The sequence below is a fragment of the Ceratotherium simum genome, chromosome 32 (genome assembly GCF_057802395.1).
Source record: "Ceratotherium simum simum isolate JZ-2026a chromosome 32, ASM5780239v1, whole genome shotgun sequence".
Taxonomy (NCBI): domain Eukaryota; kingdom Metazoa; phylum Chordata; class Mammalia; order Perissodactyla; family Rhinocerotidae; genus Ceratotherium; species Ceratotherium simum.
Genome location: NC_141931.1, coordinates 28,294,352 through 28,355,299, shown reverse-complemented (window position 1 = coordinate 28,355,299; position 60,948 = coordinate 28,294,352). Strand labels below are relative to the sequence as shown.

General features: G+C 37.2%; 2 protein-coding genes across 4 annotated transcripts; both read right to left on the bottom strand.

Moving 5' to 3' along the window:
• Positions 1-1,268: 1,268 nt before the first annotated feature.
• On the bottom strand, positions 1,269-14,684 carry LOC101405662 (aldo-keto reductase family 1 member C23-like protein). Of its 3 annotated transcripts, none has more exons than XM_087420902.1 (9): positions 14,601-14,684; positions 12,460-12,627; positions 11,662-11,778; positions 10,296-10,373; positions 9,723-9,845; positions 6,822-6,931; positions 5,750-5,915; positions 2,994-3,079; positions 1,269-1,308 (listed from the first exon to the last, which is right to left on the bottom strand). In XM_087420902.1, exons 1-9 carry the CDS (start codon positions 14,682-14,684, stop codon positions 1,269-1,271), a joined length of 972 nt encoding a protein of 323 aa, XP_087277028.1. The 3 variants fall into 3 exon arrangements, with proteins under 3 accessions (XP_087277028.1, XP_087277029.1, XP_087277030.1); XM_087420903.1 differs by having other exon boundaries at positions 1,269-1,311; positions 2,997-3,079; XM_087420904.1 differs by having other exon boundaries at positions 1,269-1,315; positions 3,001-3,079.
• A 23,708-nt stretch (positions 14,685-38,392) lies between these two features.
• LOC101405402 (aldo-keto reductase family 1 member C23-like protein) lies at positions 38,393-52,016 on the bottom strand. The gene is made up of 9 exons (XM_004425401.3): positions 51,933-52,016; positions 49,774-49,941; positions 48,803-48,919; positions 47,446-47,523; positions 46,866-46,988; positions 44,021-44,130; positions 42,931-43,096; positions 40,130-40,212; positions 38,393-38,435 (listed from the first exon to the last, which is right to left on the bottom strand). The coding sequence occupies exons 1-9, from the start codon at positions 52,014-52,016 to the stop codon at positions 38,393-38,395; spliced, it is 972 nt and encodes a 323-aa protein (XP_004425458.1).
• Between the last annotated feature and the right edge of the window lie 8,932 nt (positions 52,017-60,948).

Here is a 60,948-nt window from a genome sequence, read left to right as displayed (position 1 = left end):
TTGTCCATGTTTGGTCCAGGATTGTCCCAAATTTTAACAAGGTGGTCTGAGATCAAAATTTGGTTCCTTAGGATGACATGATTGAGTTTGTACTGTTAAAAAATGTGGAAAATAAAGATTTTTTTTAAAAGATGTTCCTACAAGTTAACAAATGTTGTAAGCATTGTGCTATTTTACATGCATATATTTCTAATGGTGTTAAATGTTTATGAGAATTAGAATTACCAAGTGTATTTGCCATATTAACATTGGCTTTACAGAAAATACTTAATGGCTTAGGAATATTTTGTGTTTTGCATTTGGAAGTGTGCCTTACTTTGTCTTTGAAACATTTAAAAGGATCAAGTATATCAAATTAATATTTTTTTGAACCTGATAAAATTTGATAAACATGGAGTTAATGTTCAGGATGATCTCATCAGTCAGTTGCTTCTTTGAATTCCTGCCCAACTATAACCCAGCAAGCTCGTTACTGTTACTTGAGCACACGTGGAAGTCTAGACCTGACTCTCAACTCTTGTTCTTTGTTAAAATGCTGTGGAAAGTTTCTTTTTATGTGCAGGAGAGAAGTAGAGATGGAGGCATTTTCCAAAGTTTACCCAACAGATGTGTGCTCAACTCTCTCCTCCTAAACCTTCTGTGTGTCTGGGTCATAACCCTAATCGTAATCCTAATCCTAATCATTCCAGGCTGGTTCTGCTCCCTCCTCTTGGGCCAGCCCTGAAACAGGGATACTTCATTCTGGGATTTCCTGGAGCTCTGATGGAAGGGAGCTTATGCATTGCTGGTCATCCCTGTAATACGTGCCTCACCATCCAGACCATAGGGAGTGTGTTCTCTTGTTCCTAGGAGGGCTAAAGGCACACTGACTGATAAATACCTGCTAACTACTGCTTCCCTAGAGGCTGACAACTCTACCCATCCCACTCCAGAAATGTCTATAAAATTGTTGTTATCATATCCCATCTCCCACCCAACCCAGATTCTAGGTAAATCAGTTTTTGGCTCTCATGAGTCAGAAGGAAAGAATATAAACAAAATAGAAACTGGAGTAGGTAAGAGTCTTTAGAGAAAAAGCTTTAATTTTTACAGAAAGTGAGAAAAATTGAGTGCCTTTCTTTCCTGCCTTAAGTCTAGTTGAGTATGTGTTGCTAAGCAGCATGGATGGAACCCACACTGATGTGTCCGATCAGCAATATCTGAGACATTTCCCGCCTCATTATCTGCATGTAAGGCTTCTGGTAGAAGTCAGGACAAAGGCCTCCATGTTAATATTCATCAGAAAATGGATACTCAGGTTGTTCAGCAGCATTATAATGAGAAAGAACAAGGCACAATATGGGTTCAATGACTCTGTTTCTAGGATGATAGAGAAGTGATTTCTACTGAGCTGTCATTAGGGTAAAGTTGAACATTTTATTTCCTGACAGGTTGTGACGTCTGCTTTCTTTCTTTCACAAATATGACTTTATAACAATTGTTTAAAAATAATAATTAAATTATTCAACCAGTATTCCCTGCCCAGAACTTAATACACAGAACACACAGAGTCAAATATTCAAATATGTTCCTCTCGAGCTACATCTGTCAATAAAGGAACAAGATAGCTTGTTCTTTCTTATTTCAAATACTCTGTGGAAGAAGAGACTGATTCTGCCTTGTTTTGCACAGGACAAGTCCAGCCACATACTCAGCACTAATAAATACTTGAGGGTGATATAAGTTACTGATAGCAATTTCACGTCCATCTTTTAAATTTATTAATTATTTACTAACTTCTCACCACATACAACGCATCCAGTTAGATTCAGAAATGGAAAGGGTGTGATAAAAACATTGGGTCCCATCTCCAAGGAACTGACTATACAGCGGGTAGATCTCAATTTAGTAATAACTCAAAATAGAAAGTGATAGAAAAATGACTGCTTATTATTAAAATATCTAATTTATTGGAAGAAATACTGATTGAATACCACTCTGTCTTTCTCTCTGCATTATTTCTCTTATTCTTCATGTGTCTCTATGTAAATAAATATATTAGCAAGGACAATAATATATCTACCAAGTTTTGAGTATTCAGAACTTGTCATTATGCTGATCCTTTTCCACACATTTTCACATTTATTACTATTTTGAATTAAAATTCTCACAGGCAAAAGGAATGTGCATTTTTCCCTTTCACTCATTTAAAATGAAGGTCCTTTCTCAAAATTCCAGAAACTTAGATCATGAAGCAGTAGCAAAGATCTTTTGGAGACTGTAAATTCTCTCCAGCAATGGTGCTTTTGCCTCCACACTCCTCCTTTGGTTTAAATCTATCTTCTTGAAAACTTTATCCTCTCCATTGAGATCTCCACATTTCAGAAAATACAAGCCAAGAATTCCCATGGACCCCACAAGGCCAGCCTTTCAGGAGGAAGATTCAGTATTTGGGTCCTGAACAAACATGCAATGAAAAGGAAACGAGAGATATGGCAACTTATGAAGGACATAAAATTGGCAGCATCTCATGAAGATTCTGTAAGGGGGTGACGGGCATATCTGGCATGGACCACAAGCTTGATGGAGAAGCCTTTAATCTAATAAAGAATTGAGAAGTTGGGAGAACAAGATGATAAACACGATTATGGAAATATTGAATTAGGCTACACTGGTGATATCCACAGTCTATGTCCACTAGATTGTTGTAGAAATGAGAGGCCTATGTAGAAGATGTGGAGTCAGCAACGATATCGAGCTTCTTGGAAAGTTCTATAGAGTGATGAGCGCAGGATGTATGTGTGTAAGTCCAAGCTGACCCTGGTCCACTCTCAATGTTGTTGTGTCAGTGAATAAAACTTTGGAGTGAGTCTGGGATGCAATTGCAGAAAACACCTGTCTCCTCCCTGATTCAAACTGGTCTCTCTCTTCCTGGTAGTGAGATAAGTTTTAACAATCATCCTACACTCATTATCAGACAATAAATTGAGACAAACATATTTACGAAAGCCACTTACAATTGATAAGGTGCATATCGAAGATTTCGATTAAGGCCATCTAGAACTTTCATGTCCTCTGAAGTCAACTGGAATTCAAAAACCTATGACAGAAGTGGAAAGATTTTTATGATTTTTGGAAAGCATAATTGCCAATCTGGAAATTTCAAGCAAATCAGACTGAATGGTGCACAGGCAATACTCAAAGTGTCTTAGACGTTTTCTAAAGTTTTTAAAGATATCAAGCAAGATAATCAAGTGGTTATAAATATCAGGCAAAAATTAAATAGAAATTCATCACTAGATATAACATATTGAAATTGCACAAGACTACAGACAAAAAGGAGATCATTAAAAAGAGGTGAGGGAACAAAGATTACATTATTCAAAGAGATATTGCCACATACTTTGAAGATCCAGAAGAAAATAGCAATAAATTTTAAAAACACATAATATAATTTAAAATTTTGATGAACACAGATGGATTTCTATATCCCATCAATGAACAGTTAGGATGTGAAAAAATTTTTTTTTCAAATTAATTAAAACCAATGATTGTCCAAATACTAATGATGTCATGTTCAAAGGACATAGTAACTGACTTGAAGAGGATGTCACGGTCTAAATGTGGGACACTTTAAACATAAGAAAGAATGTTAGCAATGACTAATATTTTGAACCAAATAAATCCATCAATCCATAATAATACTCCAAGACTGTGAAAGATAGAGAAGTTGGAAAGATAGATAACAGATGGTATATAGATAGATGATAGGTAGATAGACAGATAGATAATAGGCAAAATGTCAACAATTTCATAACTGATGAATCTAGGGAAGGCATTTATCGCCTTATTCTTTCAGCTTTTCTGTACATTTGAAAATCTTCGAAATAAAAAGTTAGGAAAAATATTCAAAAGGATATCAAACTTACTAGTTATCCGTGAATAAACCTAACAAAAGTATTACGTAAATTCCTTTGTGGAGAAAGTTATGAAATTTATTAAATATATATGAAGATCACCTAAGTAATTAAAAATTCATATCATAATCATGGATTGGAAATCTCAATATTGCAAAGAAGTGAATTTTCTCCAAATTGATCTATATTTTCAATGCAATATGAAACAGAGACTTACACTCATATTTCGTGGAAGCCGATAAGTGATACTACATTTTACATAAAAGAAAAACTAGTCAAAAACAGCAAATACATTCTTAAAGAAGAAAAAGGAATGAAGAAAAAAATTTACCATTCTGACAAGAAGACTTATTTTCCACTATAAGAGGACATTACAGAAAATTAAGCAGCTGAATAGAAAAGAAAGGAGAGATTGTTTGAGGGACATTTAATACATGACAGAGATGACAATGCAAATTGGTGGGAAAATATGGACATTTGGATTTTCTTTCAAACATATACATATTTGGGTCCATTTTCACATCATATTAAAAAATCCTCAAAGTGTATTAGAGACCCAAATTTGAATGGAGAGACAGAAACACTTTAGCAAGCTTCTCTACCCTTTGAATCTGACCTGGCCTGTAACTTGCACTGGACAATAAAATTTGCCAGAAGCAGTGGTGAGTGCATTCTGAGCCTAGACATGAAAAAGCTTTGCAGGTATACACTCACTGCCTTGGGATCATGCCACTATGATGAGATGAAAACAGTCTAGCCAACTATATTAAAAATTATATGGAACAGAGTTTTTATCCACCTCTGACAACAGTCAAATCAACCTCCTAAAGCAGAAGTGCCAGGTTGCTCTGCATTTAACAGCAAATACATGAGAGAGCACAGCCAAGAATAGAACTGCTTAGTTGAGCCCAGGCTAATTGTCAAACCACAGAATCATGAACGAAAAAAACGCATTCACAGTAAACCCCTAAATTGGGGATAGTGTTAACGCAGCTATACCTGATGGTATACCAAATGGTCTCTCTACATGTAAATAAAAAGACAGACAACTTAATGAAAATAGACAAAGACTTAACCAGGCACTTCACAAAAGTGGAAACTCAAGTACATGAAAATGAAACTACATTAGTATTCAAGGAAATGCAAACTAAAACCACAGGGATTTGGAGACTGAAGATCACTGCTATAGTCTAATGTTTGTGTGTGTGTTAGAAACCTAACCCTCACTGTGACAGTATTAGAAAGTGGGGCCTTTGAGCAGTGATTAGGTAATGATGATTGAGCCTTCTTGAGTGAGACCCATGCCCTCATAAAAGAGACCTGAGAGAGCTCCCTTGCCCCTTCTACCCTCTTAAGATACAAAGATAAGTCTGCAACGCAGAGGAGAGCACTCACCCACCATGCTGGCACCCTCATCTCAGACTTCCAGCCTCTAGAACTGTGAGAAATAAATTTCTCATAATTATTTCTCAAACTAATGGGTTGCTCATAAGCAACCCAGTCTGTGATATTTTGTTATAGCAGCCCAAATGCACTAAGAAAACCACATAATCCAATTCCTTCATTTTAGAATGAAGAAAATGAGATTTACTTGCACAGGGCTATAGAGTACATTGCAGACTTAATGCAGCACATAAACCTATGTTTTCCATCCAATCTGAGTTCCTTCCAGCCATGCTGCCTCTCCTGTTGCAACAGCAGGAGAAAACCAGTGGGAACACACATAAGGCACACATGCATGGGAAATAACAGGTAACTCATCTGGACCTCAAGATGTCTTGAGAGCCTTACAAAGACAAGCATATGTGAAGGAAATTATTTAGGATCCCTATGCCTACAGCCTCACTCATTACCTGCATGTTCTCCTTCATCTGCTTCTCATTGTCACACTTGGCAAGGACCACCACCCCACGCTGTACCTGGTAGCGAAGGACAATCTGTGCTGGAGTTCGCTCATACTTTTTTGCCACGGCACAAAGAACTGGATCTTCCAAGAGAACCGGAGAGCTCTGGTTTACCCTGGAAGGAAATTCAGAAATGCTGAAGACAAGAAAAAGAGTATTCAGTTTGTTAGGAGGTTTCCCAAACAGATTCAGTAGGTCCACTCTAGACCAGTGCTTCTCAAAAGGTGGTCCCTGGACCAGAAGCATCAGTATCATGTGGGATCCTCTTAGGAACGCAAGTCCGTGGCTTCACCCAGGACCACCTGATTCACAGACTCATGTGTGGTCCTTAGAAGTCTGTGTTTGCAAAGCCCTCCAGGTCATTTTGATACATGCTTCAGTTCAGACCAATGCTTCCAAATTCATGGATTTTTTTCTCTTTTACTTCTCAGTGGCAATTTTTCTTCTCTGATCAAAGTAAGAACAAGAGTATGAAAGAAGAAAGAGAAAGGAAAAGAATGGGATAGGTTTTATTTTAACCTTTTTATGATATTGTTAAAAATTGAATAGTCCAAGAATGGGAACTATTCATTTTATCATTTCTTATAGTGTGTAATATTCCTATAGAAGTTTACAAAAATGTTTCCAATTGTGACTGTTTCTATCATGATAAACCTGGGAGCTACGAATTATTATCCTGATTTCATACATAAAGTAAGTGAGGCTTCGAGGGTCTATTATTAGAAATGTGTTAATTAGTTAATAAATATCTAAATAGTTGTTAAGCTTATGTCTTTTGTCTCAATTTTTGGATTATATATACATTTAATGCAGACATTTCTAATTGATTAATCTACAACCAGGGACATATAATGCAAAAGCACTGTCTGGGTGATAAGATTATAAAGGAGAAGGATTTTTTCTGGCCCCCTCTTCTCTCCCCAAGCCAGTTGAGAGTTAACTCCAAAATCTGAGTATGGTCTGATTAAAAATATTTCATTAAAAATGATGTTTTAGGTAAACTCTTTGTTGTCTTCGTTACCATCCTTTTAGACGCTGGGATCCCAAAGCACTATAGGCAACAAGGACGATATCTTTCGACTTGCAGAAATCCAGCAGTTTGCTCTGGTTGAGATAAGGATGACACTCAACCTGTAGAATGCCAAGACAGAAAAATGTCAGATTATAGGAATGGCAGTATTACATGAAAGAGAAAGTTTAAAGGAAAAAAAAAGCTGAATAGAAAACTTTTCAGTATTAAATTTAAACTGGAAATATCAACATCAAGTAATAATTTTTTAAAAAATAATTATTATATCTCTGTTCCCTGAAAGGGCAAAAAAAAAAAAAGATTTTCCCGAGAACAAGCAACTCTAGGGACCAGATCGTGCTTACTCAATACCCTTGTACACTATAAGGAGACATGGCTAAATCCAGATCCCAGACAGGAGGAGAACTGTTTGAACCTTGGACATCAAATTGTGCCAGAAAGCAAGAAATTCCTCAAAGACTCAGGAAGTGATGTCTAAAGGACAAAGGAACCAGTTTGATTGGGATCCCACTGGTGACATTTGGGTAGATTTGAGCATCAAAGGGAATAATGACTAAAAGCAACTATTACACATAGAGTAAAGTTCCATGAGTCCACAGTGATGAGAGAGAAAGTGAACAAAAATAATTGTTCCCACTGATGTTATTACAGTAACTGCTTTCTCAGAACATTGATAATTAAAGGGAAGGAATTAAGCTTTAACCCAGCCTTATAGGAATAAACACTTTTTATCCTGACTTGGAGATGGAATGTTATTTTTGCACTAAAAAGTCAGGTAGGAAAATTAAAAAGAGTCATTAAGATTGAAAATAATTATTTACAAATCCCAATAACTAATTCAGTATAAAATCAATGATGGCTGCTCAAAGATTACGTGAAAATTTGGGGGCAATGTGCATTCTCCAATGACAATTATCACCCAAGAGATTGCTAGGCAATTTCAAAGGGGAAAATACACATTTACAAAGAAAAAACTTGGCTACCACTAGCTTGATCAAGAAAAGAAACTGATATCTCTCATAATGGGACAATTTGTAATGACAGGCTTCATACTGGAGAGCAATTTGAGGGACACAGCACGCAAAGAACATTTTTTTGCCAAAATCTGTAACCTTAATGTAATAAGGCATTCAAATCTAACTTCTAATTTACAGAAACTGGGAATAGAGAAACAAGTTAATAAACATCACAAGATAGAAATCGGATAAATCCCGAATATTCGACATAAACCTCTCTGGAGGTCATGGTTAAAAAAAAGAAAAAGGATTGAGAAACCATTCCAGAATAAGAGTGCTTAAAAAGTATGCATCAAAGTAATATGTGGACCACAATTGGCTTCTGATTACAGAAGAAGATCTATAAAAGACATTGGGAAAACCACATGTACGATTGAATATGAACTGGACATAAGCTTTCTGAGGTTTGCAGGGGTGAATAGTGATCTTTACAGCTTAGTTTGAAGAGAGTCAGAAAAATATTACATATGTCTGTGCTGATAGAGCCACATATATACACATATATTTGGCAACATGGTAAAATGTAAAAAATTTCAGATATAGGAAGGAAAATATGGATGTTCTCTATCATACTTTTAACTTTTCTGAATGTCTGAAAATTTCGTATAAAAGTTAGGAATAAAATTATTGCTAGAATCACATGATTTTTTTAACATTTATAATTGAAAATCGATAATGCTATATCACTATATGTCAAATTCTTGAGTTTTATAAGCCACATTTTCAAATCAAAGACCTTTTCCCCTTGACTGCAAATTGTACCTTGAGGACATTATGGTAAATGAAATAAGACATTCACAGAAGGACAAGTACTACATGATACCAGTTATGTGAGGAACCTAAAATACTAAAAATCACAGAATCAAAGACTAGAATGGTGGTTACCAATGGCTGGGAGGAGGGAGAAATTGGGATTTGCTAATCGTGAGCGTGAAGTCTCAATTATGCAAGATGAATAAGTTCTAGAGATCAGCTATAAAACATTATCCGCACAGTTAACAATATTGTATTATATCATATACTTAAAAATTTGTTAAGAGGATAGATCTCATGTTAAATATTCTTACCATAATAAAGTATAAATAGGACAAAAAAAGTAAGAGCACAGAAACAACAACCAGACACAGAATAAAGTGTCTAAACAGTTAATTTAGGAGTAGAAATTGACAAGGAGAAGCAGTGAACTGAGTAAGATTTACTCAGTAAGTAAGATTGAGTAAATCACAAGGTCTGCTCTATGTTCCTGTTAAATGTTCCTGAGTGTTGACTCTGTCCACCATGAGTATCAACAGAAACCAGTTACTTAATCCCTCTAGCCTGGATGACTTTCATAGTCTCCAGTTAATTTTTCTTGTATCTGTGCTTCTTACTCAAAGACCCCTGAACGCAGAGATAACAAGATGAAGGATTCAGGCATCCAAACTGCAAAAAAAACCCTAACACTTACCTCATCTTATTTTCACTCTTTCCTTATTTACTGCCTTTTCCGCGTTTTCATGGCCTTCCTTTCTGTAGAAAATTCTCTCCAAATGACTTTCACCCATCGCATCTCTGGCCACCCTTTACAGCTCAGGGCAATGTCACCTTCCCTCTAAGGTGTGGTAACTATTCCAGCCCTTTGTCACTTCTTTAACCTTCCCTAAATTCTTACACACAATTTACCACAAGGTCTCACCACTTTTTTCACTAAGATTTTACAAAACAGAGATACAATTATGGGTTCTATTCACACCCTTCTAGACAGAAGCTCTGCTCTCTAGGGTCGTCTGTTCCACAAAGGTAAGATAAATAGGAAGGGAGGTGAAATAGAGATCTGGCAGTAATACAAGAAGAAGGAGATGAAGAACAGAAAGGAGAGGAGGCAGAGGCTGCTCACCTGGTTGCAGACGGGTTTGTACTTGAGCCCTGGCTTGTTCAGGATCTTCTCCAGCTGCCTGTGGTTAAAGTTGGACACCCCGATGGACTTGGTCAGTCCTGCATCCATACACTTCTCCATGGCCTGGGCAGGAAGGGGTGGTGAAGAATCATTTGTGAAATTGGCTATAGATCAAGAATAAATGCAAGAAAATCTGTTAAAAGGAACAACTGTCAAAAAATGACAGTGAAGCCAATTGGCATGATTACCAAGAAGAGAGAAAGTAGTAAACTAAATACGGAGGAATGTAGTGACAGCAAGAAGAAGCATTACTGTCTTCTCCTTAGAAAAATGTGAGAGTATTACACATTGAAGGAAAGAGATGCCTATCCTTGTTGTGCCAAATTCTTCTCCTCCATTCCTCTCTGTAACATGTCAGTACTGGTTTCCTCCACACTAATACAGCATACTATCTCTTTACATGTTTATGACTTGAAGAATCTGAAGGCGCATAACCCATTTTCACAAGTGGAAGAAATGAAGCAGACCTCCACTCTCCTGGCTTCTACTACGCTCTCTCCTTCAAGCACTCACCTCCCACGTGGCACAGAGATCCACTGTGTCAAATATTACTTTTCCATGTTCATCTTCTGGAAGAAGTTCCTCCCCTGGCTAGAATAGAAGCAGTCATTTTAGTGATGTCACAAAATAATTTCTCCACACTTAGCCAGGCTGCCAGGTACATCTAGGGCCAGGACACTAAACCTCCATGAGGTAGGTGGTGTAACACTGTAGATAATAATATGAGCAAAGTGATTTGCATGTGAAGTTGTAAGGAATGTCTTTAGGATACAAGCTTCCTCTAATCTCTTAAACTTATGATATGTTTTAATAAATACCATTTTCCTAAGTCCTAATTGGGACTCATAGTGACTTGTGTTACCTTTCTCTGCCCCCTATAATTTCCTCTTGTGAAAGGCCTCCCTTGCACTGGGAATGACAGTAAGTGACATGGTCTTATTTCCAGAATAACTATTGCAATCTTGACCCAGGATAGAAAATCAGATCCTTATCCCTTGGAACATCTGATGGCCCAAGGACAGGCACATGAACCAAACAGGGTCAGCTGAGGTTCTCTTCAAGATTAACATGGATGCTGGTAGATCCAGAGATGCTCTCACATGTTAATGACCATGAGCCTTCAACAGCCCCAAGGCCATATTTGCCACCAACAGAAAATGTTGTGACAAAAATAAAGTTAACCAATAGTAATGCAAAGAAAAAGAGACATTTCTGAAGGCTATTCCAAATCCTTAAATCTATTCACAACTTGGACTTCCTATATACATAGTCCCATAAACTCTTTTGCATAGGAGAGAGCTTGAGTAGCTTTCTATAACTAAAGTCAAGAATTATACATAACTTGTCCTTGAAGCCTAAGTACACTCTACAAAATTCCATTGTGAAGGCACTCAACAGTGTAGGCAAGGTCTCACAAGTGCCTATGAAGTCTGTTACTTTTAGACCCTCCCAGAGGGAGCACCACCAAATCTGCTTTAAACTTGAAATGGTGAGAGAGGAGATCAACTCATTATGCACAAGTGTAAGGCAGTTTCATTGCTCACCACAGCTGCATGAAACTCTGTGATTGTGACATCCCAAGACACTCAGGAGTCATAATCAGGACTGTGTGTTGAAGATGCCTATTTTTATTTCCTCAAGTTTTTGAGGCAGAAGATTTGAGATTGTTGAACTCTTTTCTCTTCGAGGCATGAGAAGGAAATTAAGGATTCAAAAACAGTGAATAAAAAGATAATCAGGAATTACTATTCTGGGGATACTTCTCTACCATAAAAATCCCTACATCCTTATAAGAAAAATCTGAATTCAACCATCTATGCAAGTTGATCAACATTCTGAAACAAGAAGCAAAATAGGTGTGACCATGCAAGTTGCCAACCTTCAAAGCCGTTGGAAAATGAATAATATAGAGATCAGCATAGTCCAGTTGAAGATTTTTCAGAGACTTTTCCAAGGCTGGTCGGACCAAGTCTGGTTGAAGGAAAGTGATCCAAAGCTGTAGAAGATAAAGATGGAAGTTGTGTTGATTATTACTAATCATGGAAGGATATGACCCAAGAGATAAAAAGTGGTATCAAATAATAACCATGCCCATTATATTAAGTCTGTTTGATGGAGTTTACAAGGCAGTTTACAAACATAGCCTAATTATATCAAACATTCAATCCTATGGGGAATAAGTAGCTTCCCTTTTGTTTAGATAACAGTACGGTAAAAGTACTTTAGGATAATAATATGTGTTGAACAGAATTAAAGTCACTTTAGCTGTATCTTGTTTAATACACAAATTGCTTCTTATCTTGCTCTCTCTTATTGATGGAGGTGAGATTTGAAATGCAGAATGTTAAGAAATTGCAGCGAGTCACCCAAATGATAAGGAAAGCTATAATTTGATCACAGTTCTGTCTGATCTGATAGCCCATGCTAGATCACACTGATATGGTCTGAGGATCAGAAAAGTAAAGTGACTTTAATTTAAAATCATAAAATTTGAACAAAGCACTGATGAGAAATCCAAAATCTTTTTTTGATAGTAGATTTAATAAGCGCATATGTGTAAGGAAAGTTGCACCAATAAGCACAATTCACCAAACAACTACTGGTCCAATGATGTAACTTTCATCTCCACACAATAACATTCACACAAGAGCCTGCACAGACACTACATACACAGCACCTTTGAAGTGTAGAATATGTCTTCTCTCTTCACGGTACCATCTTCAATTTTGCTTCGGATGGCCTGTCCAACCTCCTTTTCATTATTGTACACATGAGCACAATCGATATGGAGGAACCCAGCATCTATAGCTAGTTTGGTGATCTCCACAGCTTTGATCTTAGGAACCTAGAGAGGCAACCAAAGGTAGCAGTTGGATATCCACATGGTGCAGAGATAGCTAAGGCACATCTTTGACTTTCCCAAGAATCAACTTTTCCTAATCTCTTAGGTTAGTTCTTCATGTGTAGTGATGAACCCATGGCAGTTTGCCTGAGTCTTTCCTGTTATGTAATAAAAGTTGGGCATCTCATGAACCCCTTCAATCCTGGTTGATCACTAGCATCAGAAGTCCCCACGACTACCCCAAGGTTCAGTGATTTGTTAAAAGAACTCACAGTACTCAGCGTCTAGTTATAGTCATGGATATGATTTATCTTATGAGAGGTTACTAAGCAAAATCAACAAAGGGAAAAGGTACATGGAACAAAGTCTCAAGAAACAAGGGGAAAGCTTTGAAGAGTCCTCTGCCAGTGTAGTCACACAGAAAACACTAAATAAAAATTGTATACAAATAAATAAAGTACATATTTAAGGTGTACAATGTTACGTTTTCGTATACATGTATGTTGTGAAATGATTACCAAATTAAGCTAATTAACAGATTCATCACATCACATAGTTACCTTTTTTGTGAGTGTGGTGAGAACACTTAAGATCTCCTCTCTTAGCAAATCCCAGGAATGTAATGCATTAATATTAACTATAGTTAAGATGCTGTACGTTAGTTTTCCAGCATTTATTCATCTTATAACTGACAGTGTATACCCTTTGACCTACATCTCCCCATTTTTCCCACTGCCCAGCCCCCTGGTCACCACTCCTCTACTCTTTGCTTCTATGAGTTTGATTTTTTAGATTCCATGTGTAAGTGAGATCATTCAGTATTTGTATTTCTGAGTCTGGTTTATTTCACTTAGCATAATGTCCTCCAGGTTCAAACATGTGGTTGCAAATGGCAAGATTTCCTTCTTTGTAAAGCCTGAATAATATTCCATTCCTTTTTAAGTTTTTCAAAAACTTTCTTTTTTCAATGATATTTCTATGAACAAGATACTCGGTCTAACTGCTCTCTGAAGGTCATGCTCTTTCTTTATGTATATGGGCATTCAAAGGTTTACCAAAGCTGAAGCTTCTGTGGTATTCCTGCCTCTTCCCTCTGCTTCATCAAACTTTGCACTACAAAGTAAAGTAGCCCTGTCATCTCTTTCAAAAATACCTCTTTGAATATTTCTTTCTGTTTTATAGATGAGATAGTGAGATTCAAAGTTTAAGTACTAGTACCTTTTCACACAACTAAATAGCCTAAGACAAAATTGGAAAGCAAACTTCTGGATTCCAGTCTAGTGACTTGTTCTCTTTGCTCCCTCTTATGTCCACCATCCAACTCTACCTATTTGCTTCAATCAAAAGTGCATTAACAAGGACCAAGATTTGAAACCTTGTCCTGGAAGACTGTAGCATATTCCCGCAAATGATACCAGATTTTCCATTAAGGATAAATTCTCAAGTAGTAGGAGAAGTATGAGGTGAACTACATGTGGAGTACTTATTGCCTTGCGCTCAGCAGGCTACCCCACAACAGAACAGCAACTCTCTCCAATCATTTGTCATTCACCTCATCTCCAGGACCTTTTACCACAAATATTTCTCTGGATCATGTCCTCTTGGTGGCAAGAGAGATTTTCAATTGCAGGAATATACAGAGAAACGACTCCCAGGGAATCACCCTCAAAGCAAGACAGCTGATAGTCATTGCTCTTCATTGCTAAATTTCATCTCTTTTGAAAACCTGGGAAATAAATGGAGACTGGAGGAAAACCCACAATAGTCTGGAATGGACCACATGGTCAGATCCCGATGCAGAGTGAACACTGAATACTTCCTCTCTTTTATAAGGAATGGTCCTAGTCTGGTTACACATACCAAGTGAGCCTCCCAGAGTCACAAGACAACACAATGACTTGACAAGCCAAGTCGGCTTCCACTCATGCTAGGTCTATTTTCTTTTGAATCCTCAACCCCAAGACCACTATTGCTACCTCTTCAGGTGCATGAGTGCCCAATCCCAGCACAGGAATGAAGTGGCCATCATTTAGTTCCACGTGCCAACACTTGGGATCCATTGCCAGTGGCTCTTCTATCTCAGCAGACACTGTTTTACTCTTCTGCCTCACAGGTTATGTGTATTACTGGAGGGTAACTCCCAAGTCCGCTGTCCAACTGTCAGCAAATGGATTGTAGGAGGAGCAAGGATAAAGCAGTAACCCATGGAGCAAGATTAGAATTGGAAGCATTTACCTTGTTTTTTTGTTTTTTTAAATCAAGTGTAATTTTAATGAATTATTATATGGTGATATAGAAATCATTAATTTCTTGCAAAAGTAAGTTTTTTATTCAGGATCCACATACAATAGTAAATTACTAAAAGAGTTTTGCTAGACAATTATTGACCATCTGTTAGACTAGAAACCTCCAGATACCAATCTCTGCTTTATTTTTGCCATGATGAAGCCCCTTCTTGATCAAACATCATTTAAAACAACTAACTATCTTACAGAATACACACATACCAAAACACAAACACCCACACAGACACAATTTAGAGGAATGATTAATGAGCATTTTTCAAAAAGTTGACCCTCAAAAATAATTAAAACTTAAAACTGAAAGAAAATTTGCCTTTGTGCCTTCGCCATAAACAAAATTATTTTTGTTTCTCTTTTCTTTGCTTTATAAAGTGAATATCCAGTCCTAACAAGAGTGCAATCCTGAAAAGGGTGCCACCAAAAAAAAAAAAAAAAGGACATTCTGGCAATGTGATTATTGGAGTATTAATTATTAACAGCTTTTGGATACTATTTGCAGTATGTAAACAGAATCTTAGACTGTTTATATCTTTCACCTAGTTATATAACTTTTAGAGAACTATCATGATGTAACTAGGAAAAACTGATATTTTATATAATTTATTATCTTTCTTAACAGTATTGATGGAAGAAAAAACTAGAAACAACTTAAATTACAATAAACTTGGGAAGAGTTAAAGAAATTGTGATGCATTGATACAATGGAATATTATGAAGCCATGTAAAATTGAACACATAGAGTGAGTCAGCAAAATGGTGGACTAGGAAGCTCTGAGTTCTCCCATGGCATCATAAGGAAAGAACCAGAAACTAGCTGAAATAGGAGCTCTGGAAAACAGTCAAAGATCTACAGCAACAAAGTAAACACCCAGTTAGGAAAAGCCAGATTCAAAGTTGTAGGAAATTTCATCATGTTTTCCTCACCCTTGTGCCTCTCCCTGCCTGGCGCAGGGTAGGCTTGGTGTGTAAGAGGTATCAGCGCAGCTGCTAGTTACCTCACTCAAACCAGAGTGATCATAGAAGATCTTATTTGCAATGTTCTAACATATTTGGGGCCTGCCTGAAAGACTAGTGTCTTTGTTTCACCTAACTCTAAGCTTTAACTGAAAAGAAGCTCATATGACTCATTACAGCTGAAGGGGGACTATAGATGCACACATACCAGGGTCAAGAGATTAAGGGTGGAGACATGGAATAGACCCTCAAAGCTCTGAGGAGAATTTAGGGGGCTCAAAAAGCAGCCACCTTCCAGAGAATTAAAAAAGCCACACACAGAAATAGAAGTAGAATGCTGTACACTTGAAATTTATACGATGTTATAAACCAATGTTACCACAACAAAAAAAGAAAAAAAAAGCAACACAGGAGAGAGAAGAAAAGTACTGAATAGACCTTCAGCTTTCATGTTAGGATGATCCGAAGACTAGGAGCAAGTCAAGCTAATAAGTGAAGCATTGTCAGGACATAGAAAAGAATCTGCAGTGAGTGGGTTACATAACTGTTTTCTCAAATGCTCACTTAAACACACACACAGAGGAGTGACTTCAGCAACATAGCAGAGTGAGCCGTTCCTTTTACCTATCCCTCTTTGAACTACAACTAAATGGACATTTATCGACCAATATAGGATACCCACAAAGTACAACAGGATGCCTGAGAGACCCACATAGCTATACATCTGAATGTGTATGGACCTGGCCCCTAGGGAAGTAGTGGAGACAGGTGAGCACTCCCCTACCCTTCCCAGGCATTCCTGTGCACACACACAAATGCTCTCCCAGCTGGTGGGAGAGCACACTGTGCCACTGTGGTCCCATCGTGTGACCCAGGCTCGGACTCCACAAAGAAGCCCCACCCATCAAGCACAGTGTCTGGTGCAACCATAAGAAGAGGTGGTGGCAGATGTGCATGCACATGTGAATGCTCTCCTGGCCAGTGAGAGCCCCCACAGTACTGCTGCAGCTCCACAAGTGTGAATATGCCTTAGCACAACTGTAAGAAGAGGCGACGGCAACACTGAACCTGTGCACAAATGTTTTCCCAGCTGATGAGAGTGCACAGTGTCCCACCAGAACTTCCAGCAGATGGGGGGGGAACAGAAACACAGCTCCTGCTTCCCCCCAGAGGTAGCAGGTGGAATATAAGACCTGATACCACCACAAATGTGCCAGCAAAGGATTAGTTCATCAAATACCATGGGAAACTACAGCAACAATTCAGAGCAGAAGGAAAATGACAAGTCTACAGAAACCAACCCTGAAGTTAAAGAAATTTACACTCCAAATGACAGAGAATTTAAAATAGCTGGCATAAAGGAACTCAATGAATTACAGGAATACTCAGAAAGATAGCTCAATGAGCTCAGGAATAAAATTAATGAGAAGAAGGAATACATCACCAAAGAGATTGAATCCATAAAAAAAAAAAACAGAATTTCTGGATATGAAGAACATGATTAATGAGATAAGAAATAATCTAGAATCGTTAAAAAATAGAGCTGATGTTATGGAGGAATGAAATAGTGATTTAGAGGATAGAAATATTGAAATGCTTCAGGTGGTGGAGGAAAGAGAACTAAGATTTTAAAAAAAAAATGAAGGAAATCTTTGAGAAATATCTGACTTAATTAGAAAAAGCAACATAAAGATTATGAGGATTCTACGCAAATGGCAATGAAAAGAAAGCTGGGGTAGCAGTACTCATATCAGACAAAATAGACTTTAAAACAAAAACTGTAAAAAGAGACAAAGAAGGGCATTACATAATGATCAAGGGAACGATCCAACAAGAGGATATAACACTTGTAAATATCTACGCACCCAATGTAGATGCACCTAAATATATAAAGCAATTATTAACAGACATAAAAACAGAAATAGACAGTAACACAATAATAGTAGGGGACTTTAACACTCCACTTACACCAACGGATAGATCATCCAAACAGAAGATCAATAAGGAAACATTGGCCTTAAACGACACACTAGAACAGATGGACCTAGTAGATATATACAGAGCATTCCATCAAAAAACTGAAGAATAAACGTCCTTTTCAAATGCACATGGAACATTCTCCAGGATTGATCACATATTAGGCCACAAAACAAGTCTCCATAAATTTAAGAAGATTGAAATAATACCAAGCATCTTTTCTGACCACAACGGTATGAAACTGGAAATCAACTATAGGAAGAAAATCAGAAAAGCCACAAATACATGGAGATTAAACAAAATGCTACTGAACAACAACTGGGTTAACGAAGAAATCAAAGAAGAAATCAAAAAATACCTGGAGACAAATGAAAATGAAAATACGACATGCCAGAATTTATGGGATACAGCAAAAGCGGTTCTAAGAGGGAAGTATATAGCGATACAGGCCTATCTCAACAAACAAGAAAAATCTCAAATAAACAATCTAACAATGCACCTAAAGGAGCTGGAAAAAGAAGAACAAACAAAGCCCAAAATCAGTAGAAGAAGGGAAATAATAAAAATCAGAGCAGAAATAAATGAAATAGAGACCAAAAACAATAGAAAAAATTAATAAAACCAAGAGCTGGTTCTTTGAAAAGATCAACAAAATAGACAAACCTTTAGCTAGACTCACCAAGAAAAAAAGAGAGAAGGCACAAATAAGTAAAATCAGAAATGAAAGAGGAGAGGTTACAACAGACGCCTCAGAAATACAAAAGATTATAAGAGAATACTATGAAAAGCTATATGCCAACCAATTCGACAATCTGGAAGAAATGGATAAATTCTTAGAATCATATAACCTTCCAAAACTGGATCAAGAAGAAGTAGAGAATTTGAATAGACCAATCACCAGTAAGGAGATCGAAACAGTAATCAAAAACCTCCCCAAAAATAAAAGTCCAGGACCAGACAGCTTCCCTGGTGAATTCTACCAAACATTCAAAGAAGACTTAATACCTATCCTTCTCAAACTCTTCCAAAAAATTGAGGAGGGGGGGAAGCTCCCTAACTCATTCTACGAAGCTGACATTACCCTGATACCAAAACCAGACAAGGACAACACAAAAAAAAGAAAATTACAGGCCAACATCACTGACGAACATCGATGCGAAAATCCTCAACAAAATACTAGCATATCACATACAACAATACGTTAAAAAGATTATACACCATGATCAAGTGGGATTTATTCCAGGTATGCAGGGATGGTTTAACATTCGCAAATCAATCAACGTAATACACCACATTAATAAAATGAAGAACAAAAATCACATGATCATCTCAATAGATGCAGAGAAAGCATTTGACAAGATACAGCATCCATTTATGAAAAAAACTCTGAATAAAATGGGTATAGAAGGAAAGTACCTCAACATAATAAAGACCATATATGAGAAACCCACAGCTAATATCATCCTCAATGGTGAAAAACTGAAAGCTATCCCTCTAAGAACAGGAACCAGACAAGGATGCCCACTGTCACCACTCCTATTTAACATAGTATTGGAAGTCCTAGCCAGAGCAATCAGGCAAGAGAAAGAAATAAAAGGGATCCAAATTGGAAAGGAAGAAGTGAAACTGTCACTATTTGCAGATGACATGATTTTGTATATAGAAAACCCTAAAGAATCCACCAGAAAACTTTTAGAAGTAATAAACGAATATGGTAAAGTTGCAGGATACAAAATCAACATACAAAAATCAGTTGCATTTCTGTACACTAACAACGAAGTAGCAGAAAGAGAAATTAAGAATACCATCCCATTTACAATTGCAACAAAAAGAATAAAATACCTAGGAATAAACTTAACCAAAGGGGTGAAAGATCTTTACACCGAAACCTATAAAACATTGCTGAAAGAAATTGAAGAAGACACAAAGAAATGGAAAGATATTCCGTGCTCTTGGATTGGAAGAATTAACATAGTTAAGATGTCCATACTTCCTAAAGCCATCTATAGATTCAATGCAATCCCTATCAAAGTTCCAACAACATTTTTCACAGAAATAGAACAAAAAATCCTAAAATTTATATGGAACAACAAAAGATCCCGAATAGCTAAAGGAATCCTGAGAGAAAAGAACAAAGCTGGAGGTATCACACTCTCTGATTTCAAAATATACTACAAAGCTATAGTAACCAAAACAGCATGGTACTGGCACAAAAACAGACACACAGATCAATGGAATAGAATCGAAAGCCCAGAAATAAACCCACACATCTATGGACAGCTAATCTTTGACAAAGGAGCCAAGAACATACAATGGGGAAAAGAAAGTCTCTTCAACAAATGGTGTTGGGAAAACTGGATAGCCACATGCAAAAAAATGAAAGTAGACCCTTACCTTACACCATGCACAAAAATTAACTCCAAATGGATTAAAGACTTGAATGTAAGACCTGAAACTATGAAACTTCTAGAAGAAAACATAGGCAGTACGCTCTTCCACATCGGTCTTAGCAACATCTTTTCAAACACCACATCTGACCGGGCAAGAGAAACAATAGAAAAAATAAACAAATGGGACTACATCAAACTAAAAAGCTTCTGCACAGCAAAGGAAACCATCAACAAAACGAAAAGACAACCTAACAATTGGGAGAAGATATTTGCAAACCATACATCTGATAAGGGCTTAATCTCCAAAATATATAAAGAACTCATGCATCTCAACAACAAAACTACCAACCCAATTAAAAAATGGGCAAAAGACCTGAACAGATATTTCTCCAAAGAAGATATACAGATGGCCAACAGACACATGAAAAGATGTTCAAAATCACTATCAGGGAAATGCAAATCAAAACTACAATGAGATATCACCTCACGCCCGTCAGAATGGCTATAATTAACAAGACAGAAAACAATATGTGTTGGAGAGGATGTGGAGAGAAGGGAACTCTCATACACTGCTGGTGGGAGTGCAAACTGGTGCAGCCACTATGGAAAACAGTATGGAGATTCCTCAAAATTCAAGGACAGAACTACCATATGATCCAGCTATTCCACTGTTGGGTTTTTATCCAAAGAACTTGAAAACACCAGTTTGCAAAGGTACATGCACCTCTGTGTTCATTGCAGTGTTATTCACAATAGCCAAGACTTGGAAGCAACCTAAGTGCCCATCAAGGGACGAATGGATAAAGAAGCTGTGGTATATATACACAATGGAATACTACTCAGCCATAAGAAACGATGAAATCCAGCCATTTGTGACAACATGGATGGACATTGAGGGTATAATGCAAAGTGAAACAAGTCAGAGGGAGAAGGTCAAATACCGTATGATTTCCTTCATTAAGTAGTAGATAATAACAACAATAAACAAACACATAGGGACAGAGATTGGATTGGTGGTTACCAGAGGGGAAGGGGGGAGGGAGGAGGGTGAAAGGGATAATTCGGTACATGTGTGTGGTGATGGGTTGTAATTAGCATTTTGGTGGTGAACATGATGTAGTCCATGCAGAAATAGAAGTACAATAATGTACACCTGAAATGTTTACAATGTTATAAACCAATGTTACTGCAATAAACAAAAAATTTAAAAAAATAAATAAATAAATAAAAAATAAAAAAATAATAAAAAAAAAGATTATGAGGATTCTAGAGGGAGAAAGGAACAGAGTGCTTGTTCAAAGAAACAATAGCTAAGAACTTCCCAAACCTGAGGAAGGAGCCTGACATACTAATACATGAAGCCAATAGAACTCCAAATTACATCAATGCTAAAAGATCTTCTCCAAAGTATATAATAGTAAAACTGGGAAAAGTCAAGGACAAATAAAAAATATTAAGAGCAGCAAGACATAAGAAAATAACCTAGAAAGGAAAACCAATCAGATTTTCAGGGAACAACTCGGCAGACACCACACAGGCCAGGAAAGAATGGAATGATATATTCAAAATACTGAAAGAAAAACGTTCAGCCAAGAATACTCTATCCAGTGAAACTACCCTTCAGGTACGACGGAGAAATAAAAGCTTTCCCAGGTAAACAAAGGCTGAGGGAGTTCATTGCCACTAGACCTTGCATACATGATATGATCAAAGATGCCTTTATACATGAAACAAAAAAGCAAATGTCTACAAAGCTTTGAGAAAGGAGATAAATAGACAGACAAAATCATAAAACTGCAGCTCTCTTTCAGAACAAGGTAGCAAATAATTATAACTTAACAGATAAAGGGAAGGAAAGCATCAAAAGAAATTACAAACACTTCAACGTAGTCAGAAACTCACAACAGAAAACAGAATAAGTTGTGACAAGAATAACTCAGAAGAGGAAGAGGAAAGTGATGGAACTTGTTTAGGCTAACGGACATAAGAAACTATCAGAAAATGGACTATCTCACTTATGAGATATTTTATACAAACCTCACAATAAACACTAAACAAAAAATCAGATCAGAGCCACAATTCATAAAAAAAGAATAAAAAACAGAGAAAATCACCAAAATGAAATGGCAGTCAGAAATACAAAGGAAGAGAAACAAGGGAAACATAGAACAACAGGAAAGTAAGAGATAAAATGGCAGTATTAAGGCCTCATGTATCAATAACTTCTTTAAATGTAAATGGACTGAATTCTCCAATCAAAACACACAGAATAACTGGATGAATTAAAAAACAAGACCCAACAATATGCTGCATCCAAGAAACACATCTCAGCTCTACTGACAAGCATAGGCTCAGAGTGAAGGGATGGAAGATGATACTCCAAGCAAATGGCAAACAAAATAAAGCAGGTGTTGTCATACTTATATCAGATGGAGTAGATTTCAAGATAAAAAACAACAATGAGAAACAAAGAGGGGCAGTATAAAATGATAAAAGAGACTTTCCACCAAGAGAAAATAACATTTCTCGATATATATGCACCTAACACAGGAGGACCAAAGTATATAAAGCAAATACTAACAGATGTAAAAGGATAAATTAACAGCAACACAATAACAGTAGGGGACCTCCACACCCCACTTACATCAATGGATAGATCATCCAGACAGAAAGTCAACTAGGAAATAGTGGATGTAAATGAGACACCAGATCAGATGGACTTAATAGATATATAGAGTGTTGCATCCAAAAACAGCACAATACACATTCTTCTCAAGTGCACATGGAACATTCTCAAAGATAAACCATATGTTGGAAAACAAGGCAAGTTTCCATAAATTTAAGAAGATTGAAATCATATGAAGAATCTATTCCATCATCAGTGCCATGAAACTAGAAATCTAGTTTCTAGGAAACTAGGAAAAAGCTGCCAAGTCACAAATGTGTGGAAACTAAACAACATGTTACTTAAAAACTACTGGATCAATGAAGAAATCAAAGGAGAAATTTAAAAAAACCTGGAGACAAATGAAAATGAAAATACATCATACCAACTCTATGAAATGCAGCAAATGTGGTCCTAAGAGGGAAATTCATAGTAATACAGGCTTACCTCAATAAACAAGAAAAATATCAAAAAAGTAATCTGAAACTACAGCAAAGACAGAATTAGAAAAAGAAGAACAAAAAAAGCCCAAAGTCAGCAGAAGGAGGGAAGCAGTGAAAATTAGAGTAGAAATAAATGAAATACAGACTAAAAAAGAAACAGAAAACAATAGAAAGGATCAATGAAACAAACAGTTGGTCCTTTGAGAAGATAAAGAAAATAGACAACCCTTAGCCAGACTCACAAAGAAAAAAAAAAGAGAAGGCTCAAATAAATAAAATTAAAATTAAAGAGGAGAAGTTACAATGGATACCACAGAAATACAAAGGATTATAAGAGAATACTTTGAAAAACTATATGCCCACAAATTGGATAACCTAGAAGAAATCAATAAATTCTTAGACTCGTACAATGTCCCAAAACTGAATCAAGAAGAAATAGAGAATCTGAATAGACCAATAACAACTAAAAAGACCAAAACAGTAATCAAAAACCTCGCAGAAAACAAAAGTCAAGGACCAGATGGCTTCTCTGGAGAATTCTACCAAACATTCAAAGGAGATTTAATAACTATCCTTCTCAAACTATTCCAAAGAATTGAAGAATATGGAACACTCCATAACTCATTTTAAGAGGCCAGTATTACCCGGATACCACAAGAAGGCAAGGACAGCAGAAAGAAGGAAAATTATAGACCAATATAGTTGCTGAACATAGATGCAAATATCCTCAACAAAATATTGGCAAACAAAATACAGCAATACAGTTAAGGATCATACACCATGATCATGTGGGATTTATACCAGGGACACAGGGATGGTTCAACATCTGCAAATCAAAAAATATAATACACCATACTAATAAAATTAGGAATAAAAATCACATGATCATCTCAATAGATGCAGAAAAGCATTTGACAAGATCCAACATTCATTTATGATAAAAACTCTCAATAAAATGGGTATTGAAGGAAAGTACCTCAACATAATAAAAGACATATATGACAAACTCATAGCCAATATCATGGTTAACAGTGAAAAACTTAAAGCCATCCCTCTGAGAACAGGAACAAGATAAGCATGCCCACTTTTGCTACTTTTGTTTAACATAGTGCTGGATGTTTGGCCAGAGCAATTAGGCAAGAGAAAGAAATAAAAGAAACATAAATTGGAAAGGAATAAATGAAAATATTGCTGTTTGCAGATGACATGATTCTATGTATAGAAAACCCTACAGAATCCATCAGAAAATTATTAGAAATAATCAACAACTACAACAAAGTTGCAGGGTACGAAATCAACTTACAAAAATCAGTTGCATTTCTATACACTAATAACAAACTTGTAGAAAGAGAAGTCAAGAATACAATCACACGTACAATCACAATAAAATATCTAGGAATAAATTTAACCAAGGAGGTGAAAGATCTATACACTGAAAACTATAAGACATTATTGAAAGAAATTGCAGAAGATATAAAGAAATGGAAAGATATTCCATGCTCGTGTGTTGGAAGAATAAACATAGTTAAAATGCCCATATTACCTAAAGAAATCTACAGATTCAATGCAATTCCAATCAGAATCCTGATGAAATTCTTCATGGGAAATAGAATAAATAATCATAAAATTTATATGGAACAACAAAAGACCCAGAATAGCAAAGCAATCCTGAGAAAAAAAGAACAAAGCTGGAGGCATCACAATCCCTGACTTCAAAATATACTACAAACATATAGTAATCTAAACAGCACAGTGCTGGCACAAAAATAGACACACAGATAAGTGGTACAGAATTCAAAGCCCAGAAATAAAATGACACATCTATGAACAGCTAATCTTAGACAAAGGAGCCAAGAATATACAATGGAGAAAGGAAAGTCTCTTCAATAAATGGCGTTGGGAAAACTGGACAGCCACATGCAAAAGAATGAAAATAGACCATTATCTTGCACCATACACAAAAATTAACTCAAAATGGATTAAAGACTTGAAAGCAGGACCTGAAACCATAAAACTCTTAGAAGAAAATATAAGCAGGACACTCTTTGACATCAGTCTTAGCAACATCTTTTTGAATACCATGTCAACTCAGACAATGGGAACAAAAGAAAAAATTAACAAATGGGGCTACATTAGACTGAAAAGCTTTTTCAAGGCAAAGGAAACCATGGAAAAAAGAAAAGTCAACTTACCAACTTGGAGAAAATACTTGCAACTCATATATCTGACAAGGGGTTATTTTCCAAAATATATAAAGAACTCATACAACTCAAGAACAACAAAACAAAGAACCCAATCAAACAATGGGCAGAAGATGTGAACAGATCTTTTCAAAGAATATATACACATGGTCAACAGACACATAAAAAGATGTTCAATATCACTAATTATTAGGTAAATGCAAACTAAAGCTACAATGAGATATCACCTTACACCTGTCTAAATGGCTATAAATACAAAGACAAAAAATAACAAATGTTGGAGAAATGTGGAGAAAAGGAACCCTCATACACTACCTGTGGGAATGAAAACTGGTGCAGCCACTATGGAAAACAGTATGGAGATTTCTCAAAAAATTAAAAATATAAATACCATACAATCCAGCCATCCCACGACTGAGTATTTACCCATAGAACTTGAAATCAACAAGCCAAAGAGATTTATGCACCAATATGTTTATTGCAGCATTATTCACAATAGCCAAGATGTGGAAGCAACACAAGTGCCCTTCTACAGATGAATGAATAAAGAAGATGTGGTATATATATATACAATGGAATACTACTCAGCTATAAAAAAAGACAAAATTGTCATTTTGAATAACATGGGTGAACCTTGAGGGTAAGATGTTAAGTGAAATATGCCAGACAGAGAAGGCCAAATACTGCATGATTTCAATCATATGTGGAAGATAAAGAAACACATGGATAAAGAGAACAGATTAGTGGTTACCAGAGGGGAAGATGGCTGAGGAGTGGGTGAAAGAGGTAAAGGGGCATATATGTATGGTGACGGAGAAAAATTAGACTTCTGGTGGTGAGTGCTATACAGTCTACACAGAAATTGATAAATAATAATGTACACCTGAAATTACACAATGTTGTAAACCATTATGATCTCAATAACATAATTGAAAAAAAATAAACATACACAGCATACAAAAAAAGATACAAGAAAACATAATCCATTAAAAAGTGGAAAATAAATTGGTAGAAAATGTTCCTGAACAAGCACAGGCATTGGACTAAGTAGACAAAGAGTTTTAAAAGAACTGTCTTATATATGCTGGTATTGCTGAAGGTAAATTTCAACAAAGAATTAGAAGAAATCAAGTAAATCACATAAGAATAAATGATAATACCAGAAAATATATGGAAATTATGAAGACTAAGAAAGAAAAAGAAAAAAATGAAGTGTAAACAGATCCTAAAGGACTTATAGGAGACCGTCATGTGGACAAATATACATACTTTCAGAGTCCCAGATGTTGAAGAGAGAGACAATGGAACAGACAGGTTATTTGAAGAAATAATGAACAAAGACTCCCAAAACTGGATGTAAGACATGAATAATCAACAAATCCAAGAAGCTCAAAGAATTACCAGTAGGAAAAACTCAAAGGTATCCCCACCCACATACATTATAATCAAACTGTCAAAAAACAAAGACAAGAGACTATCTTGAAGCAGCAAAGGAAACATGACTCAGCAGGTACCAAGGGATCCTGGGTAAGATTATCAACAGATTTCTCTTCAGAAACTATGGACAATATAAGGCAGTGGGGTGATGTATTTAAAGTGCTGAAAGAGAAAAACCTGTCAAACAATATCTATGTCAGGTAAAATTGTCCTTCAATAATGAGGGTGTAATTAAGACAATCTCAGATAAACAAAAGCTGAAAGCGTTTGTTATCATTAGAGCTGCCCTACAAGAAATGTAAAGGGAGTCATTCAGGTTCAGATGAAAGGACACTAGACGGTAACTCAAAGTCGTGTGAAGATATAAAGTCCTCCAGTAAAGGTAAATATATGGGAAAATATAAAATTATGTAATTTCATAATTTTAGTTTACAAATCATTTTCATTTCTACAAGATTTAAAAGATTAATTCATAAAAGAAATAATGCATCTATGTTAATATGTATCCGATATATCAAGATGAAATCAGTGACATCAATAACATTAATTGGGAGAGGGGAATAAAGCTCTGTAGGAGTAGAGTTGTTGTATGGCATTGCTGTTAAATTGTTATCAATTCAATATAGATTGTTATAACTTTACAATGTTACCTGTAATCCCCATGGCAACCACAAAGTAAATAACAATAGAATATACACAATTGTAAAGGAGAAGAGAATCAAAACACGTCACAACCAAAAATCATTGAAACACAAAGAAAGTAGCAATGGAGGAAATAAGGGACTTATGTCATATAGAAAAATAATAAAAATATAAGTTTTTTGCTATAAGTAATTACTTTACATATAAACAAACTCCTCCAATCAAAAGGTATAGATTGGCAGAATGTATTTACAAAATAAGAGGATCAAGTATATTCTCTGTAAGAGACTCACTTTGGACCTAAGGACACAAATAGTTTGAAAGGGAAAGATGGTAAAAGATAGTCCATGTATAAATCAACCAAAAGACAGCTGGTGTGGCTACTCTAGTATCAGAAAAAAAATTTACAACAGAAATTGTGACAAGAGAAAAAAAGGATATTATATGTTAACAAAAGTGTCAATCTGCCAAAAATACAGAACAAATACAAACTTATATGTACCAAACATCGAAGTTCCAAAATATGTGAAAACCACATTGACAGAAATCAAGGGAGAAATAGACACCACTATGAAACTATTTGGAAACTTCAATACCTCACTTTCAATAGTGGATAAAAGAACCAGGCAGAAGATCAATAGGGAAATAGAAAAGAGAGTACTATGAACAATTGTATGCCAACAAATCAAGACATCTTGATGAAATGGAAAATTTCTAGAGGCACGTCACCTACAAAGACTGAATCATGCAGGAATAGAAAATTGGAATAGACCTATAACTATTAAGGAGATTGAAGCAGTAATTAAAAACTTCCCAACACAGAAAAGCCCAGGACCAGACTGCTTCACTACTGAATTCCACCAACCCTTTAAAGCAGAATTACCAACAATAAATCTGAATTCTTGCAAAAAACTGAAGAGGAGAGAATACCTACTAACTCATTCTATGAGGCCAGCATTACACTGATACAAACCAGACAAAGAAATTACAAGAAAATCAACTAAAGACAAATATTCCATATGATTTGAGAATTAAAAATTCTCAAAAAAAAATACTAGAAAAGTGAATTCAGCAGCATACTAAACAATTTATGCCGTGAAGAAGTGGGATTCCTTCACAGAATGCCAGGCTTGTTCAACACACAAAAATTAGTAAATGAAATACACCTTATTAACAGGATGAAGGAAAAACCACATGATTATCTCAATTCATGTGGAAAAAGCACTTGACAAAACTCAACACCCTTTCATGAGAAAAAACCCTTAACAAACTAGAAATAGAAAGAATCTTCCGAAACATAATGAAATCCATGCATGAAAAAAACACAACTAACATCATACTCAATGGTGAAAGACTAAAAGCATTTCCCCTTAAAATAAATAAAATGAAAAATTTGTCTTTTTGCCACTCATAGTCAGCATAGTATTGAAAGTTCCAGTTATAGTAGTAAGACAATAAAGAGAAATAATATGCATTCAAAATGGGAAGGAAGAAGAAAAATTGTCTCTGTTCCAAGATGACATGATCTTATGTGTAGAAAACCCTAAAAATCAAGCAACAAACAGTTGGAACTAATAAACAATCTCAGCAAAGGTGCAGGATACAAAATCAACACACAGAACAATCAATTACATTTCTATACACTAAAAATGAACAATGTATAGCATGATAGAGAATACTATAGCATGATAAAGAATAAAATACTTTGGAATAAATTAACCAAGTAGGCAAAAGACTTGTATAATCAACATTACAAAGTTATATGAAGAAATTTTAAAATATGCAAATATATGCAAAGACAATCACATTTATAAATGAAAGATAATATTAGTATGGCAAAACTAACTTAAGTGATTTACATATTCAATGGAATCTTTATATGTATCCCAACAGCCAGGTATAGCTCCTCTCTTCATACAGTAGATCACCTGAACCCCCATGTATTGACCCTATTAAGATAAACCAGGTTAGAAGTTCCAAGAATCACTCACCATCAGTGAGCAGGTTGTCCAGAAGAGGGTGGTCCCAGTGACTACTTCAACTTGGGGATGTTGAGGATTTGCCCCATGATCTCAGTTATAGAGACTACAAATTGATGAAACTGGGATAAAGAATATGCTAGTTGATATTCCACGGCCTGACCTTCCCCTGCGCCCTCTTTGATGGTGAATGGTGTTTGAATTTCACCTGCAAAATTTTTTTATTTAGTCAGCTCTCTAATTACACAACCTCTCTGCCATCTGTCCCACTGAAGTCATTCATTCAAATGGCAGGTGTCCAGTCAGAATATTGTTATATATTAATAGCCACATACACTCAAGGGGAACTAGAGTGTTACTAGTACCAGTTTGAGGTTACCTATTTCTCCTTTTTGAGGAATTCAGCATTTTCCAATGGAATGAGCTAGTGTCTAACCATAACCCTATTTTAATCTTTGCTTTGGTCACACTGCACTCTGAGTATTAGCTTCTGAATAAACATAGGAAGGAAGCACTTGTTGGGATGAGGTCCTAATATGAAGAACATTAAACTTATTATAGTGTTGATATATATATATTGAATCTGTCTGGATTAATATTAAAATCAATTCCATTTTTCTGTACTCCTTCACAGACCTGAGTCATGGTCAGTTTTCCGTGCTTTGGGAAGGGATAGTGGTTGTTATTTTCACTAGTTTCTGAAATTAAAGAAATTTCAAAGTTTCTATTCTCTTCATTTTCTAGAGAATTATAATATGTGTAGAGAGATTTGCTCCTAGTTAGCAATATTGATAAATGGGTTTCCAACATCAAATATAGACCATAGATATTTTGTCTGCCTTATAAATAATCAATATCAGTTAACTATTTGCAAGAGTTAGAATAGTATTAGGTATAATTTCTAATACAATAGAATAGGTAGAATTTCTGATTACAGCTATAATGAAGATAAAGAAGTTAATTCAATTTCCTGAACTACAGCCTCTGAGAGAGAACAGATGTGGATTTGGGCGAACTAGTGGAAAGCTTCTCTGCCATTCTCATTGTCAGTGCCAAGGTCACAGACACACAGCTTGTACCAACTAAGCAAAGGACCCCCACCCACCCCCTACACCCCAGTGCTATGGAACCCTGTTCTGAATTGGTAAGATTTGGACCTCAGCCCAACCAGCGTTTCCTTCCTTTGTTTATTCAGAACCTAATACTCAGAATGTAATATCATGGGAACAAAGTTTAGATCAGGGAATGCTCAGACAGTAGCGCACTGCAATGGAGATGTTAGATTCCTTAGAAAGAGAGATGCACATGATTGTTATTTTAAGGATGACATCATCTTGAGCCTACTATGTTACTCACTTCTCTGTACACTCCCTTCATTGTCTTTATAATGTTCATCAAGTTGATAATTCCTCCTCAGGATATGTAGACATCATCCTTGTTCATGTTAGACAGTGCAAGCTTCTCAGTGTTCCGATGTACTCAACGTCTGAGAATTCTACTTGTACCTACACTGCACGAGGTAACTACTCCCATGTTTACTCCTTAGAACTGCTTCATCTCTGAAATCTTAACTTTAACACATTCCATCCTGATAAATTCTCTTCCTCTGTGGTTCCTACTACACCTCAATCCAGCAAGTGATTGATTCATCAAGAACTGTAATCACAGAGTCTTTTTTTCTCCTTTTCATCCTTTCAGTTCCTATAGAAGTTTATATATTCAAATTAGCTTAGGTAATAAATTAAGTTGAAGTTAAATCAGATTCCATTCATTCTCTCTACGTTTCTCCTTTAAATAGATTGGTGCTGGGTGAGGCCCGTTGCCTCTTTTTCCTGTTAGTCTGTCCTTGTACCAATCATACAGGTGATAGGTGAGACAAGGGTCACTCAAATAGGAGGAGAAAATGCACCAATGCCTGCCAAAGTAGACTGCTCAGATCAGTTTCCCTTGTAATAAAAAATGATGCTTTTACCATTTTCCAGGCCATGCTACAATACTGGTAGTAGCCGCCCATGAATAAGTAAAAACTCTGACCTCAGGTAGACATCTCTTCAAGGCATCTTGGAAGGGCCCAATGGACAGCTTTCAACCCTGCCAACTGAGCAGAGCTGTCTGTCTCATCCAAGTCAAAGATGTGCTAGAGGCAGGTAGAATGCCACCACTGGCCTCTGAGCTCCATTCTGTTTAATGATGTCACCTCCATCATCCCAAGGGGCTCCTCATTTTGCCAAGAGGTCAGGCTGAAGGGTCACCTCCACCTCCCCCATGGTCACAGGTGAGGGGCTGAGCTTGGAGGAAGTCATCCGCCTTGAGACTGTCCCTGTCCTGAAGGATTTATTGTCATTTGATCAGGAAAGCTCCATGTCTGGGCCCAGCTGCCCACGTAAAGTGTCTCTTACCCATTCCAGAAAGAAATGTGAGTTCTCAGGCCACTAACTAGACCTCAGGAAATCCAAGAGCCTAGCAGGCTCAGGTATCTATTTTTCTAAGGTGTGTCCTGCAATGTGTCTTTTGGCAGCTGTTTGGTCCTAAAACCCCTGGCAGTCCTAAGGGCCATGCTTGGTTTTTAAACTCCAAAAGGCATAGGCATAATGGTGGTAGCCAGGGATACATAAGGTTAACCAAGGAATATGACCAATTTGGCAGGCCTTTGAATCTTGGAAGGCGCAGTGGCCTAGTCCCTATTTTGTAAACAACTTTTGAGAGACTTAGGGTCTTGGGTCACCTGTTCTAAAGCAAGGCCTCACAAAAAAATATCACTTGTGTAATGTCAAAATGTGGTATTATTTAACTGTTTCAATCCTAGTGGCAGAGGTTGAGTGACACAGCAGTGCTACTGAGGTACCCACAGGAAGCTGGTAGATAGTTGATTGAGTGCCTTCATACCTAAGGTCAAAGCAGATATAGGTATGCAGTAAAACATGGTAGCCAAATCCATGCCAGTAAGGTAGTCATCAGGGTCCTTCAGATGTCTTTGATGACTTCAGTAATATTTGACAGAACAACCACAGTTAAGTTACAATAGTAAGCTGTGAGTTACCAACCAATTTTATCTGTCTTTAAAAATGGCCATAGGGGCTGTTAAATGGAGAATTATTGTTTGAATTATAACATTTCCAACAAACAGATCTTTAATAATGGGACATGGTTACCCTGTACCTTGTCTCAGATGCCTTTGGAGAGTATTAACAATTTTTCCTAGAGGATGCAATTCCACAGGCTCCCATTTTATGTGTCCCAATAGCAATGACAGCTATTTGGTCTTATTCCAGATGAGAACATGACACGTGAAAGTTTCCATGGGTTCTGAGGGGAATACCAAAGTGACCTGTGAGAAAAAAACACAGCCCGTAGACTGCCATTATCTTCTGGTCAGAACAAGAGAGCCAGCAAAGGATGGAGTGAGGGGGCACGCACTTGCCTTAGCATATATTTCTGTAGATGGAAAGTGAAGCCGAGTATCTGAGGGGTACTGTAAATATTAAACCAATTTGGTGTTTTCTGGTGACTCAGGGGTCTTGAGGATTTGTGAGCTTGTTTTGTAGGAGACAGAGAATGCCTTCAGGGAGGTTGCAATCACTGGATGGCTGATCACCAGATGGCCAGCCTTCAGCAGCTATTGAAGCCTAGAAGTCAGATTGCCCAGAGGTTTATCAGGAGTGATCACTTTGTTTCCCTGAAGCCCCTCATGCCAAGCCCCTTAGCGCTATAAAATCTCCCTGCTTTCTGTTCTAGAGGAGGTGGATTTGAGCAAACCCAGGCTCCCCCCTACTCGTTTTGGCCAATTCGAGTAAATCTTTCTCATCTCCAAGCACCGATGTCTCAGTGTTTGGCTTGCTGGGCATCAGGCACACGAACTTGAGATTAAGATGTTCGGTATCTAAAGTTCTTGAAAGAGACTAATTTTAAGCCTGAATTGACTAAATCACTGAATTTGCTGGTTAAATCTGAGTTGGCCTGATTCTGCTTTCCACTGTGGAGCAGAAGTGAAGGCTCATGAAGGATGGTCAGGGAGAAGAAGGAGCCAAGAGCAGTAGCCATGCATAAAACGAGTGGGATTGAAGTTTGAAAGTTATATAGCAAATTATATGAGTGAAACCTAAATATTTGTACATATGGCTTAACAGTGAAAGCAAACACCAAAAAGCCTTAGAGGTAAAATAATTTTTACTGGGAAAATAGCAGCGAATAACCTCTTTAACAGGGACTTCATCAGAATATACTGTTGTCATTGGCTTTGGTAAATAAAGAGAAATCAAGTAGATTCTAAAAGCAATCACTAATTTAAATAAAATTTCATAGCTGTTGTGTCTAATCTCCTGTTTATTTCATCTATTGAGATTTCCCTCTTTTTATTTAAATGATTCATTTTCCATAATACTTTCAACTATTTTTCTCCCATCTGTCTTCTCTTACTTACTTGGTTTCCTTCTCCTTTCATAAATGTTTGTCCCTTCTTAATTCCTTTGAAAGTGCTAAACCAAATTATTTTCATGTCATGCTGAAGTGACTCTATTGTTTTTATTTCTTCTTGTGTGATTTTTTTTTCCTATTTGTTCAGTCTGTTGGTTCTTCTTCACAGTGGTAGATTTCATTGTTTTATTCATTATTTTTGATTTGAGAAATGGTCTTGTTCCTGTACGCCTTGTGGTTTTGTGGTAACTCTTTGATTCCAGGTCTTGGGTTTGGATTCAGTATTATTGCACCCTTCGTTCTGAAAGTCAGATTTCCTGACATTGATTCCAAATAGACCAATATTGGTATAACCCTTTGGCCTTTTACTTGGAGATCTTATCTCAATCTTTGTAATGGATTCCATGATTTTTCAACTCCTTTGTGATAGAAATAGCAATTTCCATGGACTCTTCCTGTGAGCACTGTTTTTGACAGCTTCAGTTCCACAGAATACAATGCAGAAATTATCGACCAGCTAGGAATTTTGCCCCCTTGGCTCGGGTCTACAACTACAAGACTGTTCTTGCAGTCTACTCTGGGCATAGGTGCCATTCACAGACCATGTCATCTCAGGCTTCATGTCTGAACCTTCCTATAGGCCCAGGGAATATCTGCTCCTTACCTTTGTGCTACTGCAATCCAGTATGGAATGAAATCTTTACTTTGCTGGGCAGGTTATGAACAAACCTGCAGAGATAAGCAGGTCAACTCAGAGAGGTGAACAGTCCCTTGAAGTCTGATTCCACTTTCCTTATGAAGGAAATACTCTCAGACACCATTTTCCACAGAATGACTCCACATGACCCCATGTGAGTAAGCCTGGTAACCTGTTAACCTAGCTCCCTAAGATGTAAGTGATTACCAGAGAATGACCTCATCTGATGTCCAGTTCACCTTCAAGGACCTAAGAACTATCAGAAATTCTGACTTATTGACTACGTGAGTATCTGATCCTTTAAGAGTTATGTCATGAGACAGTCACAAAATCTGACTCTTAACAGGTCTTCAAATAACTTTTTTAAATTAATGAGTAAACTATTAGAAGGAATAAAAATTGGAACATACTTTTTAAAATTTTTTTCAGTAGCTTTAGTTTTTAGAGTAGTTTTGGATTCACAGAAAAATTACACATAAATACAGAGTTCCCATACTGTCCCCCAGTCCCCAGTTTTCCCTATTATTAGCATCCTGCCTTTACTGTGGGACATCTGTGACAACTAATGAGCCAATATTGATATATTATAATTAACTAATGTCCATGGTTTACATTAGGGTTTACTCTGTGTTGTACAGCTCTATGAATACTGAAAAATATGTATTGATGTGTATCCTCCATTACTATCTAAATACAGAAAAGTGTCATCATCCTGAAAATCCTCTGTGCTCCATTTATCCATCCTTCCCTTTCTCTCTTCCTCCAAACCCTCGGAACTTTGATCTTTTGCTGTTTCCATAGTTTTCCATTTCCGGAATGTCATACCGTTGGAATTGTACAGTATGTAGACTATCAAGGTAGGCTTTTTTCACTTAGCATTATGCAGTGAAGCTTCTTCCAAGCCTTTTCATTTGATAGTTCATTTCTTCTTATCACTGAATAAGATTCTACTGTATGGGTAAAATATAGTATCCATATTCAATGAACCTCTATACTACCTCTCATTTGGTAATTATTAAACGCTGTTATGAACATCTGTGTGAAGGTTTTTGGGTGGACAGAAGTTTTCAACTTACTCAGATAAATGCCAAGGACTTCAATTGTGGGACCATATGGTAATAATATGTTTAATATTATAAGAAACGGCCAAACTATCTTCCAAAGTGACTGTACCATTTTGCATTCCCATCAGTTATGAAAGAGAGTTCCTGTTGCCCCACATCCTTGCCACCATTTGGTCTTGTCACTGTTTTGGATTTTGGCCATTCTAACAGATGTGAATTGGTATCTCATTTTTTTTAATTTGAAATTGTATGATGACAAATGATGATGATACTTTTCATATGCTCATTTGCCGTCTGTATGTCTTCTTTGGTGAAGTGTCTGTTCAGATCTTCACTCATTTTTAAATTGAATTTTTTACTTTCTTACGATAGAGATTTAAGAGTTCTTTGTATATTTTGGATACTGATCTCTTTATCAGATGTATGTTTTGCAAATATTTTCTGCCAGTCTGTGGCTTGTCTTTTCATTGTCTTTATGGTATCTTTGGCAGAGTTGAATTTTTTTTATTTTAATGAAGTCTAATGATTTTTTCTTACATGGATTGAGTATTTGGTGTTGTGTCTAAAAAGTCATCACCATGCCCAAGATCATCTAGATTTTCACATGTGTTATCTTGTAGAGTTATACAGTATTGCATTTTACACATAGGTCTATGAGTCATTTTGAGTTAACTTTTGTGAAAGCTGTAAGGTCTGAGTCTAGATTCACTTTTTCCATGTGGATAGCTTGTTGTTCCAGCGCCATTTGTTGAAAAGACTATTCTTTCTCTGTTGGATTGCCTTTGTTCTTTTGTCAAATATCAGTTAACTCAATTTATGTGGCTCTGTGTCTGGGCTCCCTATTCTGTCCCATTGATCAACTTGTCTGTACTTTCACCAATACCACACTATCTTGATTGCTGTAGCTTTCTTGTAAGCCTTGAAATTGAGGACTGTCAGTCCCCTAACTTTGTTGCTCTCCTGCTCCCATTGAGTTGTGATTCTCTGTATCCAACTGTCTCTCCAATTTTGGGGTCTGCAGTTTTCCTTGTCACTTCAATTTTCTGATGGATCTAAAGAGAGTTGTTGATTCTTAATTTATTTTTTTTCTTGTTATGAGGAAGGAAGTGTTGACTTCCAAGTTCTTTATCTATGTGACCAGAAACCAGAAGTCTAGCTTTTTCAATATTATTAAAATTTAGCCCTCTTTTGTGAACAGTTCTGAATTGGTTAGACAATGTAGATTCTTGAGCCTTTGCATCTTCTCCTTTTCTTTTTCCTGCCTGAAGCAGATCTATGGAGTTTACTTGGCTACCTTTGTCATATACACTGATCTTCCCAAGGGAGCAACTCTTTAAGAATAATCTTAACCAATTTACTAAAAAAATGTCCAAGGAGCCATTATAAAAAATAAAAGGGGTACTATTGCAGTCTACCAAAAAGATTCAATGCCAATAATTATTAACTAGGTCTTAATAATGTATGGATATGCTACAGTCATAGAAACGTGAACTAACATCTGAGAATATATATGACCTCCTCTAATTTAAAGGATGAATCATTTTAGGAAAGACTGTGGGTTGCACAGCTTGTTGGTTAGGTCCCAGCTGAAGAACATGGCTGTAGAAAGCCCAGTGTTTAAGAGAGCTGAATGTGGTCATGAGAGGAAGCAATAGTTGCAGGTATAGGTGTTAGAAAGTGTACCCAGCTCCTGAACAAATGTCAGTCTCAAAGTTCTTAGATTGTCCCTGTTTGGTCCATGATTGTCCCAAATTTTAAGAAAGAGGTCTGAGATAAAAATTTGGTTCCTTAGGACTACATGATTGAGTTTGTACTGCTAAAAATTGTAATAAAGATTTTTTTAAAAAAGGTTCCTAAAAGTTAACAAATGTAGTAAACATTGTGCTATTTTGCATGCATATATTTCCAATGGTGTTAAAAATTTAGGAGGATTAGAATTACCAAATGTATTCAACATATTAATATTGGCTTTACAGAAAATATTTAATGGCTTAGGAATATTTTGTGTTTTGCATTTGTGAGTGTGCCTTGCTTGTGTTTGAAACATTTAAAAGGATCAAGTATATTAAATTAATATTTTTTTGAACCTGAGAAAATTTGATAAACATGGAGTTAATGTTCAGGGTGATTTGATCAGTCATTTGTTTCTTTGAATTCCTGCCCAACTACAACCCAGGAAGCTCATTACTCTTACCTGAGCACACATTGAAGTCTAGACCTGACTCAGCTCTGGCTGTTTTATGTGCAGATCCCACTCCAGAAATGTCTATAAAATTGTTGTTATCATATCCCATCTCCCACCCACCCCAAATTCTAGGCAAATCAGTTTTTGGCTCTCATGAGTTAGAAGGAAAGAAAATACACAAAAGAGAGACTGGAGCAGGTAAGAGTCTTCAAGGGAAAAAATCTTTAATTTTCAAAGAAAGTGACAAAAATTGAGTGCCTTTCTTTCTTGACCTGTGAACCTAAGTTTAGCTGAGTATGAGTTGCTAACCAGCATGGATGGAACGTATGCTGCCCTGTCCAATCCCCAACATCTCAGACTGTTCCTGCCTCATTATCCATACTCAGGATTTCTGGTAGAAGTCAGAACAGGTTTCACGTCAATATTCATCAGAAAATGGATACTCGGGGTGGTCAGCAGCCCTAAAATGAGAGAGAAAAATGAATAAATGGGTTCAATGATTCTGTTTCTAAGGTGATATAGAAGTGATTTCTATGGAGCTGTCATTAGGGTAAAGTTAAACATTTTATTTCCTGACAGGTTGTGGCGTCTGCGTTTCTTTCACAAACATGACTTTATAACAATTTTTTGTAAAAAAAATAATGGTTAAATTATTCAAATGGCATTCCCTGCCCAGAACTTAATACATAGAACATACAGTCAAATATTCAAATATGTTCCTCTCCCTAGCTACATCGGTCAATAAAGCAACAAGATAGACTTTCCTGTCTTATTTCAAATTCTCAGTGGAAGAAGAGACTGATTTTGCCTTGTTTTGCACAGGACAAGTCCAGCCACATGCTCAGCACTAATAAATACTTTAGGGTGATATAGGTTACTGAAATGGAAGTGAAAGGTTCACTTCCATTTTTTAAATTTATTAACTAGTTACTAACTGCCTACCACATACCACATATTGAGTTAGATGCAGAAATAGAAATAATGTCATGTAAACATTGAGTCCCATCTCCAAGGAGTTTACTGTAAGGTAGGGAGATCTCTATTCAGTAATAACCCAAAATAGAAAGTGATATAAAAATGATTGCTTCTTATTAAAATATCTAATTTATTGAAAGAATGACTGATTGATTACCACTCTTTCTTGCTGCATTATTTCCCTATCTTATTCTTCATTTGTCTCTATATTCATAAATATATTAGCAAGGATAATAATATATCTGCCAAGTTTTGAGTATTCACAACTTGCCATTATGCTGATCCCTTTCCATACATTTTCACATTTATTACTATTATGAATTAAAATTCTCACAGGCAAAAGTAATGTGCATTCTTCTGTTTCCCTCATTTAAAATGAAGGTCTTTTCTCAAAATTCCAGAACGTTCAAGCATGAAGGAATAGTAAAGATCATTTGGTGGCTGTAAATTCTTTCCAACAGTGGTGTTTTTGCCTCCACACTCTTCCTTTGGTTTTAATCTCTCTTCTTGAAAACATTGTCCTCTGCATTGAGATCTCAATATTTCAGAAAATCTAAACCAAGAATTCCTATTGACCCCACAAGGCCAGGCTTTGTGGAGGGAAATGCAGTATTTGGGTCCTGAATAAACATGCAGTGAAAAGGAAGAGAGAGATTTGGAATCTTATGAAGGAAACAAACTTGGCAGGATCTCATGAAGATTTCATATGGGGGTGATGGACATTTCAGGCATGGACAACAAGCTTGATGGAGAAGCCTTTAATCTGATAAAGAATTGAGAAGATGGGAGAAGAAGATGATAAACACAGTTTTGGAAATATTGAATTAGGCTACACTGGTGACATCCACAGTGTATCCCCACTGGACTATTGTTGAAATGGAAAGCCTATATTGAAGCTGTAGATTCAGCAATGATATTGAGCTTCTTGGAAAGTTCCACGGAGTGATGAGTGCAGGACGTATATGTGTAAGTCCAAGCTGACACCGGTCCACACACCCTGTTTTTGTGTCAGTGAACAAAGCTCTGGAGTGAGTCTGGGATAAGATTCCAGAAAGCTCCTGTCTCATCCCTGACTCAAACTGGACTCTGTCTTCCTGGTATTGAGGTAAATTTTAACAATCATCATACAGTCATTGTCAGAAAATAAACTGAGGCAAACATATTTACCAAAGTCACTTACTTTTTAAAAAGAACATATCGAAGATTTCGGTTTAGGCCATCTAGGACTTTCATGTCCTCTAAAGTCAACTGGAATTCAAAAACCTATCACAAAAGTAGAAAGATTTTTATGATTTTTAGATTGCATAATTGCCAATCTGGAAAATCCAAGCAAATCAGACTGAATGGTGCAGAGGCAATATTCAAAATGTCTTAGAAGTTTCCAAAAGTTTTTAAAGACATCAAGCAAAATACTCAAGTGGTGATAAATATCAGGCAGAAATTAAATAGAAATCCACCCCTAGATATAATATATTGAAATTACACAAGACTAAAGACAAAAAGGAGATCTTTAAAAGAGATGAGGGAACAAAGCTGACATTATTCAAAGAGATAGGGTAGTGTACCTATCTAGAGATAAATTTTAAAAATAAATAATATAATTTAGTAACTTTGACGAACACAGATGGATTTCCATATGCCATCAATGAACAGTTAGAATGTGAAAAAAAATTTTTTTCAAGATAATTAAACCAATGATTGTCCAAATAATAATGATGTCATGTTCAAAGGACACAGTAAATGACTTAAAGAGGATGTCACTGTCTAAATGTGGGACACTAAGGATCAAAAAGAATGATGGTAATGGCTAAAATGTTTAACCAAACAAATACATAGAAATAATCCAAGATACTGATATGTAGAAAAGATGGATAGATATATCAGTAGATAGATAGGTAGATGATAGATAAATAGATAGATGGATTGGTAGATAGAGAGAGAGAGAGAGAGAGAGATAGACATATAGATAGATGATAGATAGATAGAGGATAGATAGCAGGCAAAATGTCAACAATTTCACAATTCTTGAAGCTAAGCAAGGCATTTGTTGCATTATTCTTTCAATTTTTCTGCACACTTGAAAATCTTCAAAATAAAAAGTTAGGAAAAAGTAACAAAAAGGATATAAAACTTACTAGTTAACTGTCCATAAACCTAACAAAAGCATTATGTAAATTTCTTTGTGGAAAAAGTTATGAGATTTTTTAAAATACATAAAGAACACCTAAGTAATTAAAAATACATACCATAAACATGGAATGGAAATCTCAATATTGCAAACAAGTGAATTTTCTCCAAATTGATCTATACCTTCAATGCAATATGAAACAAAGAGTTACACTCCTATTTTTTGTAGAAGTTGATATGTGATACCATATCTGATGTAAAAGAACAACTAGTCAAGAATAGTGAAGACATTCTTAAAGAAGAAAAAGGAATGAAGAAAAAATTTTACCATTCTGAAAAGAAGACTTATTTTCTGCTAAAAGATGACATTGCAGAAAATTAAGTAGTTGAATAGAAGAGAGAGCACAGAAATGGACTGATAAACATTTGATATATGACAGAGATGACAATGAAAATCTATGGAAAAATACGGACATTTGGATTTCCATTTAAACATATACATATTTGGGTCCATTTTCACATCATATTAAAAAATCAACTTGAAGTGTATTAAAGACTCAAATTTGAATGGAAAGACAAAAACTCTTTTACAAGATTCTCTACCCTTTGAATCTGGCCTGTCCTGTAACTTTTACTGGATAATAAAATTTGCCAGAAGCACTGGTGAGTCCATCCTGAGCCTAGACGTGAAAAGGCTTTGAGAGTATCCACTCGCTGCCTTGTGAACATGCCACTGTGATGAGATGAAGAACAGGCAGGTTGGCTATAGTCTAGCCAACTATACAAAAATTATATGGAACAGAGTTTATACACCTCTGATAACAGCCAAATCAACCCCGAAAGGACAGCTGCCTGGTTGCTCTGCATTTAACAGCAAATACATGAGAGAACCCAGCCAAGACCAGAACTGCTTTGTTGATCCCAGGCTAATTGTCAAACCACAGAATCATGGGTTACATAAATGGCTTCTGTAGGAAAACTCTAAATTGGATAGTTTCTTATGCAGTTATATCTAGTAGTAAAATAATGGTATCATACACATAAAAAAAGACAGACAACTAAATGACAATGGACAAAGACTTGAAAAGGCACTTTACAAAAGTGGAAACTCAAAAGAGAATAAACATTTGAAAATGAAAATATATTAGTATTCAAGGAAATGTAAACTAAAACCACAGTGATTTGGAGATTCAAGATCACTGCTACAGTCTGAATGTTTGTGGGCCCCCAAAATTATACACTGGAAACCTAACTCTCACTGTGATGGTATTAGACAGTGGGGCCCTTCAGCAGTGATTAGGTCATGACAGTGGAGCCCTCTTGAATGGATTAATGCCCCCATAAAAGAGACCTGAGAGAGCTCCCTTGCCCATTCTACCTTGTTAAGATACAATGAGAAGTGTGAGAACCCGAAGAGAGTCCTCAGCCAACCATGCTGGCACTCTGATCTCAGACTTCCAGCCTCTAGAACTGTCAGAAATAAGTATCTGTTGTTCAAGCCACCCAGTCTGTGATATTTTGTTATAGCATCCCAAATGGACTAAGAAAATCACATAATCCAATTCCCTCATTTTAAAATGGAGGAATGAGATTTACTTGCACAGGGCTACAGAGTACTTTGCAGAATTCACGCTGGTACTAAAACCTCTGTTTTCTTTCTAATCTGAATTCTATCCAGCCACGCAGCCTCTCCTGAGCCATAGTAGGAGAAAACCAGTGGGAATACATTGTCATACACCCATGGGAAATAACAGGTAACTCATCTGTGCCCAAAGATGTCCTGAGAGCCTACAATGAAGAACACATGTGAAGGATATTCTCTAGAAGTCCTATGCCCACAGCCTCATTCATCACCTGCATGTTCTCTTTGATCCGCTTCTCATTGTAACTCTTGACCAGGACCACCACCCCACGCTGTAGCTGGTAGCGAAGGGCAATCAGTGCTGGAGTTCGCTCATACTTTTTTGCCATGGCACAAAGAACTGGATCATCCAAGAGAACCGGGGAGCTCTGGTCTACCCTGGAAGGAAATCAGAAATGCTGAAAACCTGAGATTCTGTATTCAGTTTGTTACAACCCTTCCCAAACAGACCAAGTAGGTCCACTCTAGACCAGTGTTTCTCAAAAGGTGGTCCCTGGACCATAAGCATTGCTATCATCTGGGATCTTGTTAGGAAGACAAATTCCATGGCTTCACCCAGGACCACCTGATTCAGAAACTCAGGTGTGGCACCTAGCAATATCTGTGTTTACAAATCCCTCCAGGTCATTTTGATGCATGCTTAAGTTCAGACCAATGCTGTCAAACTCATGGATTTTTTTCTCATTTATTTCTCAGTGGCTATTTTTCTTCTCTGATTATAGCCCTCAAGGTAAGAACAAGAGTATGAAAGGAGAAAAGAGAAAGGAAAAGAATGGGATAGTTTTTATTTTAACTTTTCTATGATATTGATAAAAATTGAGTAGTCCCAAAATGAGAACTATTCATTTTATCATTAATTATAGAGTGCAATATTTCTATAGAAGTTTACAAAAATGTTTCAGATTGTAATTGTTTCTATCATGGTAAATCTGGGAGTTATATATTACATATGATTATCCCAACTTCGGATATAAAGAAAGTGAAACTTAAAAATTCCATTACTAGAAACGTGTTAATGAGTTAATAAATATCAAAATCACAACTTAAGCTTATATCTTTTGTCTCAAATTTTGGATTACATGTATATTTTAGTTCAGGCATTTGTTAGTGATTAATCTACAACCAGACACATATAATGTAAAAGTATTGACTGGGTGATGATATTATAAAGAAGGATTTTTTCTGTCCCTCTTTTCTTTCCCCAAGCCCATTGAGAGTTAATTCCAAAAACTGAGTATGATATGATTAAAAATATTTCATCAAAAATGGAGTTTTAGGTAAACTCTTTGTTGTCTTCATTACCATCCTTTTACACGTTGCGTTCCCAAAGCACCATAGACAACTAGAACAATATCTTTCGACTTGCAGAAATCCAACAGTTTGCTCTGGTTGAGATAAGGATGACATTCTACCTGTAGAATGCCAAGATAGAAAAATGTCAGATCATATGAAATGGCAATATTAATATGAAAGAGAAAGGTTAAAAGTAAAAAAGCTGAACAGAAAGCTGTTTAATATTAAATTTAAACTGGAAATATTAACATTAAGTAAAGATTTTTTGTAATAAATACTATCTCTCTCTTCCCAGAAAGGGTAAAAAAAGAAAATGATGTTCCTGAGAACAAGCAACTCTAGGGACCAGATCGTGGTTACACAACATCATTGTACACTCCAAGGAGACATGGCTCATTCCAGATCTGGGATGGGAAGAGAACTGTTTGAGCCTTGGACATCAAATTGTGCCAGAAAGCAAGAAATTCCTCAAAGACTCATGAGGGGACGTCTAAAGGACAAAAGAACCAGTGTGATGGGATCCCACTGGTGACATTGGGTAGATTTGAGCATCAAAGGGAAAAAGGACTAAAAGCAACAATTACACATAGATTAAGTAAAAATCCATGAGTCCATAGTGATGAGAGAGAGAACAAAAACCTTTATTCCCACTGATGGTGAGTATTACTGTAACTGCTTTGTCAGAACATTGATAATTAAAGGGAAAGAATTAAGCTTTCGCGCAGCTTTATAGGGAAAATTGTAGTTTATCCTGACTTGGTGAGGTAATTTTCTGTTTACAATAAAACATTAGGCAAGAAAATTAAAAAGAGAGTTTAAAATTGAAAATAAGTATTTACAAATCCCAATGAAATAACTAATTTAGTGTAAAATCATCGATGGCTACTCAAACATTATGTGAAAATTTGGGGGGAACATGCCTTTCCCTGATGACAATTATCACCCAACAGATTTCTAGGCAGTTTCAAAGGGAAAAATACACATTTATGAAGAAAAGACTTGGCTACCACTAGCTTAACCAAGGAAACAAAACTAATATCTCTCATGGTGGGATAACTTCATGACAGGTTCATAATGGAGTGTGATTTGAGGGACACAGCCTACAAAGGGCATTTTCTTGCCAAAAATATTTAATCTTAATGTAATAAGGCATTCAGATCTAACTTTTAATTTACAGAAACTGGGACTAGAGAAGCCAGTTAATTAACATCACAAGATAACAATGAGATAAATCTCAAATATTCGACATGAAACTATCTGGAGGTCATGGTAAAAAAATGGGTTGAGTGACCATTCTAGATTAAGAGAGCTTAATAAACGTGCATCAAAGTAATAAGTGAACCACCATCAGCTTCTGATTACAGAAGATCTATGAAAGACATTGGGAAAACCATACTGAAGATTGAATATGGATTGGGCACTAAACCATAAGCTTTCTGAGGTCCATGGGGGTGAATAGTCATTTCTACAGCTTATTTTGAAGAGGGCCAGGAAAATATTACATATATGTATGCAGATAGATTCATGTACATATACATATATTTGGCATGTGAAAAATTTTGGATATAGGAGGGAAATATGGATGTCCTCTATCATCCTCTTAACTTTTCTGAATGGCTGAAATTTTCATAATAAATGTTTGGAGTAAAACTAATGCTAGAATCACATGAATTTTTTAATATTTATAATTGAAAATCAATAACGCTATATCACTATATGTCAAATTCTTGAATTTTATAAGCTATACATTCCAATCAAAGACACTTACTCCTTGACTACAAGTTATACTTTGAGGACATTAAGGTAAATAAAATAAGACATTCACAGAAGGACAAGGACTACATGATACCAGTTATATGAGGAACCTGAAATACTCAAACTCACAAAATCAAAGAGTAGAATGGTGGTCACCAGTGTCTGGCAGGAGGGAGAAATTGGGAGTTGCTAATTGTGGGCATGATGTCTCAATTATGCAACATGAATAAGTTCTAAAGATCTATTGTATAACATTGTCTCCATAGTTAACAATATTGTATTGTATACTTTAAAATTTGTTAAGAGGGTAGATCTCATAAAAATAAAAATAGAACAAAAAAAAGTAAGTGCACAGAACCAGACACAGAATAAGGTGTCTAAACAGTTAATTTCAGCGTGGAAATCAATGAGGAAAACCAGACTAAGATTGAGTAATTCAACAAGTCTGCTCTATGTTCCTGCTAAATGTTCCTGTGTGTGGATTTCCTTGATTTCATCTACCATTAGTATCTCCATAAACCAGTAACTTCATCCCTCTAGCCTGGATGACTTTCATAGTTTCCAGTTAATTTTTCTTCTATCCATGCTTCCTACTCAAAGACCCCTGAACGCAGAGATAACAAGATGAAGGATTCAGGCATACAAACCACACACAAACCCCTAACACCTACTTCATCTTATTTTCACTCTTTCCTTACTTATTGCTAGTTCGACTTTTCATGGCCTTCCTTTCTGTACACAATTCTCTCCAAATCACTGTCACCCATCTCATCTCTGGGTATCCTTTACAGCTCAGAGCAATGTCACCTTCCCCCTAAAGTGTGGTAACTATTCCAGCCCTCTGTCACCTCTTTTACATTCCCTAAATTCTTACACACAATTTAGCAGAAAGGTCTCACAACTTTTTTCACTAAGACTTTACAAAACAGAGATATAATTATGGATTCTATTCACACCATTTTAGATGGAAGCTCTGCTCTCTACGGTCTCCTGTTCCGTGAAGGTAAGATGAACAGGAGGGGGGTCCAAATAGAATCTGACAGTAGTTCAAGGAGAAGGAGATGAAAAACAGAAAGGAGACGAGGCCAAGGGGGCTCACCTGGTTGCAAACGGGCTTGTACTTGAGCCCTGGCTTGTTCAGGATCTTCTCCAGCTGCCTGCGGTTAAAGTTGGACACCCCGATGGACTTGGTCAGTCCTGCATCCTTACACTTCTCCATGGCCTGGGGAGGAAGGGTTGTAAAGAATCATTTGTGCAGTTGGCTATAGATCAAGAATAAATGCCAGAAAAATCTGTTAAAAGGAACAACTGTCAAGAAATGAGAATGAAGCCAATTGGCATGATTACGAAGAAGAGAAAAAGTAGTAAAGTCAACAGGGAAAGAATGTAGTGACAGCAAGAACAAGAATTACTGTCCGCTCCTTAGAAAAATGTGAAAGAGTATTACACATTGAAGAAAAGAGATGCCTATCCTCACTGTCCCCAATTCTTCTCCTCTGTTCCTCTCTATAAACATGTCAGTAATGATTTCCTCCACACCAATATAGCATACCATCTCTTTAAAAGTTGATGAATTGCTGAATAAGAAGGTACACAACCCATTCTCACAAGTGGAAGACATGAACTAGATTTCCCTTCTTCTGTCTTTCTCCTCTGAGCTCTCTCCTTCAAGCACTCACCTCCCACGTGGCACAGAGATCCACTGCGTCAATTATTACTTTTCCATGTTCATCTTCCGGAAGAAGTTCCACCCCAGGCTGGAATAGAAGCAGTCATTTTACTAATGTCAAAAAATTATTTCTCCACACTTAGCCAGGCTTTCAGGTACATCTAGGGCCAGGACACCAAACGTTCATGAGGTAGGTGGTGTAACATTGCAGATAGCACTCTTTGCAAAGTGATTTGCATATTAAGTTGTAAGCAATGTCTTTAGGACACAAGCTTCCTGTAATCTCTTACATTTATGTGTTTTAATAAATACCATTTTCCTAAGTCCTAATTGGGACTCATAGTGACTTATGTTACCTTTCTTTGCCCCCAATTCTTTCCTCTTGCAAAAGCTTCCCTTGACTGGGAATGACAGTAAGTGACATGGCCTTATTTCCAGAATACCTATTGCAATCTTGACCCAGGCTAGCCCATCAGAGTTCCTTATCCCTCTGAACATTTGATGGTCCAAGGACAGGCACATGAATCACACAGGGTCAACTGAGGTTCTCTTCAAGATTATTATGGATGCTGGAAGATCCAGAGACGCTCTCAAGTGTTAATGACCAGGAGCCTTGAACAACCCCAAGGCCATATTTGCCACCAAGAGAAAATATTGTGACAAAAATAAAGTTAACCAACAGTAATGCAAAGAAAAGGAGACATTTCTGAAGACTGTTCCAAATCCTTAAGTCTGTCCATGGCTTGGACTTCCTATTGACATAGACCAAAAAACTCTTCGCAAAGGAGGGCTTGAGTAGCTTTTTATAACTCAAATCAAGAATTCTACATAACACAGTCCTTAATAGCTAAGTACACTCTACAAAATTCCATTGTGAAGGTACTCCCAACAGTGTAGGCAAGGTCTCACAAGTCCCCATGAATTCTGCTAGTTTTATAGCCACGCAGAGGGAGCACCACCAAATCTGCTCTCAACTTGAAATGGTAAGAGAGGTGTTCAACTCATTCAGTGTAAGGCAGTTTGATTGCTCACCACAGCTGCATGAAACTCTGTGTTTGTGATATCGTAAGAGACTCAGGAGTCATAGTCAGAACTGTGTGTTGAACCTGCCAATTTTTATTTCCGCAAGTTTTTGTGGCAGAGGATTTGAGATTGTTGAACTGTTTTCTCTTGGAGGAATGGAAAGAAATTTAAGGGTTCAAAAGAAGTCATTAAAAAGATAATCAGGCATTACTGTTTCGGGGATTCTTCTCTATTGTAAGAATCCCTACATCCTTCTGACAAAAATCTGAATTCAACCATCCATACAAGTTGATAGACATTCTAACACAAAAAGTAAAATAGGTGTGACCCCACAAATTGCCAACCTTCAGAGCAGTCGGAAAATGAATAATATAGAGATCAACATAGTCCAGTTGAAGATTTTTCAGAGAGTTTTCCAAGGCTGGTTGGACCAAGTCTGGTCGAAGGAAAGTGATCCAAAGCTGCAGAGGATAAAGAACGGAAGTCGTGTTGGATTATTACTTCAGTCGGTTTTGTTTTTCTTCTTTCATCTAATAATTAGACACCTTTCTAATGGTTGGAAACTGGTGAATACTGAGGAAAAATGTTTTTTTCCTTATTGCATTCCCGTTTGATCTGACTTGCCCATAGATACTTTGTTATTTATTTGGATTTGTCATCGGAACATCTACTATCAATGGAAGGAAATAATCCAGGAGATAAAACATGCTATCAAATAATAACCATGTCCATTATCTGAATCAAGTTTGATGGAGTTTACAAAGCAGTTCACAAACATAGCCTAATTCTGGCAAATGTTCAATCCTTTGGGGAATAAGTACTATCCTTTTTGTTTATATAACTATAGGGAGAAAGTACTTTGAGCATATTAATATGTGCTGGACACAATTCAAGTCACTTTAGCTATATCTTGTTTAATACACAAAGTACATTTTATATTGCTTTCTCATATTGATGGAGGTGAGAATTGAGATGTAAAATGTTAAGAAATTGTAGGAAATCACTCAGATAATAAGGAAAGCTATAATCTGATCACAGTTCTGTCTGATCCAATAGTCCATGCTAAATCACACTGATATCATCTGCGGATCAGAAAAGTAAATTGACTTTACTTTCAAATCATAAAATTTGAACAAAGCAATGGTCAGAAAGCTATTACCTTTTTTTGATAGTAGATTTAATACATGAATATGTGTGTAGAAAGTTGTACCAATAAGCACAATTCACCAAACAACTACTGGTCCTATCATACAATTGTCATCTCGACACAATCATGATCACACAAGGGCACACACACACACCATATACACAGCACCTTTGAAGTGTAGAATATGTCTTCTCTCTTCACAGTACCATCTTCTATTTTGCTTCGAATGGCCTGTCCAACCTCTTTTTCATTATTGTACCAATGAGCAGAATCAATATGGCGGAACCCAGCATCTATAGCTAATTTGGTGGCCTCCAGAGCTTTGCTCTTAGGAACCTAGATGAGCAACCAAAGGTAGTAGTTGGATATCCACATGGTTGAGAGATAGCTATGACACAAACTTTCACCTTCCCAAGAATCAACTTTTCCTCATCTTAAGTTAGTTCTGCATGTGTGGTGATGAACCCACGGCAGTTTGCTTGGGTCTTTCCTGGTAAGTAATAAAAGTTGAGCATCCCAGGACCCCTTCAATCCCAGGTGATCACTGGTTGATCATTAGCATCAGAGGTCCCCATGACCACCCCAAGGTTCAGTGGTTTACTAAAAGAACTCACAGGACTCAGCATATAGTTATAGTCATGGATATAATTTATATTGTCAGAAGTTACAAAGTAAAATCAACAAAGGGAAAAGATACATGAAACGAAGTCTCAAGAGACAAATTGAAAGCTTTGAAGAGTCCTCTACCAGTGTAGTCACACAGATCATACTAAATAAAAATTACATAGAAATAAATAAAATACATATTTGTACACCAACGCATTGGTGTACAATGTGATGTTTTCATATATGTATACATTGTGAAATGATTACCACAATTAAGCTAATTAATATATCCATCACATCACATAGCTAAATTTTGTGTGTGTGTGGTGAGAACACTTAACATCTCCTCTCTTAGCAAATCTCAAGAATATAATACATTGTTATTAGTATAGTCACCATGCAGTACATTAGTTCTCCAGAACTAATTCATCTTATAATTGAAAGTTTGTACACTTTGACCAAAATCTCCCCATTTTTCCCCTTGCCCCCTCTCCCACAATTCCTCTAGTCTGTACTTCTATGAGTTTGACATTTTTAGGCTCCATATATAAGTGGGAACTTGCAGTATTTGTCTTTCTGTGTCTGGCTTATTTCACTTAGTATAATGTCCTCCAGGTTCATCCTTGTGGTTGCAAATGGCACGATTTCCTTGTTTTAAGGCTGAATAATATTCCATTTCTTTCTAAGTCATTCAGAAACTTTCTTTTTCCACTGATATTGTGAGGAATTAGATCATTGGTCTAACTGCCTGCTGCTAGCCATGCTCTTTCCTTTGTTGTGGAGGCACTCAAAGGTTTACTGAAGCTGAAGTTTCAGGAGTATCCTTGACCCTTCCCTTTCTTTCATCTAACCTTGTCCAACAAAATAAACAATTCTTGCCACCTGTCTCTAAACTATCTCTTTGAATATCTCCTTCTTTTTTATAGATGAGAAAGTGAGACTCACAGTTTAAGTACTACTCCCTTGTCATACAACTAAATACTCCAAAGACAAAATTGGAACGCAAACTTCTGGCATCCAGCCTACTGACTTGTCCACTTTGCTCCTTCTTCTGTCCAAGGTCCAATACTACCTATCTACTTCAATCGAAAGTAATAACAAAGACCAAGAATTGAAACCTTCCCCTGGAAGTCTGTAGCTTATACCCTCAAATGAAATTATATTTTCCATTCAGGATAAATTCCCAATCAGTAGGAGAAGTACAAGGGAAACCACAGGTGGAGTATATATTGCCCGGCACTCAGCAGGCTACCCCACAGCAGAATAGCAACTCTTTCCCTTCATTTTTCATTCACCTCATCTCCAGGACCTTTTACCACAAATATTTCTCTGGATCATGTCTTCTTGGTGGGAGGAAATATTTCTTGAATTGCAGAAATAGACTGAGAAACCACTCCCATGCAATCACTCTCAAAGCAAGGCAGCTAATAGTCAGTGTTCTTGACTGCTGAGTTTCATCTCTTTTGCCAACCTGAGAAATAGATGGAAACTAGAGGAAACCAAGAATAATCTGTAGGTGACCACATGGTCAGACCCCGATGCAGAGTGAACTCCTCCTATTTTGTTTCTTTGTATAAGGAATGGTTCTATCCTGGTTGCAAGAACCAAGTGAACCTCCCAGAGTCACACAAGAACTCAATGACTTGACAACCCAAATCAGCTTCCACTCATACTAGGTTGATTTCCTTTCGAATTCTCAACCCCAAGACCATCAATGTTACCTCTTCAGTTGCATAGGTGCCAAATCCCAGTACAGGAATAAAGTGGCCATCATTTAGTTCTACACGCCAACGTTTGGGATCCATTGTCTGTGTCTCCTCTTTCTAAGCAGACTCTGTTTTTTTCTTCTACCTTCACAGGTTATGTGAATAACAGGAAGGCAACACCCAAGTCCACTGTCCAACTGTCAGCAAGTGGATTGTAGGAGGAGCACGGATAAAGCAGTAACCCACGGAGTGAGAAGAGAATTGGAGCCAGTTAACTTGTTTGTTATCAAAGTGTAATCGTAATGAATTATTATGTAGTGACAAAAAATCATTAATTTCTTGCCAAAGTAATATTTTATTCAGGATTCACATATAGTAGTAAATTGTTATGAGAGATTTTCTGGGTATTTATTGACCATATGTTAGTCTAGAAACCTCCAGATACCAATCTCTTTTTTGATTTTGCCATGATGAAGCCCCTTCTTGATCATACATAATTTGAAAAAATTAACTATCTTACACCGTACATACAAACACATACAATTTCAGGGAATGATTAATGAACACTTTTCAAAAAGGTTACCCTCAAGAAAAATTTAAAACCACATTGAAACAAAATTTGACTTTTTGCCTTTCTCATAACCAAAATTATTTTTATTTCTTTTTTCTTTGATTTGTTAAAAGATTATACAATCCTAACAAGGGTGCAATCATGAAAAGGGTGCCGAAAAAGACATTCTGGCAAGGTGATTATTGGAGTATTAATTATTAACAGATTTTGATATCATTGGCAGTATGCAAACAGAATCTTAGAGTGTTTATATCTTTCACCCAGTTATATAACTTTTAGAGAACCATCATGACGTAACTACCAAAAAAACTGATGAATATTTTATATAATTTATTTTTTACTTAGTATTCATGCAAAAGAAAACTAGAAACAACTTAAATTACAATAAACTTGGGAAGAGTTAGGGAAATTATGATGTATTGATACAATGGAATATTATGAAGCCATTTAAAATCGAACACATAAAGTGATGTCAGCAAAATGGTGGACTAGGAAGCTCTGAGTTCTCCCATGGAAACAGAAGGAAACAACCATAAACTAGCTGAAATAACCTTACAGGAGCTGTGGAAAATAGTCAAAGATCTACAGCAACAAAGTGAACACCTGGTTAGAAAAAAGCCACATTCGAATTGGCAGGGAATTTCATCATGTTTTTACTGACTCTTATTTGTCCCCCTGCCTGGCACAATGCAGGCTTGGAATGTAGGAGGCATAAGCCCATTTCCAAGTTATCTCTCTCAAACCAGAGTGATCACAGAAGAGATTACGTTCATTGTTCTAATCTATCTCGGGACTGTCTGAAAGACTGCTGTCTGTTTCGCCTAACTCTATACTTGAACTGAGAAGTAGCTGGAATGGCTCATTATGGCTGCAGGGGGACTATAGATGCACAGATGCCAGAAGCAAGAGATTAAGAGAGAAAACATTGAATAGACCACATAAAGCTCTGAGGAGAAGGTGAGGTGTATATTTGGGGGATAGTAAGACATTCAAAAATCACCATCTATTCAGGAGAATTAAAAAAGCCACACACAGGCCAGGCAAGATGCATGCTCAGAAAACAACTGCATAGACATTCAGCATTCATGTTGGGCTCATCCTAAGACTAGGAGCATGCCAAGCTAGTAAGTGAAGGATAGTCAGGACATAAAACAAATCTGTGAAGAGTGGGAGAGATGGCTGTTTTTTTCTAATGCTAGTTAAAAACACACATAAACATACAAAAAAAATGATCCATTAAAAAGAAAAATTAGCAGAAACTGTTCCTGAACAAGCACAGGCATTGGATTTAGTAGACAAAGAGTTTGAAAACAACTGTCTTATATGTGAAGAAATTGCTACAGCAAAAATTTGACAGAGAGCTAAAGGAAATCAGGTAAATACTATATGAATAAAATTACAATACCAAAAAATATATAGAAATTATGGAGCATGGGCAGAGGAAGTCAAGACGGCAGCGTAGTAGGCAGACTCTGAACTCACGTCCTCCCACAGACACAGCCAATTTACAACTGCGCGTGGAAAAATTACCCCTGAGACAGAACTGAAAACTGGATAAGAGGAACTCCTGCAACAATGGACAATCCTAACTGAGGTGGAAGAGGCAGAAACTCCCTTTTGGAGAGGAAAAACACTGCCTTCACAGGCCGCCAGCTTCACTGCTGCCCAGGAGCAGCCCAAAGACACGCAGCCTTCCCTGGAGGAGTGGGGCCCTGAGCCAGGGAATGCCCCCGCTGTGGGCATTTTGTGGACCCAGCACAATCGAGATGAGTGGCATAATATCTGACTTTGCCTGCTACTAAAACGTTGGGGAGTACCCCCAGGAAAGCTGGTTCACAAAGAAATTAAAACCGGCTCTTACCGGGCCCATGCGCAAACTCACCCGTTTCAGAAAGCAAGCTAAAATCACCAGAAAGAAAGGTGCACATTGCTTTGGTGAAAAGAGACTCATCTAATAGGCCCTGAGTGCATCTCAGTGAGACATGAGACCTCTCCAGGGACTGGGACATTGGCGGCGACCATTGTTGTGGCCTGGTGTGGGCATGCTGACACAGACGCCATTGGAGTTCTCTTTGAGGCCTGCTAGCCCAGGGTCTGCCCCACCCACTAGAGCACCGATTTAACCCAGCTCAGCCAGGGCAGGCAGCTCACCCTAGAGACTGGCCCCACCCAACAACAAGCCCTCAGGCAACTTGCAGGCCTGCATAGTTTGGTGACTGGATGCTCTGCAACCTGGCAACTGAGCCGAATTCAGTGGGGCAGGGCTTGCACAAGGAGTGGGTGGAGAGTGTGGGGCAGTGGTGGAGTGTCTGCGGCTCCCGCCATGGAGAGACCGGGTCCACTACAGGAGGTCGGGGCACACACATGGGGCAGGACTATGTTGAGTGGGTGTGGACATGTGGGTGGCAGGGTTTGTCAGCTGCAGAATACTTGTGCTTCTCAAAGACCCACATAGGGGGTTTGCCCCACCTTCCAAAGCCTGAAACAATTGGGTGCTCCTGTGCCTGAGGCCAGCCCCACTCAGCTGCAATCCTCAGAGAGCTGACAAGAGAACTAAAGGCTGGAGGCTTATAGCAATTGTAAACACCTGAGCCTAACAACCTGACATGTTGGGGGCCTAGTCACTTAAAAGAAATACTGCAACACAAATGTGGTATTAGAACTTGCAGCCAACTGTGCTGAGGCTCCCCACACCTGATAAAGAGACTGAAGGGCCCACAACAACTACAAGCATCTGAGCATTACAACAGCTGGCCAGGAGCATAACTCGGCCTCCCTGGGCGCCTACAGGGAGAGCAAAGAGGCTACAACAGGAGGACACACGTAGCCCACTAAGGGGTCAACCCTAGAACATTGAGAACTGAGGGAAGCACACTGCAGGCCTCCTAAGGCATCACTTACATAAGGTCACCTATCCAAGAGCAGGAGACGTAGATGACCTACCTAATAAGTAGACACAAGCACAGGAAAAGAGGCAAAATGAGGAGGCAAAGGAATACATTCCAAGTAAGGGACCAGGATAAAACTCCAGAAAAGGAACTAAGTGAAATAGAAATGAGCAACCTACCCGACAGAGAGTTCAAACTAAGAGTGTTAAGGATGCTCACTGATCTGGGGAGAAGAATAGATGAACTCAGTGAGAATGTAAACAAAGAAGTGGAAGATACAAAAAAGAACCAATCAGAAATGAAGAATACAATACTGGAAATGAAAAATTCACTAGAGGGACTCAAAAGCAGAGTAGAGGATACAGAACGGATCTGTGAGCTGGACGAAAGACAAGAATAATTACCCACGCTGAACAGGTAAAAAAGAAAAGAATTAAAAAGAATGAAGACAGTCTAAGGGATCTCTGGAACAACATCAAGCACACTAACATCCGTGTTATAGGTGTCCTGGAAGGAAAAGAGCAAGAAAAAGGGGCAGATAATCTATTTGAAGAAATAACACATGAAAACTTCCCTAACCTAAGGAAGGAAACAGACATCCATGTACAGGAAACACAGAGAGCCGCAAACAAGATAAACCCAAAGAGGCCCACACCAAGACACACCATAATCAAAATGTCCAGAATTAAAGATAAGGAGAGAATCCTAAAAGGTGCAAGAGAAAGTCAAGTTACATACAAAGGAAACCCCATAAGGCTATCAGCTGACTTCTCAGCAGAAACCTTACAGGCTAGAAGAGAGTGGCACGATATATTTAAAGTGATAAAAGGAAGAAACTTACAGCCAAGAATACTCTACCCAGCAAGGTTATCATTCAAAATGGAAGAAGAGATGAAAAATTTCCCAGACAAGCAAAAATTAAAGGAATTTGTCACCAAGAAACCAGTGCTACAGCAAATGTTAAAGGGACTGATTTAAGGGGAAAAGAGAAGACCACAAATAGGAAAAATTATCAATTTCCATGATAAGAGGGTAATGGATACAAATGCACAAAAATGAGATTAGATATGATATCAAAAACATAAAATGTGGCAGGAGGGGAGTTAAAGAGTAGAGCTTTCAGACAGAGGTCAAACTAAAGAGACCATCAATTCTGTATAGAAGAAGAAAGGAACAGAGAAGGACTACTAAAACACTGAGAAAAAAAAAAGTTAAAAAATGGCAGTAAGTACATACTAATTAATAGCTACTTTAAACATCAATGGACTAAATGCTCCAATTAAAAGGCATGGGTGGCTGATTGTAAAAAACAACAAGGCCCATATATATGCTGCATACAATAGACACACTTCAGACCTAAAGACACTAACAAACTGAAAGTGAAGGCATGGAAAAAGATACTCCATGCAAATGGCAATGAAAAGAAAGCTGGGGTAGCAGTACTTATATCAGACAAAATAGACTTTAAAACAAAAACTGTAAAAAGAGATAAAGAAGGGCATTACATAATGATCAAGGGAACAATACAACAAGAGGATATAACACTTGTAAATATCTACGCACCCATGTAGGTGCACCTAAATATATAAAGCAATTATTAACAGACGTAAAAAGAGAAATAGACAGTAACACAATAATACTAGGGGACTTTAACACTCCACTTACACCAACGGATAGATCATCCAAACAGAAGATCAATAAGGAAACATTGGCCTTACAACACACACTAGAACAGATGGACCTAGTAGATATATACAGAGAATTCCATCCAAAAACCGAAGAATACATGTCCTTTTCAAATGCACAGGGCACATTCTCCAGGATTGATCACATATTAGGCCACAAAACAAGTCTCCATAAATTTAAGAAGATTGAAATAACACCAAGCATCTTTTCTGACCACAACGGTATGAAACCGGAAATCAACTATAGGAAGAAAATCAGAAAAGCCACAAATACGTGGAGACTAAACAAAATGCTACTGAACAACGACTGGGGCAACGAAGAAATCAATGAAGAAATCAAAAAATACGTGGAGACAAATGAAAATGAAAATACAACATGCCAGAATTTATGGGATACAGCAAAAGCGGCTCTAAGAGGGAAGTTTATAGCGATACAGGCCTATCTCAACAAACAAGAAAAATCTCAAATAAACAATCTAACAATGCACCTAAAGGAACTGGAAAAAGAAGAACAAACAAAGCCCAAAATGAGTAGAAGAAGGGAAATAATAAAAATCAGAGTAGAAATAAATGAAATAGAGACCAAAACAACAATAGAAAAAATTAATAAAACCAAGAGCTGGTTCTTTGAAAAGATCGACAAAATAGACAAACCTTTAGCTAGACTCACCAAGAAAAAAAGAGAGAAGGCACGAATAAGTAAAATCAGAAATGAAAGGAGAGAAATTACAATAGACACCTCAGAAATACAAAAGATTATAAGAGAATAATATGAAAAGCTATATGCCAACCAATTCAACAATCTGGAAGAAATGGATAAATTCTTAGAATCATACAACCTTCCAAAACTGCATCAAGAAGAAGTAGAGAATTTAAATAGACCAATCACCAGTAAGGAGATCGAAACAGTAATCAAAAACCTCCCCAAAAATAAAAGTCCAGGACCAGACGGCTTCCCTGGTGAATTCTACCAAGCATTCAAAGAAGACATAATACCTATCCTTCTCAAACTCTTCCAAAAAATTGAGGAGGGGGGGAAGCTCCCTAACTCATTCTATGAAGCCGACATTACCCTGATACCAAAACCAGACAAGAACAACACACACAAAAAAAAAATTACAGGCCAATATCAATGATGAACATCGATGGAAAAATCCTCAACAAAATACTAGCAAATCGCATACAACTGTATGTTAAAAAGATTATACATCATGATCAAGTGGGATTTATTCCAGGTATGCAGGGATGGTTCAACAATTGCAAATCAATCAACGTAATACACCACATTAATAAAATGAAGAATAAAAATAACATGATCATCTCAATAGATGCAGAGAAAGCATTTGACAAGATACAGCATCCATTTATGATAAAAAACTCTGAATAAAATGGGTATAGAAGGAAAGTACCTCAACATAATAAAGGCCATATATGAGAAACCCACAGCTAATATCATCCTCAATGGTGAAAAACTGAAAGCTATCCCTCTAAGAACAGGAACCAAACAAGGATGCCCACTGTCACCACTCCTATTTAACATAGTACTGGAAGTGCTAGCCAGAGCAATCAGGCAAGAGAAAGAAATAAAAGGGATCCAAATTGGAAAGGAAGAAGTGAAACTGTCACTATTTGCAGATGGCATGATTTTATATATAGAAAACCCTAAAGAATCCACCAGGGAGTGACGTCAGCATCATGGCGGAGTGAGCTTTCCCGTGAACTCTTCCCCCATCAAGATACAACAAAAGCAACAGCCACAGACCAACAACGGAGTCCCAGACACTGAAAACCTAGAGCGGAGGGATCCACACTGCCACACATCTGAGAGCGGAACGTGCTGGGCCCCCGGAGGAAGTGGGGAGAGGTAAGGAGAACTCTGCTCCCTCCCCATCAGATCAGCGATCCCGGTCCTCGTGGCTCCCAGAGAGGGGGGAGGGGTGGCCCTCGGCGGGGAAACCGTGGCTCTTCGGACTCTCTCAGACAGTGGGAAACTCCCGCACAGAGGACTCAGAGGAGCCACAGGGCTACCATCAACATCTGAGCACCCCAGAGAGCGGATAAAGAGGGGCGAACGAGAAGCCCCCCATGTCAGGGACCCAGAGGACAAAAGAGAGAGCTCCCCCCTCCCGGCAACCCGGACTCTGCAGCTCAACCGACCAGACCAGACCTAGCGATCCGCGGCAGACCTGATCAAACGACTGGACCTGTGGATCGCAGCGGAAAAAAGAAAAAAAACAAAACTGCGGATCGCAGCAAAAAAACCGGGGCAGAGTGCAGGGGGCTTAGACTACACAGCCCTTTACCACCAGACAGTGGCGGCAGGTGGAAATTGCAACCAGAGACTTCCAGGATGAGGAAAAACAAAACCAACACAGGAACCACAATGCAAAAATATATGAAACCACCAGACCAGAAACAAAATGACAAGCACCCAGAAATCAACCCCAAAGACACAGAAATCCATAAACTAAATGACAGAGATTTCAAAATAGCTATCATAAAAACACTCAACGAAATACGAGACAACACAGACAAACAATTCAATGAGATTAGGAGTTTCTTCACAAAAGAGATTGAAATCATAAAGAAAAACCAATCAGTGCTGATGGAGATGAAGAACACAATGGAGGAGATAAAGGAGAATCTGGAATCCTTAAAGAACAGAGCTGACAATATGGAGGAAAGAATTAGTACTTTAGAGGATAGGAATACAGATATACTCCAGATGGAAGAAGAGAGAGAACTAAGACTAAAAAGAAATGAAGAAAGACTCCGAGAAATATCTGACTCTATTAGAAAATGTAACATAAGAATTATAGGTATTCCTGAGGGAGAGGAGAGGGAAAGAGGAACAGAGAGCCTATTCAAGGAAATAATAGCTGAAAATTTCCCAAATCAGGGGAAGGAGCAGGCAATACCAGTAAGCGAAGCCAACAGGACACCTATATACATTAACAGACAAAGGCCTTCACCACGACACCTAGTGGTAAGGCTAGCCAGGGTCAACGACAAAGAAACAATATTAAGGGCAGCTAGACAAAAACAAAAAATAACGTACAAAGGAACTCCCATCAGGCTCTCAGCGGATTTCTCAACAGAAACTTTTCAGGCTAGAAGAGACTGGAATGATATATTCAAAATACTGAAAGACAAAAACTTTCAGCCAAGAATACTCTATCCAGCAAAAATATCCTTCAAATATGATGGAGAAATAGTAACACTCCCAGATAAACAAAAGCTACGGGAGTTCATGGCCACGAGACCCCCACTACAAGAAATACTCAAGAAGGCCCTCAGGCCTGAAGAAAAGAAGAGAAAGGGAACACAAAGCTTGGAGGAAGGAGAAAAGTAGGTAGACAAAATCAGAGAAATAGTAGATCTTTACCGGAATAGGTTAGAAACCACTTAAATACTAAACTCAAAGATTAAAGGAAGAAATTCACCAAAAATAAATTTAACCTCATCACTGTAAACACACAGCCACAACACAAGATAGAATAAGGTATAACAAGAGCAACTTAGAAGGGGAAGAGGAAAGTGATTGAATTGACTTAGTATAAGGAAATAGGAGGCTATCAGATAATGGACTATCTCATACACAAGATTTTTTGCCCAAACCTCAAGGTAACCACTAAACAAATAATCAAAGCAAAACCACATATGATAAACAAAGAGAAAACTAGAAAAATCATAAGACAGAACAACCAAACTGAATTGGCAGTCCAAAACAAATGGGACAAGAAACAAAGGAAATGCAAAAGAACCAGAAAATAAGTGACAAAACAGCAACATTAAGCCCTCATATATCAATAATTACCCTAAATGTAAATGGATTTAAGTCTCCAATCAAAAGATACAGAGTGGCAGAATGGATTAAAAAGCAAGAC

What these genes read in the sequence shown, in the direction of transcription:
- LOC101405662 (XM_087420902.1), bottom strand. Translation starts at nt 14,684, where the DNA reads ATGGATCCCAAGTGTTGGCACGTGGAACTAAATGATGGCCACTTCATT. An exon ending in ACATATTCTACACTTCAAAG is followed by an intron (nt 11,779 to 12,459) that starts GTGCTGTGTATG and finishes TATCTTCTACAG; the next exon opens with CTTTGGATCACTTTCCTTCA. An exon ending in TCCCAGCGTCTAAAAGGATG is followed by an intron (nt 5,916 to 6,821) that starts GTAACGAAGACA and finishes ATTTCCTTCCAG; the next exon opens with GGTAAACCAGAGCTCTCCGG.
- LOC101405402 (XM_004425401.3), bottom strand. Translation starts at nt 52,016, where the DNA reads ATGGATCCCAAACGTTGGCGTGTAGAACTAAATGATGGCCACTTTATT. An exon ending in GCACCTATGCAACTGAAGAG is followed by an intron (nt 49,942 to 51,932) that starts GTAACATTGATG and finishes TTGCTCATCTAG; the next exon opens with GTTCCTAAGAGCAAAGCTCT. An exon ending in ATTTTCCGACTGCTCTGAAG is followed by an intron (nt 47,524 to 48,802) that starts GTTGGCAATTTG and finishes CTTCTATTCCAG; the next exon opens with CCTGGGGTGGAACTTCTTCC.